We start from the raw sequence: 61,605 nt of genomic DNA on the forward strand, positions 1-61,605 counted from the left end.
GTCACTCTGATTGTCGGAGAGGTATCTCTGGGTCCTCTCGGTAATGCACATCACTATAAGCCTTGCAAGCAATGTAGCTAATAAGTTAGTTACGGAATGATGCATTACGTAACGAGTAAAGAGACTTGCCAGTAACGAGATTGAACTAGGTATTGGATACTGACGATCGAATCTCGGGCAAGTAACATACCGATGACAAAGGGAACAACGTATGTTGTTATGCAGTTTGACCGATAAAGATCTTCGTAGAATATGTGGGAGCCAATATGAGCATCCAGGTTCCGCTATTGGTTATTGACCGAGAATAGTTCTAAGTCATGTCTACATTGTTCTCGAACCCGTAGAGTCCGCACGCTTAAGGTTTCGATGACAGTTATATTATGAGTTTATGAGTTTTGATGTACCGAAGGAGTTCGGAGTCCCGGATGAGATCGGGGACATGACGAGGAGTCTCGAAATGGTCGAGACGTAAAGATCGATATATTGAACGACTATATTCGGACTTCGGAAAGGTTCCGAGTGATTCGGGTATTTTTCGGAGTACCGGAGAGTTACGGGAATTCGCCGGGGAGTATATGGGCCTTATTGGGCCATACGGGAATAGAGGAGAGAGGCCGAGAGGAAGGAGGCCTGCGCCCCCCCTCTGGTCCGAATTGGACAAGGGGGGCAGCCCCCTTTTCCTTTTCCCTCTCCTCCTCTTTTCTTCTCCAACAAGGAAAGGAGGAGTCCTACTCCCGGTGGGAGTAGGACTCCCCCCTTGGTGCGCCTCCTCCATAGGCCGGCCGCCTCCCCCCTTGCTCCTATATATATGGGGGCAGGGGGGCACCCCAAAGACACAACAACAATTGATCCTTGAGATCTATTGGCCGTGTGCGGTGCCCCCCTCCACCATAGTCCTCCTCGATAATATTGTAGCGGTGCTTAGGCGAAGCCCTGCGATGGTAGAACATCAAGATCGTCACCATGCCGTCGTGCTGACGGAACTCTCCCTTGATACTCGGCTGGATTGGAGTTCGAGGGACGTCATCGAGCTGAACGTGTGCTTGAACTCGGAGGTGCCGTAGTTTCGGTGCTTGATCGGTCGGGCCGTGAAGACGTACGACTACATCAACCGCGTTGTTCTAACGGTTCCGCTTTCGGTCTACAAGGGTATGTAGATTACACTCTCCCCTCTCGTTGCTATGCATCACCATGATCTTGTGTGTGCGTAGGAAAATTTTGAAATTACTACGTTCCCCAACATGGTGCGCCCCCCCTTTGGCCCCCCCTGCGCCTAGGGTTGGGAACCCTAGGGGAGGGGGCGCCTCCACTTGCCTTGGGGGGCAAGGCACCCCCTTGGCCGGCGCCCCCCTAGGAGATCCCATCTCCTAGGGCCGGCGCCCCCCCTGGGGACCCTATATATAGAGGGGTGGAGGGAGGGAAGCCGCACCCTTGCACTTGGTGCCTCCATTCCCCCTTGCTACACCTCTCCCTCCCGCAGACGCTTGGCGAAGCCCTGTCGGGATCCCTGCTACATCCACCACCACGCCGTCGTGCTGCTGGATCTTCATCAACCTCTCCTTCCCCCTTTCTGGATCAAGAAGGAGGAGATGTCACGCTGACCGTACGTGTGTTGAACGCGGAGGTGTCGTCCGTTCGGCGCTAGGATCTCCGGTGATTTGGATGACGACGAGTACGACTCCCTCAACCCCGTTCCCCTGAACGCTTCCGCTTGATATACAAGGGTATGTAGATGCACTCCTATCTCTCGTTGCTAGATGAACTCATAGATTGATCTTGGTGAAACCGTAGGAATTTTTTTATTTTCTGCAACGTTCCCCAACAGTGGCATCATGAGCCTGGTCTATGCGTAGTTCTCTTTGCATGAGTAGAACACAAATCTGTTGTGGGCGTAGATGTTGTCAACTTTCTTGCCGCTATTAGTCTTATTTTGCTTCAGCGGTATTGTGGGATGAAGCGGCCCAGACCGACCTTACACGTACGCTTACGTGAGACAGGTTCCACCGACTGACATGCACTAGTTGCATAAGGTGGCTAGCGGGTGTCTGTCTCTCCCACTTTAGTTGGAGCGGATTTGATGAAAAGGGTCCTTATGAAGGGTAAATAGAAGTTGACAAATCATGTTGTGGCTTTTTCGTAGGTAAGAAAACGTTCTTGCTAGAACCCTATTGCAGCCACGTAAAAGATGCAACAACAACTAGAGGACGTCAAACTTGTTTTTGCAGCAATTGCTTTGTGATGTGATATGGCCAAAAGTTGTGATGAATGATGAATGATATATTGTGATGTATGAGATCATGTTCTTGTAATAGGAATCACGACTTGCATGTCGATGAGTATGACAACCGGCAGGAGCCATAGGAGTTGTCTTAATTATTGTATGACCTGCGTGTCAATGATTTAACGCCATGTAATTACCTTACTTTATTGCTAAACCGTTAGCTATACTAGTAGAAGTAATAGTTGGTGAGCAACTTCATGGAGACACGATGATGGAGATCATGATGATGGAGATCATGGTGTCATGCCGGTGACGAAGATGATCATGGAGCCCCGAAGATGGAGATCAAAGGAGCTATATGATATTGGCCATATCATGTCACTACTATTTGATTGCATGTGATGTTTATCATGTTTTTGCATCTTGTTTACTTAGAACGACGGTAGTAAATAAGATGACCCCTCATAATAATTTCAAGAAAGTGTTCCCCCTAACTGTGCGCCGTTGCGACAGTTCGTTGTTTCGAAGCACCACGTGATGATCGGGTGTGATAGATTCTAACATTCACATACAACGGGTGTAAGACAGATTTACACATGCAAAACACTTAGGTTAACTTGACGAGCCTAGCATGTACAGACATGGCCTCGGAACACAAGAGACCGAAAGGTCGAACATGAGTCGTATGGAAGATACGATCAACATGGAGATGTTCACCGATGATGACTAGTCCGTCTCACGTGATGATCGGACACGGCCTAGTCGATTCGGATCATGTAACACTTAGATGACTAGAGGGATGTCTAATCTGAGTGGGAGTTCATTAAATAATTTGATTAGATGAACTTAATTATCATGAACTTAGTCTAAAATCTTTGCAAAAAATGTCTTGTAGATCAAATGGCCAACACTCATGTCAACATGAACTTCAACGCGTTCCTAGAGAAAACCAAGCTGAAAGATGATGGCAGCAACTATATGGACTGGGTCCGGAACCTGAGGATCATCCTCATAGCTGCCAAGAAAGCATATGTCCTAGAAGGACTGCTAGGTGAAGCACCCATCCTAGAGAACCAAGACGTTATGAACGCTTGGTAGTCACGTGCTGATGATTACTCCCTCATTCAGTGTGGCATGCTTTACAGTTTAGAACCGGGGCTCCAAAAGCGTTTTGAGCAACATGGAGCATATGAGATGTTCGAGGAGCTGAAAATGGTTTTCCAAGCTCACGCCCGGGTCGAGAGATATGAAGTCTCCGACAAGTTCTATAGTTGTAAGATGGAGGAAAATAGTTCTATCAGTGAGCACATACTCAAAATGTCTAGGTTGCACAACCGCCTGTCCCAGCTGGACATTAACCTCCCAGACGAGGCGGTCATTGACAGAATCCTTCAGTCGCTCCCACCGAGCTACAAGAGCTTTGTGATGAACTACAATATGCAGGTGATGGTGAAAACTATTCCTGAAGTATTTTCAATGCTGAAGTCAGCAGAGGTAGAAATCAAAAAGGAACATCAAGTGTTGATGGTCAATAAAACCACCAAGTTCAAGAAAGGCAAGGGTAAGAAGAACTTCAAGAAGGACGGCAAGGATGTTGCCGCGCCCGGTAAGCCAGTTGCCGGGAAGAAGTCAGAGAATGGACCCAAGCCTGAGACTGAGTGCTTTTATTGCAAAGGGAAGGGTCACTGGAAGCGGAACTGCCCCAAATACTTAGCGGACAAGAAGGCCGGCAACACTAAAGGTATATGTGATATACATGTAATCGATGTGTACCTTACCAGTGCTTGTAGTAGCTCCTGGGTATTTGATACCGGTGTCGTTGCTCATATTTGTAACTCAAAGCAGGAGCTGCGGAATAAGCGGAGACTGGCGAAGGACGAGGTGACGATGCGCGTCGGGAATGGTTCCAAGGTCGATGTGATTGCCGTCGGCACGCTACCTCTACATTTACCCACAGGATTAGTTTTAAACCTCAATAATTGTTATTTAGTGCCAAGTTTGAGCATGAACATTGTATCTGGATCTCGTTTAATACGATATGGCTACTCATTCAAATCCGAGAATAATGGTTGTTCTATTTATATGAGAGATATGTTTTATGGTCATGCCCCGATGGTCAATGGTTTATTCTTGATGAATCTCGAACGTAATGTTACACATATTCATACTGTGAATACCAAAAGATGTAAAGTTGATAACGATAGTCCCAGATACTTGTGGAACTACCGCCTTGGTCATATTGGTGTCAAGCGCATGAAGAAGCTCCATGCAGATGGACTTTTAGAGTCTCTCGATTAAGAATCATTTGACACATGCGAACCATGCCTCATGGGCAAAATGACCAAGACTCCGTTCTCCGGAACAATGGAGCGAGCAACCAACTTATTGGAAATCATACATACTGATGTGTGCAGTCCAATGAGCGTTGAGGCTCGCGGAGGATATCGTTATGTTCTCACTCTCACTGATGACTTGAGTAGATATGGGTATGTCTACTTGATGAAACACAAGTCTGAGACCTTTGAAAAGTTCAAGGAATTTCAGAATGAAGTAGAGAATCAACATGACCGAAAAATAAAGTTCTTACGATCAGATCGTGGAGGAGAATATTGAAGTCACGAATTTGGTATGCACTTAAGTAAATGTGGAATCGTTTCACAACTCATGCCGCCTGGAACACCTAGCGTAATGGTGTGTCCGAACGTCGTAATCGCACTCTATTGGATATGGTGCGATCTATGATGTCTCTTACCGATATACCGCTATCATTTTGGGGATACGCTCTAGAGACACCTACATTCACTTTAAATAGGGCTCCGTCTAAATCCGTTGAGACGACACCGTATGAATTATGGTTTAGGAAGAAACCTAAGATGTCGTTTCTAAAAGTTTGGGGATGCGATGCTTATGTCAAGAAACTTCAACCTGAAAAGCTCGAACCCAAGTCGGAAAAATGCATCTTCATAGGATACCCTAAGGAAACCATTGGGTATACCTTCTACCTTAGATCCGAAGGCAAGATCTTTGTTGCCAAGAACGGATCCTTTCTGGAAAAAGAGTTTCTCTCGAAAGGAGTAAGTGGGAGGAAAGTAGAACTCAATGAAGTACTACCTCTTGAACCGGAAAGTAGTGCAGCTCAGGAAAATGTTCCTGTGGTGCCTACACCGACTAGAGAGGAAATTAATGATGATGATCAAGGTACTTCGGATCAAGTTGCTACTGAACTTCGTAGGTCCAAAAGGACACGTTCCACACCAGAGTGGTATGGCAACCCTGTCCTGGAGATCATGTTGTTAGACAACGGTGAACCTTCGAACTTTGAAGAAGCGATGGCGGGCCCAGATTCCAACAAATGGCTTGAAGCCATGCAATCCGAGATAGAATCCATGTATGAAAACAAAGTATGGACTTTGACAGACTTGCCCAATGATCAGCGAGCGATAGAAAACAAATGGATCTTTAAGAAGAAGAGGGACGCAGATGGTAATGTTACCATCTATAAAGCTCGACTTGTCGCTAAGGGTTATCAGCAAGTTCAAGGGATTGACTACGATGAGACTTTCTCTCCCGTAGCGAAGCTGAAGTCCGTCCGAATCATGTTAGCAATTGCCGCATACTATGATTATGAGATATGGTAGATGGACGTCAAAACGGCATTCCTTAACGGCTATCTTAAGGAAGAACTGTATATGATGCAGCCGGAAGGTTTTGTCAATCCTAAGAATGCTAACAAGGTGTGCAAGCTCCAGCGATCCATTTATGGGCTGGTGCAAGCATCTCGGAGTTGGAACATTCGCTTTGATGAGATGATCAAAGCGTTTGGGTTTATGCAGACTTATGGAGAAGCCTGCGTTTACAAGAAAGTGAGTGGGAGCGCTGTAGCATTTCTCATATTATATGTAGATGACATACTTTTGATGGGAAATGATATAGAACTCTTGGACAACATTAAGTCCTACTTGAATAAGTGTGTTTCAATGAAGGACCTTGGAGAAGCTGCTTACATATTAGGCATCAAGATCTATAGGGATAGATCGAGACACCTCATAGGTCTTTCACGAAGCACATACCTTGATAAGATATTGAAGAAGTTCAATATGGATCAGTCCAAGAAAGGGTTCTTGCCTGTATTGCAAGGTGTGAGATTGAGCTCGGCTCAATGCCCGACCACGGCAGAAGATAAAGAAGAGATGAGTGTCATCCCCTATGCCTCAGCCATAGGGTCTATTATGTATGCCATGCTGTGTACCAGACCTGATGTAAACCTTGCCGTAAGTTTGGTAGGAAAGTACCAAAGTAATCCCGGCAAGGAACACTGGACAGCGGTCAAGAATATCCTGAAGTATCTGAAAAGGACAAAGGACATGTTTCTCGTTTATGGAGGTGACGAAGAGCTCGTCGTAAAGGGTTACGTCGATGCTAGCTTCGACACAGATCTGGATGACTCTAAGTCACAAACCGGATACGTGTATATGTTGAATCATGGAGCAGTGAGCTAGTGCAGTTGCAAGCAGAGCGTCGTGGCGGGATCTACATGTGAAGCGGAGTACATGGCAGCCTCGGAGGCAGTGCATGAAGCAATATGGATGAAGGAGTTCATCACCGACCTAGGAGTCATACCCAATGTGTCGGGGCCGATCACTCTCTTCTGTGACAACACTGGAGCTATTGCCCTTGCCAAGAAGACCAGGCACATCAAGCGTCGTTTCAACTCCATCCGTGAAAATGTTCAAGATGGAGACATAGATATTTGCAAAGTGCATACGGATCTGAATGTCGCAGATCCGTTGACTAAACCTCTTCCGCGAGCAAAACATGATCAACACCAGAACTCTATGGGTGTTCGATTCATCACAATGTAACTAGATTATTGACTCTAGTGCAAGTGGGAGACTGTTGGAAATATGCCCTAGAGGCAATAATAAAAGGATTATTATTATATTTCCTTGTTCATGATAATTGTATTTTATTCATGCTATAACTGTATTATCTAGGAAATCGTAATACACGTGTGAATACATAGACCACAAACATGTCTCTAGTGAGCCTCTAGTTGACTAGCTCGTTAATCAACAGATAGTCATGGTTTCCTGACTATGGACATTGGATGTCATTGATAACGGGATCACATCATTAGGAGAATGATGTGATGGACAAGACCCAATCCTAAGCATAACACAAGATCGTGTAGTTCGTTTGCTAGAGCTTTTCCAATGTAAAGTATCTTTTCCTTAGACCATGAGATCGTGTAACTCCCGGATACCGTAGGAGTGCTTTGGGTGTACAAAATGTCACAACGTAACTGGGTGACTATAAAGGTATACTACGGGTATCTCGGAAAGTGTCTGTTGGGTTGACACGGATCGAGACTGGGATTTGTCACTCCGTATGACGGAGAGGTATCTCTGGGCCCACTCGGTAATGCATCATCATAATGAGCTCAAAGTGACCAAGTGTCTGGTCATGGGATCATGCATTACGGTACGAGTAAAGTGACTTGCCGGTAACGAGATTGAACGAGGTATTGGGATACCGACGATTGAATCTCGGGCAAGTAACATACCGATTGACAAAGGGAATTGTATACGGGGTTGCCTGGATCCTCGACATCATGGTTCATCCGATGAGATCATCGAGGAGCATGTGGGAGCCAACATGGGTATCCAGATCCCGCTGTTGGTTATTGACCGGAGAGCCGTCTCGGTCATGTCTACGTGTCTCCCGAACCCGTAGGGTCTACACACTTAACGTTCGGTGACGCTAGAGTTGTAGAGATATTTGTATGCAGCAAACCGAAAGTTGTTCGGAGTCCCAAATGAGATCCTGGACGTCACGAGGAGTTCCGGAATGTTCCGGAGGTAAAGAATTATATATGAGAAGTTGAGTTTCGGCCATCGGGAAAGTTTTGGGGGTCACCGGTATTGTACCGGGACCACCGGAAGGGTCCCGGGGGTCCACCGGGTGGGGCCACCCATCCGGGAGGGCCCCATGGGCTGAAGTGGGAGGGGAACCAGCCCCTGGTGGGCTGGTGCGCCCCCCTTGGGCCCCCCTGCGCCTACGGTTGGGAACCCTAGGGGAGGGGGCACCTCCACTTGCCTTGGGGGGCAAGGCACCCCCCTTGGCCGCCGCCCCCCCTAGGAGATCCCATCTCCTAGGGCCGGCGCCCCCCTGGGTACCCTATCTATAGAGGGGGGAGGGAGGGAAGCCGCACCCTTGCACTTGGCACCTCCCTTCCCCCTTGCTACACCTCTCCCTCCCGCAGACGCTTGGCGAAGCCCTGCCGGGATCCCTGCTGCATCCACCACCACGCCGTCGTGCTGCTGGATCTTCATCAGCCTCTCCTTCCCCCTTGCTGGATTAAGAAGGAGGAGACGTCACGCTGACCGTACGTGTGTTGAACGCGGAGGTGCCGTCCGTTCGGCGCTAGGATCTCCGGTGATTTGGATCACGACGAGTACGACTCCCTCAACCCCGTTCCCTTGAACGCTTCCACTCGATCTACAAGGGTATGTAGATGCACTCCTCTCTCTCGTTGCTAGATGAACCCATAGATTGATCTTGGTGAAACCGTAGGAAATTTATTATTTTCTGCAACGTTCCCCAACAAATATGACCCAAACGGCAGTTCCACAAATAAGTTGCACTATCATTATCAACTCTGCATCTTTTGGCTTCAACATTATGAATATGTGTATCACTACTATCGAGATTCAATAAAAATAGACCACTCTTCAAGGGTGCATGACCATAAAAGATATTACTCATATAAATAGAACAACCATTATTCTCTGATTTAAATGAATAACCGTCTCGCATCAAACAAGATCCAAATATAATGTTCATGCTTAACGCTGGCACCAAATAACAATTATTTAGGTCTAAAACTAATCCCGAAGGTAGATGTAGAGGTAGCGTGTCGACTGCGATCACATCGACTTTCGAACCATTTCCCACGCGCATCGTCACCTTGTCCTTAGCCAATCTTTGCTTAATCCGTAGTCCCTGTTTCGAGTTGCGAATATTAGCAACAGAACCAGTATCAAATACCCAGGTGCTACTGCGAGCATTAGTAAGGTACACATCAATAACATGTATATCACATATACCTTTGTTCACCTTGCCATCCTTCTTATCCGCCAAATACTTGGGGCAGTTCCGCTTCCAGTGACCAGTCTGCTTGCAGTAGAAGCACTCAGTCTCAGGTTTAGGTCCAGACTTGGGTTTCTTCTCTTGAGCAGCACCTTGTTTGCCGTCCTTCTTGAAGTTCTCCTTCTTCTTCCCTTTACCCCTTTTCTTGAAACCGGTGGTCTTGTTGACCATCAACACTTGATGCTCCTTTTTGATTTCTACCTCCGCAGCCTTTAGCATTGCAAAGAGCTCGGGTATAGTCTTGTTCATCCCTTGCATATTATAGTTCATCACAAAGCTCTTGTAGCTTGGTGGCAGTGATTGAAGAATTCTGTCAATGACACTATCATCAGGAAGATTAACTCCCAGTTGAATTAAGTGATTATTATACCCAGACATTTTGAGTATATGTTCACTGACAGAACTATTCTCTTCCATCTTGCAGCTATAGAACTTATTGGAGACTTCATATCTCTTAATCTGGGCATTTGCTTGAAATATTAACTTCAACTCCTAGAACATCTCATATGCTCCATGACGCTCAAAACATCGTTGAAGTCCCGCTTCTAAGCCGTAAAGCATGGCACACTGAACTATCGAGTAGTCATCAGCTTTGCTCTGCCAAACGTTCATAACGTCTGCAGTTGCATCTGCAGCAGGCCTGGCACCCAATGGTGCTTCCAGGACGTAATTCTTCTGTGCAGCAATGAGGATAATCCTCAAGTTATGGACCCAGTCCGTGTAATTGCTACCATCATCTTTCAACTTAGCTTTCTCAAGGAAAGCATTAAGATTGAACGGAATAACAGCACGAGCCATCTATCTACAGCAAACATAGACAAGCAAAATACTATCAGGTACTAAGTTCATGATAAATTTAAGTTCAATTAATCATATTACTTAAGAACTCCCACTTAGATAGACATACCTCTAATCATCTAAGCGATCACGTGATCCGAATCAACTAAACCATGTCCGATCATCATGTGAGATAGAGTAGTTTTCAATGGTGAACATCACTATGTTGATCATATCTACTATATGATTCATGCTCGACCTTTCGGTCTAAGTGTTCCGAGGCCATATCTGTATATGATAGGCTCGTCAAGTTTAACCTGAGTATTCCGCGTGTGCAACTATTTTGCACCCGTTGTATTTGAACGTAGAGCCTATCACACCCGATCATCACGTGGTGTCTCAGCATGAAGAACTTTTGCAACGGTGCATACTCAGGGAGAACACTTATACCTTGAAATTTAGTGAGAGATCATCTTATAATGCTACCGTCAATCAAAGCAAAATAAGATGCATAAAGGATAAACATCACATGCAATCAATATAAGTGATATGATATGGCCATCATCATCTTGTGCTTGTGATATCCATCTTCGAAGCACCATCATGATCACCATCGTCATCGGCGCGACACCTTGATCTCCATCGTAGCATCGTTGTCGTTTTGCTACATATTGCTTCTACGACTATTGCTACCGCTTAGTGATAAAGTAAAGCAATTATAGGGCGATTGCATTGCATACAATAAAATGACAACCATATGGCTCCTGCCAGTTGCCGATAACTTGGTTACAAAGCATGATCATCTCATACAATAAAATATAGCATCACGTCTTGACCATATCACATCACAACATGCCCTGCAAAAACAAGTTAGACCTCCTCTACTTTGTTGTTGCAAGTTTTACGTGGCTGCTATGGGCTGAGCAAGAACCGTTCTTACCTACGCATCAAAAACCACGATGATAGTTTGTCAAGTTAGTGCTGTTTTAACCTTCTCAAGGACCGGGTGTAGCCACACTCGGTTCAACTAAAGTTGGAGAAACTGACACCCGCCAGCCACCTATGTGCAAAGCACGTCGGTAGAACCAGTCTCGGGGAGAGTGTGTCCACGTACCCTCGTAGACCGTAAGCGGAAGCATTAGCACAACGCGCTTGATGTAGTCGTACGTCTTCATGGCCCGACCGATCAAGCACCGAAAGCACGACACCTCCGAGTTCTTGCACACGTACAGCTCGATGACGTCCCTCGAACTCCGATCCAGCCGAGTGTCGAGGGAGAGTTCCGTCAGCATGACGACATGGTGACGATGATGATGTTCTACCGATGCAGGGCTTCGCCTAAGCACCGCTAGATATTATCGAGGTGGATTATGGTGGAGGGGGGCACCGCACACGGCTAAGAGATCAATGATCAATTGTTGTGTCTAGAGGTGCCCCCCTGCCCCCGTATATAAAGGAGCAAGGGGGAGGGGGCGATCAGCCAGGAGGGGGCACGCCAGGAGGAGTCCTACTCCCACCGGGAGTAGGACTCCCTCCTTTCCTTGTCCAAGTAAAAGAGGGGGAAGGAAGGGAGAGAGGGGAGGAAGGAAAGGGGGTGCCGCCCCCTCCTTGTCCTATTCGGACTAGAGGGGGAGGGGCGCGCGGCCTGCCCTGGCCACCCCTCCTCTTCTCCACTTTGGGCCCATGAGGCCCATTAAACCCCCCGGGGGGGTTCCGGTAACCCCCCGGTACTCCGGTATATGTCCGATAACCCCCGGAACTATTCCGGTGTCCGAATATAGTCGTACAATATATCAATCTTCATGTCTTGACCATTTTGAGACTCCTCGTCATGTCCGTGGTCACATCCGGGACTCCGAACTACCTACGTACATCAAAACATACAAACTCATAATATAATTGTCATCTAACTTTAAGCGTGCGGACCCTACGGGTTCGAGAACAATGTAGACATGACCGAGACACGTTTCCGGTCAGTAACCAATAGCGGAACCTGGATGCTCATATTGGCTCCCACATATTCTACGAAGATCTTTTATCGGTCAAACCGCATAACAACATACGTTGTTCCCTTTGTCATCGGTATGTTACTTGCCTGAGGTTTGATCGTCGGTATCTTAATACCTAGTTCAATCTCGTTAACGGCAAGTCTCTTTACTCGTTATGTAATGCATCATCCCTCAACTAACTCATTAGTCAAATTGTTTGCAAGGCTTATAGTGATGTGCATTACCGAGAGGGCCCAGAGATACCTCTCCGACAATCGGAGTGACAAATCCTAATCTTGAAATACGCCAACTCAACATGTACCTTCGGAGACACCTGTAGAGCTCCTTTATAATCACCCAGTTACGTTGTGACGTTTGGTAGCACACAAAGTGTTCTGCCGGTAAACGGGAGTTGCATAATCTCATAGTCATAGGAACATGTATAAGTCATGAAGAAAGCAATAGCAACATACTAAAAGATCAAGTGCTAAGCTAACAGAATGGGCCAAGTCAATCACATCATTATCCTAATGATGTGATCCCGTTAATCAAATGAAAACTCTTTTGTCCATGGCTAGGAAACATAACCATCTTTGATAAACGAGCTAGTCAAGTAGAGGCTTACTAGTGACACTTAGTTTGTCTATGTATTCACACATGTATCATGTTTCCGGTTAATACAATTCTAGCATGAATAATAAACATTCATCATGATATAAGGAAATAAATAATAACTTTATTTTTGCCTCTAGGGCATATTTTCTTCATGCAGGTGCTCATCTGCGTCATCAAGGAGTTAGATGCCAAGGCACAGACGCTTCTCAACATTGTGCAATCAAGCAAGGCTTGCCTCCAGGAGTCCGCCATCCCGCACATCTGGCACGTTGGCGAGGTGGCCATATTGCGATGATGGAGAATATCGTATGTAGGTATAGACTCTCTTGCCAAACGCCACAGAAACACCCGAATCTTGTTGGGTACTTGTGTGTGCCAAAGATATGACCAACTGTTGCTCTCCTCGGTGCTGGACGGGCCCTCGGTACCATACAACCTGTTCTCTCGACTGAGCTTCGTATTTTGTATCATGTGATATGCTGAGCGGACGGTGAAATTCCCTCTCTTCTCTCTGTTCCAAGCCCAGAAGTCGTCCACTCTCCTTGTACACAAAGGAATCTTGAGAATGGCTTCTGCATCAATGGGAATAAAAACCGTACGAACCAGATCCACTCTCCATGTTGACGTTGTCTGGTCGATCAGTTCATGCACTCGGGTGGGAGGGTTGGCAACCAGCAAGGTTATAGGTCTCAAAATTTCAGGCCGCGAGATCCAATTGTGTTCCCAGATCATTGTGCTCTCTCCCGTTCCGTTCCTCCTTATGACTCCTTGATTCATTATATCTCTTCCATCATAAGAGCATGCCATATCTGTGAAGGGTGCGTACCCAGCTCGGCCTCGAGAAGCCCTGTATTGGGAAAATATGTGGCTTTCAGAATTAAAGAGCTAAGAGTATTCGGATTGTTTAGCACTCTCCAAGCCTGCCTCGCCAGTAAAGCTAGATTAAAGATCTCGAGATCGCGGAATCCCAGGCCTCCCATGTATTTAGGTCTTGTCATGATCTCCCATGATACCCACGCTGGTTTCCGCTTGCCCTGCTTACTGCCCCACCAGAACTGCCTTATGATGGATGTAATGTTCTCACAAAGACCCCTGGGTAGCCTGAAGCAGGCCATAGAATAAACCAGGATTGCCTGAGCCACATATTTGATCAAGACTTCCTTCCCTGCCGCAGAAAGGAGCTTCTCCATCCAACCCTTGACCTTCTCCCACACACGGTCTCCAAGATATTTGAAGGTAACATTTTTTGAGTGACCCACATCTGTTGGCATACCCAAATATTTGTCACTTAACGATTCTCTATGGACTTGGACAGCCAGTTTCACACTGTCACGAGTAGCCTGCGGACATCCTCTACTAAAGAAGATGGTGGACTTATCATTGTTTACTCGTTGACCCGAGGCTCCACAATAAGCATTCAACAGGTTTGACACTGCTTCCACACCCTCAACACTTGCTTTAAAAAACAGCAGGCTGTCATCTGCAAACAAGAGGTGGTTTACAGCCGGGGCCGTTGGCGCCACCTTGATTCCTCCAAGCACTGATGACTGAGAACTGGATTTTAAAAGGCACGAAAGGCCCTCTATTGCAATCAAAAACAAGTAAGGGGAGATAGGGTCTCCCTATCGAATGCCTCTCGTAGGCTTGAACTATTCTAATTTCTCTCTATTGAAAAGAACTGGGAAAGAAACAGAAGATACCATATTCATCACTATGTCAATCCATGGCTGTGCAAATCCCAGCTTGGCCATAATAGCCCTCAGATATGGCCATTCCAAACGATCATATGCTTTCATCATATCCAGCTTGAGGGCACATGTGCTATTGGTGAAAGTGCGTTATGTCGACTAGAGGGGGGGTGAATAGGCGATTTTTATGAATTCTTCACTGAGGAATTTGCCGGTGAGGAAATTCCTTAGCGAAGAACTATTAGCAGCGGAATAAGTACTTAGAAGTAAGCATAACATAATACACGCATGGTCATCATGATGAAATGAAGACTAGCACAGAGTACAGAAAGCGTAATCACAGGATAACACAAGATGAAGACAAACAGACTGAAGAAATTGAACTGAGGAAATTGAGAAAGTCTTCAGTCAAAGTCATCAAACACAGATATGAACAAACACTCAACACAGCAATGAGGAAATGAAAGGGTTGAGGAAATAGAACCAGTTAGGTTGGTGAAGACAATGATTTGGTAGACCAGTTCCAACTGCTGTCTCAGTTGTACGTCTGGTTGGAGCGGCTGAGTATTTAAACTCGAGGACACGCAGTCCCGGACACCCAGTCTCTGAGCACGCAGCTCAGGACACACAGTCCTCACCGTATTCTCCTTGAACTAAGATCACACAGATCCCGTCCAATCACTCGTGGTAAGTCTTCAGGCGACTTCCAAACCTTCACAGACTTGGTCACTCGGCGATCCACAATTCCTCTTGGATGCTCTAGACCTTGACGCCTAACCGTCTGGAAGAAGCACAGTCTTCAAAGGTAACAAGCGTCGGATCCACGCAGGATCAATTTCTTCAGTGATGCTCAATCACTTTGGGGTTTGTAGGTGTTTGGGTTTGGGATTTTCCTCACTTGATGATTTTCGCTCAAAGTCCTCGGAGGATGGGTTGCTCTCAAATGACAAGTGTCAAGTTCTCTCGGAGCAGCCCACCAACTAGTGGTTGTAGGGGGCGGCTATTTATAGCCTAGGGAGCAGCCCGACATGATAAGACATAAATGCCCCTCAATGATATGACCGTTAGGTGGATAAGATATTTTGGGACAGCTGGCGCGCAGCATAGCAACGGTCGGAAATTTGACTCTCAAATTCCTCAGGGCTATCATGTTCCTCACTGTGTAGGTAATTCGCACTGGCGAATTCCTAACTCCTCAGTCAGAACAAATTCATCAGTGACCAGAAGAACTTCGTCTCTGTCACTAAAGAAAGTGACTGAACTGTATGAGATTTCCAAAGGCTTCACTCGAAGGGATTGGTAGGTCTAGGATTTTGAGTTGAGCATCACATGGAAATTTTTCCTTAGTATTTCCTCGACCCCCTTTAATAGTACGGTGTTTCCTATGACTCAAGAAGGAGAAAATGAAACTACGAAAACAAAAGTCTTCACGCTTCATGTTCCACAAATGAATACCAAGTCTTCAAGGTCACACCAATTTCTTCACTTTCAAAGTCTTCAGAATATCAAAGTCTTCACTTGAAGAACTTCATTTTTAGGGGTCGACTTTCTCTGTAAATATCAAACTCCTCATAGACTTATAGACCTGTGTACACTCACAAACGCATTAGTCCCTTAACCTATAAGTCTTCAATACACCAAAATCACTAAGGGGCACTAAATGCACTTACAATCTCCCCCTTTTTGGTGATTGATGACAACATAGGTTAAGTTTTCAACGGGTATAAATATATGAAGTGTATATACTGATTTTGAGGAATTTGATTGCAAGATATAGAAGAGCTCCCCCTGAAGATGTGCATAGTGAGGAATTTTGCTTTTGAAGCATTGCACATTTGAAGAGTTGAATCATGGAGATCTCCCCCTATATCTTGTAATTCATACACGCATTTGATATATAATATGAAGAATTTGAAATGCATGATGAAATATGGTGCCTGATGAGATTCAACATGCGTGCAATGTCATTAACGAGGAAATAAGCATGCAGAGCATAATGCAGCAAAAGTATCAGCGCACCATCGGGTTTAAGATTACAACTCGATCCAAGCAAAAGTTTCAGAAGAACGAGAGTTGTAACTTTTAAAAAATGCCCTTAATATAGACCCACTTGAAGACTAACTCAGATTTCTCCCCCTTTGTCATCAAATGACCAAAAGGATTGAAACTGAGGACTAACACCCCTGAAGAATTTCAAGTCGATGGAGGAGCGCCAGCGTTGTCGGGGTTGTTTGTTGTAGTAGGGCCTGCCGCAGTGTCGTCCAAATCTTCATACTCATCAGTGTCACGTGATGAAGAATAAGAGCTGGCCACCAAGGAAGGAACTTTGACCTTCTTGAATTTCTTCGGTGGAGGTGCAGACCAGTCAAATTCTTCCTTGAGACCCATATTCTTCAGATCAGCAGCGTTGTAGACATGAGAGAGAACAACCCAGGTACGGTTGAAGGTTTCATGGAGGTAGTAGTGGTTCTTCTTCACTGCATTGTGTGTTGAGGTCATGTTGTGAAGAATTGAACCAAACTGACGCTTGACCCATTTATGATTGCGATCAACCTTCTGATGAAGACTGAGGAGTAACTCATGGTTAGTCATTACCCTAGGTGTTGTGGCTTGAGGATTTTGCTTGGCTGAGGTATTGCCGGTAGAATCATGTGTGGCAGAATCGTCATTGGTAGAGTAAGATGCAGCCTTGCGAAATTGACCATCCAAAGGACGAATGCCTTCATCGATCACAGCAGCGGCCTTGCCTTTGTCATCAGCTGATGAAACTGTCCGTTTGAGGACTTCAATGGGAGGCAAGTAGCTATCGTGGTTCAGAGTGTCAGCTTTGTAATTCAGTGAAGATCTTGCCCTGATGAATCTCATAATCCAAGGAGCATAGGGCTTCAGCTCGAATGGTGACATAGCAATATTGGCCAGATCCTCATGAAGAAATCATGGAAGTTTATGGGAACGCCATGAATGATGTTGAAAAGCATATTCTTCATGATGCCAACGACTTCTTCATCATTTGAGTCGTGGCCTTTGATGGGACTCATTGTCTTCGTCAGAATTCGATAGACAGTCCGAGGCACATAGAGTAATTCCTTGACGAGGAATTTGGTTCGTGGGGCCTGCCTTGGCTTCAATGGCTTCATCAGCACTTGCATATAGTGATTTGAAAGTTCTGGTTCGTTGTAGATACAACGAGCATCATCAAGTGGAGGACTGAGTGGTAGAGCACGAAGCAATTCAGATGCAGGTGCCTTGTAGTGAGTATTTTCAGACATCCAGTCTAATACCCAGGAGTTCACGTCTTCAGCGTCTCCGGTGATGTGCAGAGTTGCATAGAATTGAAGAATGAGGTCTTCATTCCAGTCACAGATATCAATGCAGAAATTTAGAAGTCCTGCGTCGTGAAGAACACTGAGGACTGGCTCAAAGCCGGGCAGAGACTCCATGTCCACATGAGGAATATGTGCATGATCAAAGACTTTGTCTTTGTTGAAGAGCACTGAGGAATAGAAATTGGCTTGGCTGGCAGTCCAGAAACGCCTCTTCCTTATGCGAGCAGAATCATATGGATTATAATCAGTGAAGAATACATGCTTGGCAAAGAAATCTTCAGCCTTAAACTTCTGTTTGCTTGAGAACGGATTCTTCTGCTTTGGCAGAGGGGTGTCAGTGAGTTGCATCACCACCTCAGAAATCGCAAGCTCAGGTTCTTCAGGCTGAGGAATTTCTTGTTCCTCAACAGGTGCAGTCTGAGGATCAGCAGCAGCAGGTTCATCAGCACTAGTGGCTGGAATTTCTTCATGCACAGAGAGAGTGGGTTGAGTTTCTTCAGAGCCCATTTGAACTGTTGGTGCAGGGGACTGAGGAATCTGTTGGATCGGGGTGAAGAGAGGAGTATTGGGATGCTGACTTTCCCAAAAGTCATCATTCATCACAAGTGTGGTGCATCCTATATCCACATATTCATCTTCAATTTCCTCAACACCAGCCTCTTCAGCTGTGAACTGAGGCATAGGTGAGGAAATGACTGGCGTTGAAGGGATTGCGTCCACTTCAATTTCTTCATCAACCTGCTCTGACGAAGCAGCAGAATGATGTTCTTCATCAGATCCGATTGGGATATCATAGTCTTCTCCAAAAGGAACAAGGTCCTTTGATGGCATGGAGGAAATTGGAACAGCATCAATTGGATTTTCGAGTGAGCTGGTCATTGGCTTCAGTTTCTTCGCAGCCGAAGAGTTTGACACAGCTGATGCCTTCCTTTTCTTCACTACAGCTCGATCTGCAGCCTTTGTCTTCTTCACATCAAATGCACATGGAAGAATTGGAGTTGGTGTAGGTGCAGATGGAGCTGAGAAATCTGGTTGATTTTCTTCAGGCGCAACTGATGCAGTTGCCCTGACTTCTTCAGTTTCTTCAGGCGCACCACTAGTGGATGCCCTGGCAATTTCTTCAGCGGCTGGAATGGGATCATCAGCCCTGGAACTAGCATTTTCATCAGTAGCCTGAACTTCATCAGCGGTGCTGGCATGTTCTTCAGTCGGCTGAGCTGAGACTTCAGCCTGAGGAATTTCATGTTGCGTTGGAGCAGCAACATTGGTGAATTTCTTCGTCAGGTTGACGAATCTGACTTTGGCTCCTTGCCAATCAGCATAATAGGCATCAAAATCCTTGCTGAGGGCTTGAATTTCAGACTGAGCCTGGAGAAGTTCCTCAGGTGTCATTCTGACAACGTTTTTCTTCAGGAGCTTCTCCTTTCTGTATTGAGCTTTCTTAATCTCTCTTGCCTTTTCAAACTTCCATTTCTCTTCAGTGATGAAATGGGTCAGCATGTGATTTTGACCAGCGGTCAGATGAAAATCAGGCATGGGGGTGTTTGGATCCTTGTGCCAGAGATCAATATAATCGAGGATTTTCCTCGGATCCAACAGCAGTTGCACAGATGTGCCTTTGGCTCTAGCGGCCTTCACCTGTCTATCTCTGATGATTTCTGCAAGTTCATCATCAGAAGCTTCATCATTAGAAGGCACATGGAATGCGACCTGTTTCTTCTTTGGACTTGGCCGAGGACCTCGTCCAGCTGTTGCTTTGGTCTTCAGCAGAGTCGGGCCAGATGATGAAATTGGTGCAGCTGAGGAACTTGCTGAGACACCAGAGGCAATCGAGAAACCAACAGTCCTTTGACATGTAGTCAGATGCACAAGAGCTGAGGACTTTGAAGGAGCAGTAGCAGTGTGAGGAATTTGCCGTGAGGGCGCTGCTGAGGAACTTGGCCGTGAGGGCGCTGTTGGTGAAGCACTTGGCTTACGAGCAGGCTTCTTTGGCATGGATTTCCTCGGTTTGACTGAGGCTTCAGTAGCAGTAGCAGTGGCAGAATCCTCATTGAATTTCTTCACTGCCTCCTTGGCTTATCTTGCCAATTTGGCTTGGCGCTTAGCCCATTCTTCAGGAAAGTCCTCACCGCGTTTGATGCTTGTGGGATCTGCTACTTGGCCAGGTGCCAATGGAGCTCTTGGGCATGGAGGATTGAGGGCGAATTTCTTCATGTACTTTGGAGTCACATATATGTATTCCCTCCATTCCCTTACCCATCTCCGTTCAATCTTATGAATGCGCACCTTGCGCTGATTTTTGTTTTCTTTGCCATATTTTGCTTCATAGGTGTGCAATAGTCAGCATATATTTCCTCAGGGATTTCAAACGCAGTCATAACCTCAGGTTTCTTTCCTCCTTTCTGCGACTTCTTACCGTCTGCCATATTCTTCAGTTGAGGAATTTGAACAAATGAGTTCTCTGAAGAAGTATGCAGTTTTTCTTCGAGGAACGCTGCAAATGAGTTAAGTTGATGAGAACCTAGTGATTCAGCAGCTGACATGAGTATCTGTGAACAGAGTACAGGTGCGAGGAATTTGGAGAGGTCATATGCATTCTGAGAAGGTTTTTTTTGAAAAGAACAAGTTTTGAGGAATTTGACCAGATGAACCTTGAGGAATTTCACTAAGCGTTCTTGTCTTAGGTTCCAGAGTTGTACAGATCGAAGATCCACACAATTAGGGAATCTTGAAGAAAATGGTTGCTTAGAGAAACAGTTCAAGATCATATGAAGTGTGTGGTGTTCGTATGTGTGAAGATTTCAAGAATAAACACCTTTGAAGATTTCCAGGAAAGCTTGAGAATCAAAGCGAGTAATAAAAGTAACTTTTAATTACCCGAAATGAAGAACACGACGAACTGAGAAGAACAGCTGGGAAGTTCGTCAGGTTAGATCTTCCTTGCCCTAACTCGGCGGAGGAAGACAGCTACGGCGGCGGCGGAGTGAAGATTTCCGCGGTCGGCGTGAGTACGATGGCGACGAGGTCGAGACAGCGAAGCTCTTCCTCACCGGCGACGATGGAGTAGTGGTGGCGCTAGGGTTTGAGGAGCTCGAGCGGGAGAGAGAGGTCGAGCGGAGTAAATGAAGTGAGGAAGGGGAGAGGGGTATTTATAGACACGGTGAAAAACTGTTCGCCCGAAGATTTAGGACGAACGTGCCCCTGCCCTTTCTCCTTCACGCGACATGTGTCACCCACGTACTGTGTAGTGGAGATCGTGTACGATCGTGGGTGAATAGAATAATGCATCGTGGGATGCGGAACAGTTTGAGCGGCAAAACCGAAAATTTGGATAAGATTTGTTTTAAAGTTTCGTTCGCAATTTCTTCAGCTGCCAAGGACACAGTGAAGACTTTGAACGAGTTTCAAATAGAACGCACATGAAGAATTTGTGAATAGATTGGGTTGAGTACAGCATAGAGGGGAAGGGTCCGATCATATTCACTTAGCAGAAAAAGCAACTTGAAGAAATAGCTATAAGTGAATGCTGTAGAGGACATAAACTCATATATATATATAGCCAACGAAGAAAAACGAAGGAACCAGTGAAGATTTTGGAAAGTTGAAGAATTTGAAAAATTGAAGAATTTCAAAACTGAGAAAAAAACTCAAATTGAAGATTTTCAACTTTTTGTGGTGGCGTGACCCACCGTATAAGAATGATGATTTCAGACACCGCGTACAATTTGTCGTAGGGTTCTGAAAATCAAATTCTTCATTAATTTCTTCACACTTAGAGTGTTATTCTTCATTGATTGAAGAAAAACGTTTCTTCATGTGTTGCACATCTAAGTCATCAATTTTGCATAAGTGTTAGGATGTGTGTCCTTTTTAAAGAACATTCGAAGATTCTAAGATATTTAGTTCACACCGCAACTTGCTAAATCTCTTCTCATCCAAGGGCTTAGTGAAGATATCAGCTAACTGTTCTTCAGTCTTCACGTGCTCGATGGAGATGTCGCCCTTCAACACATGATCACGAAGAAAATGATGACGAATCTGAATGTGCTTTGTCTTCGAGTGCTGAACTGGGTTGTGAGCAATCTTGATGGCACTCTCATTATCGCAGAGGAGAGGCACATTCTTCACGTTGACGCCATACTCCTTGAGCATTTGCTTCATCCAAAGCAGTTGAGCACAGCAAGAGCCAGCAGCAATGTATTCAGCTTCCGCAGTAGACAGTGATACGCAGTTCTGTTTCTTCGAGGACCAACAGACCAACGATCGTCCGAGGAAATGACAAGTGCCAGAAGTTGACTTGCGGTCCACACGATCACCAGCATAGTCAGAGTCAGAATATCCAATGAGATCAAAGACAGAGCCCTTGGGGTACCATAATCTTAGTGTTGGTGTGTGAGCTAGATATCGAAGAATATGCTTCACAGCCTTATGGTGTGATTCCTTCGGTGCAGCTTGAAATCGGGCACACATGCAAACACTAAGCATTATATCTGGCCTAGATGCACATAAGTACAATAAAGAACCAATCATGGAGCAGTATACCTTGTGATCAAAGTCAATACCATTTTCATCAGTGCATAGATGGCCTTTTGTGGGCATAGGAATTTTGACGCCTTTGCAATCTTGCATGCCGAATTTCCTCAGTACATCTTTGAGGTATTTCTCCTGAGATATGAATATGCCATTGTGCTGTTGACGAATTTGAAGACCTAAGAAGAATTTTAACTCTCCCATCATAGACATTTGATATTCTTCACTCATCATATAGGCAAATTCATCACTATAACGTTGGTCAGTACAGCCAAAGATAATATCATCAACATATATTTGGCACACAAACAGTTCACCATCATAAGATTTAGTAAAGAGAGTAGGGTCGAGTGAACCGGGTGTGAAGCCATTCTTCACGAAGAATTCCTTCAATGTATCATACCACGCCTGAGGGGCTTGCTTGAGGCCATAGAGGGCCTTATTAAGTTTGAAGACTTTGTCAGGATTCTTTGGATCTTCAAAACCTGGGGGTTGAGCAACATATACTTCTTTCTCAAGCTTACCATTGAGGAATGCACTTTTCACATCCATTTGATATAAGATGATATCATGATGATTAGCATAAGCAAGTAATATGCGAATAGCCTCAAGTCTAGCAACAGGTGCAAAAGTTTCATCGAAATCAATTCCTTCAACCTGTGTGTAGCCTTGAGCTACCAGTCGTGCCTTATTCCTTACCACAAGTCCATTTTCATCTTGCTTGTTGCGGTAGATCCACTTTGTGCCAATGATATTATGCTTGCGAGGATCTGGATGTTTGACCAGTTCCCAGACATTGTTGAGCTCGAACTGGTGTAATTCTTCTTGCATAGCCTGAATCCACTCTAGCTCCAAAAATGCTTCATCTACCTTAGTGGGCTCTGTGATAGAGACAAAAGCATAGTGCCCACAAAAGTTAGATAAACATGAAGCTTTTGAGCGTGTGAGAGGACCTGGCGCTTCAATGTCATCGATGATCTTGTCAACTTGTACTTCTGTTGCAACGCGAGGATGAGCTGGTTGACATCGAGGTATTTGATCATTTTCCTCAGCACCATTATCTTCAGGTGCGTCAGCTCGATGTTCTTCGCGTACTGGAATGAATTCTTCAGCAAATTCTTCAGTAGGAATGACATCTTCAGTTGCCTTGAACTTGATAGAATCCTCAGGTGCTGGTTCATCTAACACAGAAGGTAGGTGCTCTCTTTGCGAGCCATTAGTTTCATCGAACCGCACATCTACAGTTTCAACAATCTTGTGAAGAGCGATGTTGAAGACTCTGTAGGTGTGCGAGTCCTTTCTGTAACCAAGCATAAAACCTTCATGTGCTTTCGGTGCAAATTTAGAATTGTGGTGAGGATCTCTAATCCAACATCTAGCACCAAAGACTTTGAAATAACTCACATTGGGTTTCTTGTCAGTGAGGAGTTCATAGGCCGTCTTCTTGAAGAATTTGTGAAGATATACTCTGTTGATGATGTGGCACGCAGTATCAATTGCATCAATCCAAAAACGATCAGGCGTTTTGTATTCATCAAGCATAGTGCGAGCCATCTCAACAAGAGTTCTGTTCTTGCACTCCACGACGCCATTTTGCTGAGAAGTATAAGGAGCAGATAATTCATGAGTAATACCAAGTTCATCAAGATAGTCATCAAGACCGGAATTCTTGAACTCAGTTCCATTGTCACTTCTGATGTGCTTGATCTTCACACCAAAGTTGGCTGAAGCCCTCGAAGAAAATCGTTTGAAGACTTCCTGCACTTCATGTTTGTAAGTAACAATGTGTACCCATGTATATCGAGAGTAATCATCAACAATGACAAAACCATATAGAGAAGCAGCATTAGTGACTGCTGAGTAATGATTAGGTCCGAAGAGGTCCATGTGAAGCAATTCGAATGGACGAGTAGTGGTCATGATAGTCTTCGCTGGATGCTTGGCCTTGGTCATTTTTCCAGCTTCATAGGCTCCGCATAAGTGATCCTTGAGGAATTTGACATTCTCAATGCCAATGACATACTTATTCTTTGCAAGCATGTGCAAATTCCTCATGCCTGCGTGACCAAGTCGTCGATGCCATAGCCAGCCTTCTGAAGCTTTTGCAAGTAGACACACGGCTGGTTGTGGTCCTGTAGAGAAATCAACAATATACAAATCTCCTCTCCTAAAGCCTTCGAAGACTTTGGAATTGTCACCTTCCATAATCACAACACAGCGATACTTGCCAAAGACAACAACCATATCAAGATCACAAAGCATTGAGACTGACATGAGATTGTATCCTAAGGACTCAACAAGCATGACTTTGTCCATGTGTTTATCCTTAGAGATCGCAACCTTACCAAGACCCAATACCTGACTTTTGCCTTTGTCAGCAAAGATGATATGCTTCAGATGTGACGGTGATAAAGGAGCATCCATCAAGAGATTCTTGTCACCAGTCATGTGATTTGTACATCCACTATCGAGGACCCATTCAGTGGTTTTGGGTTGATCATCCTGCAGATGAATTAGTGTAACTTACAATCTCATATGCTTCATCAGTGAAGAATATGATATTAAGCTCATGAGATGAATTTCATCAAGCGGTAAACAGATATAGCAGTATGAGGACGTGTGAAATGAAAGTTCATTTCATCATGGTTAGCCTGCGTCCTTTCAGGCAATTTTGTCAGGTCCCCAGCAAATTCTTCAGACGTTAAGGCATGTCTGGAGACCTGACCCTGCAGAAGAGATTAGTTCTTTTTCTTCACCACCCACATTTGAAGGGGTGGCAAAGAGTTCATCACTCTGCGAGCACCATATGAGAATGGTGGCATAGAAGCCAAACCATTTCGTTTCACATAAGAGGGGTTAGGGTAAGCATATGAATAAGCAGAGAAATTCTTCGAGGACTTATGAACATAATGATTTGAAGAATAATGTGCATATTCATAGCCCTTAGCTCTACCCTGCGAAACAAAGTTGTTAGCACGATGATAATCATGTGAGGACTTTGATCCATTTGAGGAATTTGATCCACGTGAGGAATTTGGTCCATATGAGGACTTGGATCCATATGAAGAATTAGGTCCATATGAAGAGTTTGTTCTGGGGTTCCTATTCTTCACAGGTGGTGTCATGAGGACATTCACCTGAAGACTTTCAACATAACTTTTGGGAACCCAGATTTTCTTCATAGGGGAATCGTTCCTGCAGTTAGTCCCAACATGTCTAGCAAATACTTCACCATTCTGATTTTTGAACAGTTTATAATTGGAGTCAAATGACTCATCAGAAGAATGAGGAGATTCACATGTAAAGCCAGATAACATGGATGGATCAACTGGAGGTCCTTTTGCAGCAACCCATGAGGTTTTGGGGTACTGCTCAGGTTTCTAATATGTTCCATCAGCATTAAGTTTCCTCTCAAAGGCAATACCCTCTTTCCTAGGGTTTCTGTTGAGGATCTGCTTTTTGAGCACATCACAGAGAATCTGATGCCCTTTGAGGCTTTTGTACATGCCTGTCGTGTACAGTTCCTTCAACCCTGCATCGTCAGTGATACTAGCAATGTCCTCAGATGAGGAATTAGTGATAGCAGATGCAGGTGAAGAATTTGTAACAGTTGAAGCATTTGAACATTCAGGTGAAGAATTAGCAGATTCACGTTCAATGCACTTTAAGCATGGAGAAACAAATTCTTCCTGAGAAGTGCTGATTTGTTGAGCAAGTAATGAATCGCGCTCCTTTTGAAGATCTTCATAACTCACTCTTAGCTTCTCAAGATCTTGCTTTCTTTGAAGAAATTCATAAGAAAGTTTCTCATGATCAGATAAGAGAGTGTTATGATGACTTTGAAGATTATCAAACCTAGACTGAAATCTCTGAAGATTTTCAGTCAGGGCTTTAGTGCGATCCATTTCTTCACCCAACATATCATCACTTTTGTCTAGCATGTTTTGAACCTTTTCAAAAGCCCTTTGTTGTTTTACAGCAATCTTTGCAAGTTTAGAGTAGCTGGGCTTGAGATTCTCATCAGATTCATTTTCGCTAGATTCAGAGGAGGTGTATTTGAGTACCTTTGCACCTTTTGCCATGAAGCAATAGGTGGGAGCGTAGTCATCGTTATCTTCATCAGGCTTGTCGGTGAGGTCAGTTTCTTCAGTGTTCAAGATGGACTTGCTGACGAAAGCAGTAGCGAAGGCCAGACTCGCCACACCAGATTCGGATTCTTCAGACGCCTCCTCTTCCTCATTTTCCTCAGATTCAGCTTCAGAGTCCATTTCCTTGCCAATGAATGCCCGAGCCTTCTTGGAGCTGCTCTTCTTGTGAGATGAAGACTTCGAGGATTTTGATGACGAAGATTTTGATGATTTCTTCTTCTTCTTCGCATCATCAGAACTGTAATCCTTGTATTTCTTCTTCTTCAATTCCTTTTTCCACTGAGGACAATCTTGAATATAATGACCAGGTTTCTTGCATTTGTGGCACAGCCTTCTCTTATAGTCACTTGATGAGGAGTCACTGCCTCTTGAGGATTTTCCAAAGCGACCACGTCTTGAGAACTTCTGGAATTTCTTCACGAGCAGTGCTAGCTCCTGGCTCAGTTCTTCAGGATCACCAAGGCTACTACCAGAGTCCTCACATTCAGACTCAGACACAACCTTGGCCTTCAGGGCACGTGGTTTGCCATAGCTCGAACCATAGAGATCTCTCTTTTCAGCAAGCTGGAACTCGTGAGTATTTAGCCTTTCGAGGATATCAGCAGGATCAAGAGACTTGTAGTCAGCCCGTTCTTGTATCATCAGACCCAGAGTATCAAATGAGGAATCAAGCGATCTCAACAGTTTCTTCACCACCTCATGGTCAGTGATGTCAGTGGCACCGAGGGCTTGAAGCTCATTTGAGATGTCAGTGAGGCGATCGAAGGTTTGTTGGACATTTTCATTGTCGAGTCTTTTGAAGCGGTTGAAGAGATTTCGAAGAACATCAACTCGAGAGTCACACTGAGTTGAGACTCCTTCATTCACTTTGGACAGCCTATCCCAGATAAGCTTAGCAGTTTCCAAAGCACTCACTCTTCCATACTGTCCTTTACTCAGATGGCCACATATTATATTCTTCGCTTGAGAATCAAGTTGCTTGAATCTCTTCACATCGGTAGCGTTCAGTGAGGGTGAAACAGAGGGAACACCATTTTCCACAACATACCAGAGATCGTTGTCAATTGCCTCGAGATGCATTCGCATCTTGTTTTTCCAATAGGGGTAGTCCGTTCCATCAAAGGTAGGACACCCAGCCGAGACCTTGATCATACCTGCAGTCGACATAACTAAAACTCCAGGCGGTTAAACCAAAATCACACAGAACAAGGGAGTACCTTGCTCTGATACCAATTGAAAGTGCGTTATGTCGACTAGAGGGGGGGTGAATAGGCGATTTTTATGAATTCTTCACTGAGGAATTTGCCGGTGAGGAAATTCCTTAGCGAAGAACTATTAGCAGCGGAATAAGTACTCAGAAGTAAGCATAACAGAATACACACATGGTCATCATGATGAAATGAAGACTAGCACAGAGTACAGAAAGCGTAATCACAGGATAACACAAGATGAAGACAAACAGACTGAAGAAATTGAACTGAGGAAATTGAGAAAGTCTTCAGTCAAAGTCTTCAAACACAGATACGAACAAACACTCAACACAACAATGAGGAAATGAAAGGGTTGAGGAAATAGAACCAGTTAGGTTGGTGAAGACAATGATTTGGTAGACCAGTTCCAACTGCTGTCTCAGTTGTACGTCTGGTTGGAGCGGCTGAGTATTTAAACTCGAGGACACGCAGTCCCGGACACCCAGTCTCTGAGCACGCAGCTCAGGACACCCAGTCCTCACCGTATTCTCCTTGAACTAAGATCACACAGATCCCGTCCAATCACTCGTGGTAAGTCTTCAGGCGACTTCCAAACCTTCACAGACTTGGTCACTCGGCGATCCACAATTCCTCTTGGATGCTCTAGGCCTTGACGCCTAACCGTCTGGAAGAAGCACAGTCTTCAAAGGTAACAAGTGTCGGATCCACGCAGGATCAATTTCTTCAGTGATGCTCAATCACTTTGGGGTTTGTAGGTGTTTGGGTTTGGGATTTTCCTCACTTGATGATTTTCGCTCAAAGTCCTCGGAGGATGGGTTGCTCTCAAATGACAAGTGTCAAGTTCTCTCGGAGCAGCCCACCAACTAGTGGTTGTAGGGGGCGGCTATTTATAGCCTAGGGAGCAGCCCGACATGATAAGACATAAATGCCCCTCAATGATATGACCGTTAGGTGGATAAGATATTTTGGGACAGCTGGCGCGCAACACAGCAACGGGCGGAAATTTGACTCTCAAATTCCTCAGGGCTATCATGTTCCTCACTGTGTAGGTAATTCGCACTGGCGAATTCCTAACTCCTCAGTCAGAATAAATTCATCAGCGACCAGAAGAACTTCGTCTCTGTCACTAAAGAAAGTGACTGAACTGTATGAGATTTCCAAAGGCTTCACTCGAAGGGATTGGTAGGTCTAGGATTTTGAGTTGAGCATCACATGGAAATTTTTCCTTAGTATTTCCTCGACCCCCTTTAACAGTACAGTGTTTCCTATGACTCAAGAAGGAGAAAATGAAACTACGAAAACAAAAGTCTTCACGCTTCATATTCCACAAATGAATACCAAGTCTTCAAGGTCACACCAATTTCTTCACTTTCAAAGTCTTCAAAAAGTCTTCAGAATATCAAAGTCTTCACTTGAAGAACTTCATTTTTAGGGGTCGACTTTCTCTGTAAATATCAAACTCCTCATAGACTTATAGACCTGTGTACACTCACAAACGCATTAGTCCCTTAACCTATAAGTCTTCAATACACCAAAATCACTAAGGGGCGCTAGATGCACTTACAATTGGTCTTTGCTCTAGATCTTTTCATAAAATGCAGACACTCGTATGCACATATGATATTGTCCGTGATTAGCATGCCTGGGATGAAGGCTGACTGTTCCTTAGAGATGATGTCAGGGAGTATTTGCTTGAGTCTGTTCGCCACCACCTTTGAAGCAATCTTGTATAGGACATTACACAAGCTTATTGGACGAAACTGAGATAGCAGAGTTGGGTTCATTACCTTTGGTATTAGCACCAAAACAGTATCATTAATGCTCTCCGCACTTTCCTCCCCCTTGACAATTTTGAGGACCACTCTCGTGATCTCGTCTCCGCATATAGGCCAGTGTCTCTGATAAAAATGAGTCGGGAACCCATCTGGTCTTGGCGCCTTCATTGGAAACATTTGGAAAAGAGCCACTTTTACTTCTTCATTCATGTATGGAGCACACAAAGTCTCATTCATGCCTGTCGTCACCTTAACAGGGACATGTGCCATAACCTCCTCTAGCCCAGTGACGCCTTCTGATGTGTACAACATTTGGTAAAAGTCCTTTACCATCTCTCTTAACTCAGCTGGATCATCGATGAGCACTCCCAATGAATCTGCCAAAGCCTTGACCATATTCTTTTTGCGTCAGATACTGGCTCTAAGATGAAAAAACCATGTGTTCTTATCCCCCGCAGCAAGCCACTCGATCCTGGATCTTTGACGCCACATCAACTCCTCCCGATGGTACAATTCCACCAATTTATCATTAATTTTTATTTCCACATGTGACGGTCCGGTCCTCATTGGGTCGCCTCGCAAGCGATCCAACTCTAGCTTTAGCGCTCGTATGTCCTTCCGCACGCTGCCAAAAGTATCCTTGTTCCATGTTGACAGATCTGTAGCTAGTTCAGCCAGTTTGCGCCTAATCTCCGCGATAGTGTGTCCCGGATGTTTGGAGCTCCACTTCTCCATGATGGTTTCCTGCCAATGCTCGTGAGTTTCCCACATGGTCTCATACCGAAAATCTTTCCATACCGAAGACGTATTACTCTCGTTTATCTCAAGATAGGGCAATGGTCCGACGTTGCAGCTGTTAGATGGGACAAGGTTGCTAGTGGAAACTGAGCACTCCACTCCGCCGACCCAAGGGCCCTATCCAATCTGACACGAGTAAAAGTGCCACCGGCTACCTTCTTCTCAAAAGTCCAGAAACGACCTCTATACCCCAAATCCATCAACATGCACACGTCGATGGTGTCTCAAAAACCCTGAATCTGGGCATTGTTGTGTTGGCCCACCCCTTCGTGCTCATCCGGACGTAGGACTTCATTAAAATCACCGATGCAAAGCCATGTCAGAGCGCTTAGGCTACTAATATTTTTTAGCACTGTCCACGTTTGGTGTCGCATATGAGTTTGCGCTTCCCCATACACACAAGTCAGAGGCCATGGATCTTTTCCGGGGTCTTGGATCGAGCAATCAATATGGTAAACAGAGTAACCCAAAATCTCCAATTTTATTGGATTGTTCCAGAAAATACCAATGCCTCCACTCCTCCCTTGACTATCTATAGCAAAACTATTATCATTACCCAGAGTTCCAGCAAGTTCTTCTACCCTACCTCTCTCAATTTGTGTTTCTACAATAAGAGAATAGGGGGGGGGGCAAACTTCTTCGCTAGCTCGCGAAGCTCGTTAACTATCGCGACATTGCCCACTCCGTGACAGTTCCAGCACAGGGTATTCATTGCGCTCGGCAACCCTCCAGATTGGAGGACGCCGTTGAGTTGTCTTGAAACTTGGTTGTTAAGGACATCCTTGGAGCATTCTCTGAAGCTGCATCTATCTTGGCCCTCTTGGGTTCCTGCTTGGAGCTCGGGCTGATCGGCAAGGGCGGCGCTGGGAGCAAGAGAGGTGTCTCCCCAAGCGTCATACTTGGAACTGCAGGTGCCACCTGCGCCTGGGGGTTTACAGTTTGGTTCTTCTCCATCGGATCACCTTTGGTGCGCTTGCGATTATTGTCAACTTCTGTCATTGTGGAGTTCCGAGTCACTTCATCTTTGGAGAAAGCAGCCGGCCCTGAGGCTGGGCCCCGTCCGCCTGACTGGTTGGCACGTCCCGCGCCTCTACCTCGGCCGCCATGGCCTCCCCTTCCAGTTGTGCGGTTCTGGCCAGGCCCTAGGCCAGCCCCTCGGAACCAGTCTGCGCGAAGCTCCTTGAAAACAAGCGCCGATTTTTGCATGAATCCCATCTCCATGTTCCTTGAACTGGTGCCCTAGGTGGCTACAAACTGCACACCAATCAGGGAGCCTCTCGTACTTGACCTTGAAAATCTTCCTTTCTTCTCGATGAACCAGGCTAACCGCATTCTTTAGGGGGTTAAACACATTGATTCTGACCCGAACCCTGTAAAAATTTCCCTCAAAATCTTGCGATTTAGGCTCCACATAGATGACCTCTCCCACTTTCCTGGCAAGAGCTTTCAGAAGCGGATAGAATCCATCCGGCAGATCATGCACTTGCATCCATAGTTCCATAGTATCCAGCTTCATCAGCGATGGTTTTGTGAATCCATCGTACTCAGCCATAATCACTGCATTACCTTTGTAGTTCCAGGGTCCCTCTTGCATCGCGCACTCCCAGTCACCGAGGCAAGCAAACTGCATCGTGTACAAATTTTCCTCGAGAGGGCGAATCTGTACTGGCTACGCGAGATCCCATGCCGCTCTCATCATCTTGTAAAATCCATACTGGCTATACTTCTTCTCCGTGTGAACTTGCACTATGGCCATCCATCTAGTCGTCTCCGGCGGCAGCAGATCTTCCTGTTCCACCACCACATTGTCCATGTCCTCCTCCTGGAGGCCCAACTCGCTCATCATTGCCTCCAAGTCCCCCGTTCTGGAGTTCGAAGACGACGCCGCCATGCTTGTTCCCTAACCCGAGAAAGATTCGATCGGGTGTTTGAGCGGAACCCTAGCCTAACCCCAAGCCGAGAGATACTAGCACCCAGGCCGGGCAACGCTCAGAGAGCCCCCTGATCGGCCAGAATACAAACCTTCAGCGAAGTCGGGGGGAGGGTAGCAGGATCCCTATGGTGGCGCTCAAGTCGCCGCCGAGGGTAGGAGAAACCCTAACGAGAGGGTAGATCGACAAACCCAACACTGCACGATTAAATTCGATCGGACGGCTCGCAAGGAGGTTTGTGCCGGCCAGCATCAGTCGATTGAAATAAAGGGTCTCCTCTAACTTTATTTTGAGACAATATCCTTTTTTTTCGAGTGACAGGTCCATCTATCTCAACGAAATAAGATAAATTTGTCGGCCCATTCTACAGCCACTCCAGCACATTTCTGAGCCTACACGCAGATTGCCCATTCTACAGCCCATTTAGGCCGTCGCCTACCAGTCTCGTGCCAACTCCCACACATCACCGCCGCCGCAGCCGCCGCCGCCGCCAGCACCGACGCCGAAGAACGGCCGGGAAATGGCCTTGCCGGTGATCCCCAGCAAGCTCCTGGCGGATATCTTCCTCCGCCTTCCCACCCCAGAGGACCTCATCCGCGCCTCCGCCGTCTGCGTCTCCTTCCGCCGCCTCGTCGCCGACCGCGCCTTCCTCCGGCGCTTCCGCAAGCTCCACCCTCCGCCCCTCCTCGGCTTCGTCGACTACAGCGGCTTCCACCCCGCCGAACCGCCTCATCCCTCCGCGCCGGCGGCCAGCGCCGTCGCCGACGACGACTTCGACTTCGACTTCGGCTTCCTCCCCGGGTCCTCCTTGGACTGGACCGTGCGTGAGGTCCGTGACGGCCGCGTCCTCCTCGACAGACCCGGCCGTCACGAGCCCCTCTTCAAGGAGACGGTGGTGTGCGACCCCCTGCACCGGCAGTACCTCCTGCTTCCCCCGATCCCCGGTGACGTAGCCGCTTCGGTTGCGGTCCAACTCCTGATAGAGAGGCGGGGCTTCGCCGGTTGCTTCCTCGTCCCTTCCGGCGACGAAGAAGAGGCAGACGCAACGGAGACGTCGTTCAGAGTGATCTGGCTGGTGGTGCTTGAAAATAAACCGGTCGCCGCTGTCTTCTCTTCCACCACAGGGCAATGGCGAGCCATTACACCCCTGATTTGGAGCTTACCTGGCTTACAGTTATCGACATGGAAGTTTTGGTTCGTGTCGCGCCACTGCGCGCATGGCTGCTTCTACTGGATTTCAGGTTCAATTGAAAAATTGATCGTGCTTGACATCCGTAAGATGGAGTTCTCCATGGTTGATCACCCACCCTGTGCCAGACATTTGGGCGATGATGTGGCCATCGCGGAGGGAGGCCAAGGCAGGACTATGATGTTTGTGCCTAAACCAGACACAAAATGCCTTATTTATACTGTTTGGTGGCGAAATAATGGTGGGAATTCCACCCAGTGGCAGATGGAGAAGACAATCTCGCTGGATTCTGACTGCGTAATCGAGGGTGCAGTTGGGAGGCACTTGCTCCTATATTATGTCGGAGTCTCGTCGGCCAAGCAAGGTTGTTACACGCAGGACGTCGACACATTGCAGCTTGAGAGGGTGTGTTATTCATGTCCAAAACAGTCACAAGTATATTGCAACTTCCCACCATCGTTATTATCATCACCGACAGTGTCAAGTGGTAAGAGTGTTTAGATCCTTGCTGCACGCTCTTATATTAGTTTACAGAGGGAGTACTTCTTTTCATTTGTAGTTATAACTATCACATAGCTTGTCTGATATACTTGCTAGCTCATTAATGTGATCAGTAAGTATTTGTTACATAGTTTAGTGGTTGCTGCTTTTTTTTGTGCTTGTGGCAAAGCTGATCCAGCTAATTTGTTTGTCTTTCCTATGCGCCATCTTGAGGTAATTAGAGAAGTGAAAGGGAGGATCTAACACACTATAAGTAGAATTCTAGGGGTATTGCGAAATCATAAAAAACACTGGATCATAAGTCACAACAATTGATTCAGTTTTTATGGCAAAGATAATGGAGATTGAATACAAGTTTAAATCAGGACATTGCTGCCAGTTCATCTTTGTAGTGTTCTTTCTTAGACACATTTATTCCAGTCAAGCAGGACTTGTGTTATCTGGAAGTCTTGTGTGCTCACCGTTACAGTTGTAAATTTATCTTTATTGATTCCATACAAAAATTATCTTAAGATATAAGATGCAAAAATGTCTTTTGGTTTCCGATGTGAAAATTTATTCATTCTTTTTAATAAATATACGACACTAAAGTTTTGAATTAAATGCAGAATCACAAGCTATTTTGAATGACGTACCAAATGGTATTATTTGCACTTTTAAGATCAGGATAATCCTTACTGCACCTCACAATGCATCTTTTTTAGCAAGAATTTTGCTGAACTTAATAGAGATTGGTAGTACTTTCATGGGAAGGTAATGATGGCATATTGATTGTGTTGTAGTTTGCGGCTTGGCTGGAATTGAGCAATTTTCTTTGCCGTGCCATTAACCCTTTTTTGCACTGAGCATTGTGCACTAGCTTTTGGTCATCAGATTTGGGAACCTTGTCATCAGGCCACAATGGTCGTCTGCTTAGTCCCTGTCTTATCCTTTCACTGTATCTTCCTAAAACATATGTCAGGCCCCGAAACAGTATCGTGCACATCTGGCCATTCATTGGAGATTTAAAGGCTCGAGTTCTTAAGTGCTTTTGGTCCATCAGATTTGGGAACCTTGTCAGTAGGCCACAATGTATAGTCATCTGTTTAGTCCCTGTCTTATCCTTTCGCCGTGTCTTCCTAAAACATATGTCAGGCCTCGAAACGGTATCATGCACATCTGGCCATTCACTGGAGATTTAAGGGCTCGAGTCATTAAATGAACTCATCGCCGAGTTCCACTTACTGCTTCGCTTCACCTCTCTTCATCTGGAGTGCTTGGAGACAATCTAACGGCTACAGTTCAAATTACCTGATGAGCACTATTTACCGACCAACAAAAACTGCTTTAGATTGAATCCTTTTTTACTTTTACCAAAGTGATTATAATCGTCGATTCTTCTTATATAATTATGTTAGCGAAAATGATAAATATTTTCCATGGCAAATCTATTAATACTACTTCTTTCAATCACATATTTATAATGAAGGCTTTTCCAGAGAAACTATACAGAGTTTTTTTTTGACATAGAACTAAATAGAGGTTGCTAATACTGTCAAGGGATGGTAATTATGGACAGATGGATTGTGTAATACTTTGTGTCATGTACTGATGTACAGATGGAGCAATATCTGTGCCATGCCTTTTGGTCCATCACATCTGAAAACTCCTTCACTCGGCCACACTGCACTTTTCTGCTCTATCCCCGCCACAATCCTTGCATCCTGTCCTGGATAAGTGAAGCCTTTTCCAAAGCCATCAAGTCAATCCATCCAACCTGTGGCCATCAAGTCAATCCATCCAATCTACGGAACTTTGCTGTCTGGATTAATGCACTTATCTCAGAGAATCACTCGCTACGGATCTGAATTTTGGCATTCTTTTCCTTGCAACATTTTTTTTGTTTCTTTAGAATACCAAATTGTTTTCAGTTCACACCTATGTCTAGTTCCTATTCTCCTCCGCATGGCATCTATCTTGAGTTGCACCTCTGCAAGTTGGGACACTCTATTTCACCTATAGCAAGTTACTAAATTTTCACCCATGAAAACAAGTTCACCTATAGTGATTTACAGCAGTACTTTCTTCTGGCATGCCTGTCAAAGCTTGAACTTTGTTTTCCTGCATGCAGACGCAACCTTTTACATTTCTTCCTGTTTGCGGTGCACTTTTGTGATTCAAGTTATCATTAGTCTATTGAACTGATTCCTTTTTGGTACTGAACTCCGATAATTTTACAACTAAGCCTTTGTTTAGTCTACTGGTGCAGTTGAACCTGCAACCTAGGAGCCTCTGGCAGATTGCTGTTGGTGCTTTCTATGTGCAAATGCTATTTTTTCCCCTTTAATCACCTTCGTTTCCTTTATGTCTGTGCTTCCTTCTCATCCATGTCCTTCCTTTGAATCAGGGCAACACACATACTATAGAGCACAGCACAGTTGCCTTGGTTGCTGTATGACCGAGCTTAACTTTACAAGTTTCACTAACAGAAAAATATGTTTGCAGAACTTTGCTGAATTTTGTGAGTACTTAATTGCTGGGTTTGATCTTGGGTTATCTATTCATAAGTTGCCTGCATTATTTTTTATCGCATTACAAAGCTTTTCAATGAATATCCAACCATTCTCATCCCAAAGTCACTTGGTCTTCAATGTAACAGTATAATCTTGTGCATGCAGTCCCACGCCACGCCGACCACCGAGGAGTGGACGACGCTGTGCCGGCACCAGAACCACGAGAAGCTGACCTCGCTGGGGGACCGCCGTGCAAGCGCGGTCGTCGCAGCGGCCGCTCGGGCTCCAGAACCCTTGGAGGCGGGTCGCGGTGGACGGGGAGAAGGAGGCTGAGGCTTGACCCGTGGTGGACGAGGGCCTGGGGGCGGATGAGGGGCCAGATCAAGGTGTTGTCCAGGACGGCTGCGACCAAGTCCTTGGGCGGCAGGGGCTTGCCTTGACCAGGATCTGCTAGCAGCTAGCTGATGGGGACATGGGATGACTCGATCCTTTTTGTAAGATTTATACTACTGGTCTGCTGCGTGTTGATCTTTTTGGTTTCAGAACAGAAAACGGTACCGTTGTCAACACCCAAACGGCTTGATCTAGTTACGAAATCAAGCTGCAGTCTTCGAGAGGCAAGATCGGCTGCTGCACGGCTATGTCGCTGTGAGATTTTTTCCATCCAAGCATGAACGCACTAGTTGAACTTGATTCTTGTTGGTCCACTTCTTTGATCCCCGTGTGCTGTTGTAGCAGGCAAGGGCTAAATACCTGGCATCCTGGTTGATCTAGCTAGCTAGCATATGGATCCAGCACCAACAAAGTGAATGATCCCTTTTTCATACAATTTTTAGTTTCTGAACCTTGGCTCCAGGAGGTGCAGAGATGAGCATTCTGGTTGAAATGCGCTCGAGATGCACATGGATTTGCATTTGTCAGTAGCAGCTAGCTTGTCGATGGCAGAGTTTCTGTTTAATACTCTATATATGCAGTAGGTCAATCTGACGACTTGCTGTCGCTTCATTTATATACTATTGACATTTTCTACCGTCTGCCGCCCGATAATTAACTTGGTGTTCTTCTGCTGGTTCATGTAATCAACCGTATCATGTCCTGGCAGCACTTGGCGTGTCATAGATCTGCATTGCATTGCTGCTGTTGCAAGTGCTTATGCTGGATGCTATGATTATTATTAGGATTATTGTTACTCTATTATACATTGTCTTTTGTCGTGCGCTTCTGGCTGCATTCTGATATCGCTGTCCCGGTAAATCGTGTTGATCCAGCCATCTTGTAGTCTTCTCAAGTGTGTGTATCTTGTGATGAAGAATACATTACAGTTGCAGATCCAAGGACGATAGGAAGGCAAGGCAATCAGGCAAGCAGATACTGAACTCAACCCATCAACACTCAGCAGCATCGAGCAAGGCCGAGCAGAGATGTTTCTAATATTCGTGAATATTTTTAAATTTTGTAAACATTCTTAAAAAATGTTTAGCATTTTTAAAAGGCTGAAAATTTTATAAATTAATGTGCTTTTTAAAGTTCAAGAACATTTTCTAAATTCTTAAATTTTTAAAAATTTGCAAACAATTTGAAAATTCTTAAAGATTATTTGAAACTCACCAACATTTTTAATTCAAGATTTTTCTCAATTTTTTTTGATTTTTAAAACTACATTTTATTATTTTGCAAATATATTTTTTTATTTTTAAAACTACATTTTTATTTTACGTATTTTTTTAAATATTCTCTGTGTTTTTTGTCTGTTTTGCTTTCGCTCTGTTTTTTCTTCTATTCTCTGGATGGACCGAGGCCAACTAGGCTGACTAGCCAGCTAGCCCAAGCGAGCATCACACTCATCTTCTCTCTCCTCATACACGTTTGGTCGTCCTTGCATGCCTAGCATGCGAGGCAAGACATCTCAATTTCCTACTCGATGCTTTATATTGTCGATGATTTGCATAGTGCAAAATAGCTTGGTCATCCCCAATGGGAGGCAAGGAACAAGAGCGATCTCTCCCAATTGATTTTTCTAACTGTTTGGTAGTGGTTTTTATTGTATTTTTTGTTATTTGTTTTGAGTGTTTTTCTTTTTGTTTCTTTTCTTCCACCGGTTTTCCTCATGTTTTTTCTTTATTTATTCATTTCCCTATTTAAATCCTTTTTATTTATTTGGAAAACTAGCTTACATCTTTTAAAACTAAAGAATATCTTCTAAAAATGCACGAATATAGTTTTTTTTTAAATTTGAGGACAACTTTTGAAAACATGATACCTTTTTTTTGCAAACTATTTCTAAACTAGAGAACATTTTGTGACATGAGATTTTTCAAAATTATTGAACATTGTTTAAAAACTTGTGAACATATTTTTATAAATTATTCTATTAAAAATTCTAGTGTTCTTAAATTCTTTTTTCTTAGATGTTAAAATCATTTTTTACTGCAACCGATTTTTTACTGCAACCGATTTTTCAATATATGGTCTGATGGCTTGTTGGAGGCCGTCAACTAACTTGGTGCTTATCTGTTGGTTGATATTTATATTTATGTAATGAACCATATCCTGCTGTCCTGTCAGCACTTGGCGCTCAATATATTTGCATTGCTGCTGATGAAAGTCCTTATGCTGCACGCCAATGAAGAAGCCTATTCAGGTTTGCTGTTTTGGCCTTTTCTCTTGGCTGCATTCTCATGTCACTCTCCGGGCAAATCGTATCGATCTTGTAGTCTTCACCAGTTGCAGATCCAAGGAGGGGAGGATAGGACGGCAACTAGGGAAGCATACTCAAGAACTTACAGCATCAACAACACCGAGAACGGCTGAGCAGAGATGCTTCCTTCGACGGCTCGCCCTGCAGGTGCCGCGGCCTACACGCAGCCGCAGCTGAGGCAGATGAGGGCGCAGTGCATCGTCTTCCTCGCCTTCAAGTATGTTATTCTTGGCCGGTAGCAAGCATCTCAATCTCTGCAAGAATTCTGTTGTTTCTTTCATTCATCTCGTCGTGTGTGTGTGATTATGTGCTAGGAACCAGATGGAGCCCAGGAAGCGGCACCTCGAGATCGCGCTCGGTGAGGATGACATCGACGGAGCCGGCTGCCACGGCGAGAGGACGACGACGAGCTCACCTTCTCAAGCCTCGTCGTCCTCTGCCGCACCGTTGCCGCCGCCCCACCTCCTGTCCGTCTCATCGCTGCGGCTGTCCCCGCCGGTGACGGAGCAGGAGCAGGAGAATCGCGAACGCAACGACGACCCTGCAGCAGAACATGAGTAATTGATGGTTGTATCCTCTTCTTCCCACGACCAAAAATGAATGAGAGGCTCCTTTTGGATACAAAGTGTTGTTCTCATACATACGTATAACAACTTTGATTAGCCTTGTCATACATACATATAACAACTTTGGTTAGCTTTCTAGTAGCTCATTAGTTTTATCATCCATCTTGTAGATCTTTCTGCGTTTGTGTATATCTAGCGAGATGTAAACAAACGACATATCTGTTAAAAATCTTTACGTACAAGATATAGATTAGCTAGGCCGAATTGTGTGCCTCATCATGCATATTTGTCGGAACTGAAGTACTCTTCCAAATGGTCGGTTAGTTCAACGCACAAGAAAAATACTCTAATATACTATACTGCAGAATAGTCTAGTACTACTTGTATATTGTGATGATATTTCATGCCTATATATATGTTCTAATACTATGGTTTTTTGTTACTATGGTTAAGAGTAAGGACGATGACGGGGGCAGCTTAAAGAAAAATCCACATGACCTTTATAAGCCCATATAGTTACACGGCCAATGAAGTTAAGAGTATAGCGGAAAAAAGAAGAAGGGTAAAGAGAATGACGGGGACTAGCTTAAACAAAAATCCGTATGAGCTTATATTGTTACACGGCGAATGAAGTTAAGAGTAAGGACTATGACGGGGACTAGTTTGCAATGACACCATTTCCTTAGACGCAATATAAACGCCAATCAAAAGACATGTGAGGTTGTTTATATGGACATTCTAGAGAGGTCGCAATGGCACACAAAAAGTTATTGTTTCTCTATGGGTTTAAGAGCTTTGTCATATGGAAATACTCTGTTTCTAGTTAATTGCAACAAAGTTGACTCTTTATGAAAGAACCGCAACATAGTTTTTTCTCCTGATAAAACTAGCATTAACTCTGTTCATGGCCTATTTTTTTTTTGACTTGGCTGATTTGAGGGTACAACTTAGCAGTGTCGTTGTTGTTGGTTCTTAAACCCATTATGTGCTGAGCCAGCTGCCGAAGTTCCCTTCGCTGTCCGGCACCGTGTATGAGGAAGACAGGACCAAGTTCCCTTCGCTGTCCGGCAACCAGGATGAAGACGACGAGGATATAGACTGGGATGACCGCCTGCATTTCCCAGCCGGGGAGAAGGAGGTCGGCATCTCGAAGAACCTCCGGGACATCATCCACTTGGAGATCATGCTGGACGCCTTCTGCAGCAGGCCTGTGCCTAGTCTGTGGCGCGAACCTCAACACGAGCAGCTGCAGCTGCGGCACTGAGGAGTCTTTGCAGGCCAAGGACGCCAGGCGGCCGGGAACTCTCAAAGACCTCCTGAAGCCTATGCAGAGAAGATGATGATGAGGCAGACAGTGCATTGTAGGTATCTTGTAACCTGTGTGATAGTCTCTAGGATTGTCATGGCCTCATGGGCAAGATATGCAGCCCGGTGAAAATGCACCGACGATGCAAATCATTCTGGGCGTTCCTCAGAAGTTCATGATTATCATTTGTATTGCCTCATCTTACGGTCGAAAGTAGAAGCCCGCAACGCAATGCTAGGATATTATGTTGTACCGCAAAACCTGAAATGATATGTGGGCGAATTTGCGCGACACATGTGATTTGTCTCTTGGGGGGATCAAATTAACTGTATGTACATTTATCACTGGTTAACTCCCTGGGAAGGTTAGATTAAATTGCTGTAACACAAGGCAGAATTAATTCTTCATGTTAATTAGCAAGTGTTATGTTTTTGCTGGAACACTTGCATCTTTCAGGTTTTACTTCTTGTACCAACAGGTAACAACCCAAAGTAGGCCAACACAGGTTTACTTACAACTGAGCAAAGATAAGTAAAAATAAATAGCATGGCTATACAGAGACACTCCATCAGCTCTGAAAAGAAACTAAGCAGACAAGAGCAGCTCTGAAACAAGGCTAAACACAGAGAGAAAACACAAAGAACGCCTTGAATGCTTGGGTGGAGCACCACAAGAAACAAAGAACATCCATTCATGCATGGCTTTTCCTCCGTGAGTTTCGCGGCGGCGCGCCGCTCATTCACCATGCTCGAAACAAGGGACCAGGCAACAGTGACCTCCACCTTGAAATGTGCAATGTGCCAGGATGTTATGTTGTAGTACAAGACCTGAAATGACATGATGAGTGGATTTGTGCTGAGACTTGAGCTTTGTCTCCTGAAAGGAATCAAATTTTACCTGTATGTGCACTTATCACTGTATGCATATGTTTTTGCTGGAACACTAGCATCTTTCAGGTTTTACATCTTGCAAGCCAACAGGTAACAAACCAAAGTAGGTCAACACAAAACTTACTTATAGTTGAACAAAGACAAGTGAAAAAAAGATACGGTCATACGGAGAATCAGTTCACCAGTCACAAGCACAACATATAGTAATTAAGTAGACTGAATAAACTACCAGACTAGACATCGAAGAACCTCCGTTCCAGTGCTTGCCTGAGCTGATCACTACACAGGAACACAAAGAACACTCATTCATGCCCTCTCCTCCGCGAGTTTCGCGAGGGCGCGCCGCTCATTCCACAAGCTCGAAACAAGGGACCATGCAACAACAACCTCCACCTTGCAAAAGCCAAGATCGCAGGTGCCATTGCTCGTGCCGGCCCTCTCCGGCGCGAACACGGCCTCGCCTCGCGCAACAACGGCGGCAGCGCCACCACCATCACCGTCGTCTTCTTTGCCAGCGATCTGAGGGGACGCCACCACGGAGACAACCAGCTTCCCCCCCTCGAGGTCCACCGACACGACACGCCTCGAGAGCTCGACCGCTCCGGTCGAAGGGCTGATCGGCATCTTCCCATCCCGGGAGTTGAGCAGCAGCACCTCTCCTTCCCTCACGGTTGTGACCTCGGCGACGACGCGCCCCCGGAGACCCTCTGGCCACACTCCGTCGATGATCTGGACACCGATGACGGTCGCCTCGACCGAGGGGTCCAGCGGCGCGTAGGCAAGCTCAATCGTGCACCGGTCGCAGAGGATATCAGAGCGGATCACATGTGTGGCAAGGTAGGTCTGGGGGTAGTTGAAGATCCCGAAGGCCAGCATCTCGTCCTCTTCGGGGTACGTCTTGCTCTTCACCTTCAGCTGAAACTCAATCGTGATGGAGTCGATGATCACGATCGCGCGCGACGGGCCTGTCAGTAGTAGATATGGATCCTACAAAGAAGATAAGAAATGTGGTAAATATATCGAATTCATGCTCCAGCCAGTCAAATCAAGTAGGTCCATCCAAATGTCCAAACAGATGGATATTAAGAATGATGGAAAATATATTTTAACATAAAACAACCGATAGAAACAAATGATGCATGGTGTATGCCTCTTGGGTTAGGATTTAGCAGTTATCCTCGGTGCGGTTGAAGAGGAAGTTGCGATTGTGATCCGATGTGTCCCTGGCGGCGACCAGGCCATGTACATGCAGCGGCCACTTGACACCGTCTTCGAGGTCGGCCACTGGGATGTTGAAGATCTGCATGGTACAATGAGGTCTCGCGTAGCTCGGGATGGGTCCGGATGTGAAGCGCATGGGACCAAGACTAGCTGCAATGTCGTATGAAGCAAAATTAAGCTATGTTTTGGTCACAGGAACGCATAGATTTTGTTGTTATCAGTAAACAAGACACATCCATGATAAATAAAGCTGGTTAGATAGGGTCTCTGATTTCGCCCTTTTTATATATTGAGAACATTGCACACAGTTAAGAACATGGCCGTTGGAGGACCAACCATTCAGATGACTAATCTATGAGTGAGGTTGATTAATTTGTGGCTGTTTCTTTCTCATCCGTAGCCACAACTAATCTATGAGCACAATCCAATTGAATGAATCAAAAATATATAGGTAGCTAGTGATGCGAGTGAAACAGGGGAGCTAGAGGTGTTGCTATAGTAGCATTATTATTACTCTGGTCATCGAAGGAGCCGAATTTGCCGGCGAAGCGGCTCTCCCACAGCCCGCGGTACCTCGCGATCCGACCTTCCTCCCTGTAAACCTCCTGCTCCTCCTCCTGCGTCGGCGGCGGCGGCGGCGGCAGCGGACATGGTGGAGGTGTGCTGTTAATATCCTCATCTTGGTTCTCCCTCCTCACGTCTTCTCCGCCCTCTGCTTTCTGGTGGCACTGGCGTCCTCCATCCTCGCCAGCCCGCTGCTGATCAGCTCCTCCATCGCCGGGGATCGAGGAATCAAACGATCGATCGGTCGATCGCTTCCCTCTGCCGCTTTACTTTGTAACTAGGTTTAGTTTTTTTTTTGTTGACAGTTGGATCAAACGTAATAAGAAAACACGCACGCGGTCACCAAACCAAACGGCCGGGGGACATAACTTTAGGAACGTGCTGAAGTGGCCTGATTTGATTTGAAAAAAAAAGGCCTAGGGCCACCCGGTGAAATTGGGAGGGGCTATTTTTTTTTTGTTGGGCAAAAGGGATTTTATCCGCTGATAATAACAAGGGAGCCACTACGCGTCCGCCGGTAGATGTCTAGTAAACATCCACCACCTCGACAGCCGCCAGATCTCCGCGCGCGAGCCGTCCGATCTAACTCCTCGCACGCGTGCGTCGCCTTTCCGGCAGATTAATTCCTGAAACAACAAACCAGTTGCAGAAATAATGGTCGCGTTGTAGAAACAATTCCTGAAACAATAATCGCGTTGCAGAAACAATTCCTGAAACAACATCTGCGTTGCAAAAACAACTACCATGTTGCCAAAAATTGGAGATCGCAAAAGTAATTCCTGAAACAACGGCCAAGTTGCAGAAACAATTCCTGCAACAAGACCCCTGTTGCAAAATGTGCAACAACATCGCCAGCCTCTTCTCTTTATTCCTACAACAAGACCGTTGTTGCATTTTGTGCAACAAAGACCATGTTGCTGAAAAGGTCACCTCGTTGCAGATGCCATGGCTGTCTACGCTGGTGCTCCTCCTGGACGGCGGCGGCGTGGCTCTAGTGGCGGTGTGCCTCGCAGAGGAAAGAGAGAAAGGAGAAGGTAGGAGAAGAGGAGGGGCGCGAGCGCGCGGGTGGTGGAGCAGCATCGGTTTGGTGCGTATTCATGGGACTGAACTGGAGGTAGGAGACGAGGTTGGGGAAGATATGGATGAGACCTGTTCGTTGGAGATAAGAAGGAAAAAGAGAGAGATGGTGCAGGCCCACATGGGCACGTGGCGTACAGAGAAGACGGTGGACATTTAGCGTGGGATCCGTTGGGTGATTAGAATCATTTCCCTAATAACAATATGCGGAATACAAATGATATTGGGCAATATCCCTAGCCACAAGTGGCGCCCGACTGCAAGAGAAGTAGCAGCCTTAACCAAAGCATGAGCTTCATAGTTCGACTCACGAAATTCAAAAGAAAAATAACAAACTCTAGTTCCTCCATGCGGTCCTTTATCTCGTGCAGGGCCGGGCCATAAACCGGCGCTCGCCCCTTGTTGATATTGTTCACCACCTCAAGGCAATCCGAGGCCACCTGAACTCTCCGCAGATTCAGATCTTTGGCTAGTGCTAAAGCTTCATTGCATGCTTGTGCTTCGAGACTAGGTGGATCCACTAGGCCATCGAAAACAATTGCAGAAGCTCCCAAAAAGGTTCCCGCTTCATCTCTGCATATGACAGCTGCTGCTCCTCGTGCTCCATTCCTCGAGACCCCTCCATCTACATTCATCTTCACCTTACCAGTAGCCAGTTTTAGCCATCTGTTGGTACTCCTGGCGCGATCTGTAACTGTAGCTGTGTTGCTTCCACAAGCGGATGCTATACTCAGATCCTCAAGATAGCGGTTTATGAAGCTCATGGTGCTCAATGGGCTCTGAAACTCCCCATCATGAATCACTCGTTGTCGCGCCCACCATATGGCCCACATGGTTACCAACACCCGTGCTAGATCCTGCTGATTCAGAGCCTCAAACAGCCAAAAAAAGCCATAGTCGCGCGTCTTCTATACGAGTTGATATCACATGCTCCAGGGTGTCCTCATCTACCAAGGCCCAGACACACCTCGCCATATGGCACTCAAAGAGTGAATGCCTCCATGTATCCTCAGCCGAGTTACAAATTGAGCATACGTGTGTATCCGCCATCTTGCGCTCATGCCTCGTCGTTCCAGTCGGTAGCGATGTATGTGCCAATCTCCAGGTAAACACTCGCACCTTTGCTGGGACTTTAACCTTCCACAGATACGTCCACGATTTCTTGTCCGCCTCTTGATTGGAGTGTCCTGTTCGCTGGTCCAACCACGCCTCCCGCTGCGCCCTTATGCCAGTAATCATCCTGTATGCCGATCGGATGGAAAACACCCCTCGTTTATCATAGTGCCAGGACCAATAATCCTCTTGTATACCAGAGCTTAGCGGAATGTTCTTAATAACATCAACATCAGGACCGACAAAATGATCATGCAGCTTCTGAACATTCCACGTCTTCGTCTCACTATCTATCAATTCAGACACCATCAGTGGTGGGTTTTGTGAGATAGTACATAGTGGCCGAAGTTTAAAATCCCTTGGCAGCCAATTTTCATGCCAGATCCTAGTCTCCTGCCCCGTGCCAATCCGCTTTATCAAGCCCAAATTGAGCACATCTCTTCCCTCCAGTAAGGCTCTCCATACTTGCGACGGATTCGAACCAATGCTTGCTGTTAATGTGTCATTCTCCGGGTGATACCTTGCTTTGATAATTCGAGCACTAAGAGAATTTGGCTCTTGCATTAATCTCCAAACTCGCCTTGCAAGAAGTGCCAAGTTAAATTGTTCTATATCACGAAAACCCATTCCACCCATATACTTAGGTGTTGACATCGTCTTCCACGAGACCCAAGCCATCTTCCTCTCCCCTCTCTTACCGCCCCACCAAAATATCCTTAAAAGACCGTTGATATGTTCACAGAGCCCACATGGTAGTTTAAAACATGACATGGAATAAGTCGGAATGGCTTGAGCTACCGACTTGAGGGGGTAGGTTACACTTTTTAAGGTCAGTGGGTTACGTTTTTTTCCGAACACAGTACAGACGCAAGCGCTCATACATACGCCCATACACTCACCCTTATAAACGCACACATGCACATACTATCCTTATGGGCACATTCGAGAGAACGAACCGGCATATCATATTGAGATTTACGAAGTCACCATAGGCGCCGCGTCGTCGACGGGAACGTCTCCTTCCACTGAAAGTGCAACGCCGAAAATCCTAAAATAAATATGTTTTTTTATCTCTATATAAGGGTCAGGGGTCAGGGTAGGTACGTAGTTCGGGTTCAGAATTTGCTTTCTGTGAAGACGACAGCCTAAGTTTTCGGCCCGCAACACTAACACTTTTAGCCCACAACATAATTTATCCCACTTTAATATGCTAGCACAAATGCCCGTGCGTTGCAACGGGAGAAACAAACTCAAACCTCTCCTTCTACCGACTTGTAATTCTTCGTGCGTTGCAATCGTCACATTCACTTTACGTGGTTCAACACAAATCATGTATTGACATATCAGGCATTGTATTTCCTTATTTACCGCAAACAACAATGATTCCCATTGTGAATTATATCAAGGTATGAGGCTATCAGCCTCTTGACTGAACATAAGCTGTGTACACTTCACTGTCACCACCGTCCACCTTCTTCATCTCTACCATATGAACTTGGGCTTGTTTCCGGCAGCAAACTATGTTGTGTTTTTCCACCATGGCCATCGAACCATAGTTTGAAAAATGAACCAGTGGGAGTAAACTTATTGTTCTAATCATCAAGTATAAAATGAAAGCAAAAATTAATATTCACGAAGTTCATTCTCATTGGCTGGAAATCAATCAATTGTTAACTTCTTGTAAAAAAGCTTGACTTTCATACTGCCTAAATACTAGTATAATATAAACATGGCCAAGCATAATTTATATATACCACAAGAAATTCAAAACTACATTATCAAGAGATGGAGTACAACATTGACCATTTATTTAATGGTCATCTCTCCCATCAGATAGAACACGGAATTTATTCATTCTTCTAAGACTTTTGTTTCCTACCGAATTTGTTTCCCTCATTTAATAGTTGTCTAGCATGGGCTTGGCTGCCATATGATATATTTGACAATTTTTCATAAGATATTTTGGCTTTTCAATATAGTTTCTATGAAGATGTTTTCGCAGTAGGTTGTTACATGAAGTATACTTGCATGGAGTTGCGAGATACTGGGCCGCAGGCTCGGCTTGGAGCATAAAGCGCTGCATAGGAGGCCTCGATCGGGGTCGTGATCAGAAGAGAGAGAAAACCCTAATCCCCAAATCCTTCTCACGAAGCCCCGTCGCAATGGGCGACGCCGCGAACGCCTCCCGTCGGCGTCGGCTGGCCTCAATTCTCCTCTCCCGGAAACCGCGCCTCAGCGACAGCAGGAACGAGACCACGGCCACAGCCGAATCCAAGGATGGCTTCACCATGGCGGTCTCCTTCTGGATGGCCGACCCACCGCAGCTGTCCATCTTCTCCGTCCACTGCTGCAGACCCGCTCACTTCCAAGACGGGCCGTACTGCAATTTCAAAGATTTGCCACACGTGGTCGGCGTCGGCGCGGAGGGCCGTCTCGTCCTCATCCGCGCCGTCTTCGACCGCCGCTACACATCCGAATATTTCCTCTACAAGGCCGGCGAGTCACCATTGCTCGACCCGATTCTTCCTCCCTACGATTATGTTCATGGCGACCGCGATGATCTGCGGGGGGTCAGGGAGTTCGGCGTCCTGCTGCTCGGCACCCAGTATCTCGTGGCCGCTCTCTGCCTGGACCCTTTGTCGGATGAGTATCGCCTTCGGATCTACTCGTCCGAGAGAAAATCGTGGAGCACCAGGACCCTGCCCAATCCATGTCCTGGGGTCGACAGGATTGTGCCCGACAAGGTGATCACTCTTGGAGAAGAAGGCCTACTAGGGTGGGTTGATTTGTCACAGGGCATGCTCATGTGCGACCTGCGTCAAGAAGATAAGGTGCATCTCACTTTCATCCCGCTGCCGGAGCTGTTGCCTGGGAACAGATACAAACTAAAAGGTCCCATTCCCCCTCCCACCGCAGACGCAGAGAGAAGCAAAAAACTAGAAGGCGAATCTCACCCAAATCTCTGGTGGTTTCGGGATCTCGCATGGGTTGATGGCGTGCTCAAGTTTATTGAGATGGAGAATCTTCTTGCTCCTGAAAGCCGGAGCAGCGACAAGGGTGATGTTATCTACGATCCAGACTTGATCATGTCGCTCGAGCGCAAAGCCGTGGATTGGCATTGCAAGCAGCCGTCCTTTGGGGGTGCCTGGAGAGCTGTCACATGGACTCGGACAGTTTCGTCCAACTGTTGGCGCCAGACACGCGCTGCCAATGTCGCTGACATCTTGGTTGTCGATGGATCAGCGCATTCATCTTTGTTGCCCGGGCTAAAGGGAGAAAAGATGACATTCAGGGACCTCTACTCAGCTTTCCCCATCCTGAGCCCGGATGGTGACGATATTCTTTATCTCAAATCTATGGTGGAACCCAGTAATAAGGATGGATGTGTGGCCGCTCTTGACTTGGGAAACAAGGCTGTGAAAGCAGTTGGCAAGTATTATCTTCCGGATGATTTTTATTACCACTTTCGCCATGACCCTGAACATCCTTTCCGTGTCTGTACATTGTCCCGCCATCTGGATATGACTCCAGGTAACTGTTACCTGCTCTTATTGTTCGCCACACCTATGCAATGCAGAAAATTCTTATCTACTTAGTTATTACTACTCTCTCCGGTCTTTTTACCCCGCATATAAGATTTGTTTGAAACCATATTGGGATCGGGCAGGATTGTGAGTATGGTGTTGCTTATGAATTCAGCGGTTTCTGTAGGCATTGAAGTCTCAGCGTGTCGCAAGATCATAGGGGATGCTAGCAGCTCTTCAATTTTTCCAAGAAACACCTCAGTAAGTATTTTGTATCACTTTTTATTTCAACGGAAGAATTTCCACCAAGTAACTTGCCATCTCTTCGGTGCATATATAGTTCGGTGTTGGTGAGCTCAATTCCTGCGAACCAAGGAGCAAAATCCAAAGGCAAGTTTCTTATTCTCCGCGAGACCTCTCTTCTGCTAAGGCCTGGGCACCTATGATCCGACTTAATTAGATCAATTCATTCTATAATTTGATAGCTATTCGCCGATTAGTTTTACCTGACATTACCATATTGTGATCTCTTGTCTAATTGGCTTTCTCTTCCTCAGGCCGTTGGAATTCACTGGTGGAAAAAAGGCCTTTGGTCGCGGTTCGCAACTGCCATTAGTCGCGGTTGCGCAACCGCGACCAAATAAGCGCGACTAAAGCCCCCCACCTTTAGTCGCGGCTCCTTAAGAACCGCGACTAAAGGCCCGTCCACGTGGGCGCCAGGCGGCCGTCGGGGCGGAGGACCTTTAGTCGCGGTTCTTCTGGCCAACCGCGACTAAAGGCCGCCACAGGTTTAGGGTTTTAGCCCCCCCCCCCCTAAACCTGTTTTCTGTTTAATTTGTATTGTTTTATTTCTTTTGTGCTTTATTTTAATTTTGAAGGAGTTTCATATATTCTACGGTACTACATACATGCATATGAATGTACAATTTCAAATAAATTTGAAATTAGAACCAAAAAGAATTCAAGAGGAATATACAATATGTATTCAATATCATCGGATGACCATATACAATTTTGAACAAGTTTCCATACATGATTTAATGCATATAAAGTTCTACGTCCTCGTAATAGTGTTCTCCTTTAGGATGGAGGACTTCCCTGCTGAACCATCCAGCTAGTTCCTCTTGAAGTGGTCGGAAGCGAGCTTCTGGACTAAGCATCCACCGGAGGTTATTCCTCTGAGCATTGGTATCACTCGGAACCCGCTCAGAGGTGTATCTCCGGATCATCTCACAGACATAGTATCCACATAGATTGGTCTCCGGTGGCTGAATATCCCCAGCATTCTTAGCCTTTAACATTTTGAATTCTAGCTCTTTTTTGAATTCACCGACCTTTGTATCTACGAACCGTCTCCAAACCCTACGAGGCAAAGAAAATTAAATGAACAAGAGAGTTATTAATTAGTTACTTGATATTAGGAAATGAACGAAATAGGCCGATCGATATAGAGCGCAAATGAATGAAAATAATTACTTCTGCAGCATTCTTCTCATGCCGCCCCAAAGCTTTGGATCCATATTCACAGAGTCGTGGACGAGACATTCTGAGGTGTTAACTTTAATTACTAGCAGAATCCAGTGGAACCTGCGGACACGATACATGCACAGTACGTCATGCATAACTCATCGATTAGCCGGCCACATACCATGCATGGAGTAAAAAAAAGAGAATGTGCTCAAGACAGAAACACTCACTCAAAATGGTAAGGAAATAGAATATCACTTTTGAGTTCCTGCTTTGTAAGAAAGTGCCACAGGTCTGCCTCCACGTCGGCGGGGTGACGCTCCAACACATGTCCATTAACGATGTGTGGGTCAATGAACCCAACATCATGGATGTTCCTTACTCTGCATTCCTTAATCTTCATTCTGCATGTATAATAGCGGACACAACAATATAGTTAGGACATATATATAGTGCAGGCAATATGAACGAGATGGGGTAGAAATTAATAAATCACTTACAGAACGTAGCAACTGATGATAGATTTATCGAGCTCGCGCAGATTGAAAAGCTGGAACAATTCACTCAGTTCAATTTGTACATAGTAATGTTTGAAGTGATGCTCATGTCTAACTTCCGCATAAATATATTTTTTGGCGTTTTTATTTTTTATGTAACCCTTGTACCATTTCAGCAGACCTTTCATTTGTGGAGGTAGATCCTTTTCCTGCGCAGGCTCGACGAGAGGCCCATTCTTGACATATGTAATTACTACCTCCTTCACTGGCGCCTCATCAAGGCCTAACAGTTCACGAAGAGTAATACCTAAGTTGGCCGCTTGTTCTCTGGCACTCGTTACAGTCAATCCCTGTGCTGCCGCAGCTTGTATGATCTCGGGGGCATCCGGACAGAAGGCTTCCACTATAAGCGGGGCAATCGATTGTTTACTTTGTTCCCCGAGCTGGGCAACTTGTTTCCCGCTTTTTTTACTTTCGGCCTTCTCCCGCTCTTTGTTCTCCTTGAACATGAGTGCCTGCCTGCGAAGTTCACGTGCATAGTCGTTAGGCAGATTCTTCGCGGCTTGGGACGGTGTGCTCAAAAATGACTTAGCCCACTTCTTTTGCTCATCAGAAAATACTGGCTTGGGCTCGGGCTCTCTTTTCTTCTTGCAGTCCGCCTTCCATTTCTCCAAATCAGCAGCCGCGGCCGCGTCGACTTCCTCGGTACTACGTTCCCAAGGCCTTGTGGGGAGAGGCTTCAGTGATGGCTCCGGTACCTTTGTGGTCTTAGGTACATAAGGGTCCGGGTTAATAATCCAGGACTGCTTCTGCTTCTTTGCCGGAGGTGGATTGGGGGCGGCGTCTGATCACCCGCCGGACGAGGACTAGGGGGCGGCGGCTGATCACCCGCCGGACGTTGTGGACTGGGGGGCGGCGTCGGCTGACGTGACGGAGGTGTAGGTGAACCGCCACCACCACCAGCACCACCACCACCGCCACCGCCACCACCACCACCGTAGGGGGGTGGACTTGTTGTCCTTGGCGCCTCGCCTGGAAACTTGATAAACTTCTTTTGCCATAGAATGAAATGGCGCTTGACATCTCCAAGTCTTTTCTCCCCTTCAGGTGTAGCAATGTCAATCTCCAGGTCCTCAAACCCTTGGACTATGTCCTCCACCGTGACACGAGCATAGCCATCTTGAATGGGGTTGTTGTGGTGGAGTGCTCCAGGTAAACATGGTAAAGCACTGCCGATGGCTACCTTCATGGACATGTTCCCGATAGGATAATACAGATGACATTCTTTCATCTCCTTTATATCGTCCACGGGGTAGCGAGGAGGCTCCGGTGAAGTAATTTCGACCACCAGAGGCTCCGGTGCAGTAATTTCGATCGTCGGTGCATCTGCACCAGCCGGTGGGACCTCCGTGGAAGCCACGCTGCTTCTCCGCTGCTGGCTTCCGAGATCCGCTGGATGATCTTCATGCTGCACCCGAGCTGCATCTCTTTCGGCTACTAGTACACTCATGGTTTTCTTCATCACATCCATTTCCGATGCCAACCGCGCCACAACATCTGCTTCCCGATCCATCTTTCTCTTACGACTTCTGTAACCGTACGGGTCATCGTTCTGGGGGAACCCTATTTTCCACGGAATGTGCCCCATGACTCGTACACGTCCTCCGTGTTCAGGATTCCCGAGGGCTTTTGTCAGCGCGTCGTTCTCTCTGTTGAACTTGATCTTCCCCTGTTGAGCATCCCTCATTGCGTTAATAAGGGCTTGGGTGGGTTTAATTAATTTGCCCCGGTAAACACACTCCCCTGTCTCCGGGTTCAGCGTTCCCCAATGCCCGTACCACCAGCTTTTGGCCCTTGGGTCCCATCCCTCCGTACCTGGACGGATTCCTCGCGCCGTCAGCTCGTTCTCCATCTTCTCCAACCTAGGCACCCAAATGCGATACCCTCCTGGCCCCATAACATGATTGTACTCCTTCTTAGCCGCATTTTCCTTATTTTTTTTCGATATTTGAATGAACTGCTCCGATTTCTTTTGCTTCACAAATTCTGGCCAATCATGTTTCAGTTTCTCATATTGTCCTTTGAAATCCGGAGTCTTGTTCTGCTTGACAAAGTCATGGACTAGATTTTGCTTGAATTTCCGGAATGCGTCGGCCATCTTATGAAGAGCGAACTGTTTGACTAGCCTCCTCCTCTCCTTGTTTTCCTCAATCTTGTTACCCTCCTCATCGAATTTGTTGTATTCCGGAGGTAGAACGAAATGTTCCATAAGCTTCTTGAAGCAATCTTTTTTTGTTCTCTTATCGACAAAAGTGAAACCATCAAGTCGTACCTTCTTTGGCTCATTCCACTCCTGGATGGTGATCGAGACGTTGTCTCTAACAATGGCTCCGCATTGGCTGACAAACTTGGTGACGTTCTTGCGTGGCTCCAGCGGCCTGCCGGTTGCACTGTCGACAACCTCGATGGTGCATGTTTCTCCTTGTTTCATCGTCTTGGTTGCGCCACGCTTTGACGACGTACTCGATTGTTTCGACGATCCGGCCGAGGGCTAAAATAAGAAAGAGTCGCGCGCGTTAGTACACACATATTTATTCAAATCAGTTAGTTTGTATCACCAGAGGCTCAATGTATATATATACCTCGGCGCCGGAGGTGGTTGCTACTTCCATTTGAAGATCGTCGTTTATCGACGTTTGTTCGGCATCATCTTGCTGACGGCGCCCTTCATCTTCACCGTCAAGGTTCAGATAAGAAGAGATATCATCTTCTTCTTCTCCGGTCGGCACATATAGAATATCGCCGTTTATGATGCCGAACATATGTGCTTCACCGTCCGGATCATAGTTGTCCATAATCGGGTCAGCTCTATCGTCCGCCATTATATCAGTCCTGAAAACATGTAGTAAAAACAAATTAATTAAGTGAAGAAGGGGGGCAGTGGCGGTGGCGGTGGCGAAAGGGCGGTGGCAAAAGGAGGGGGCGAGGAAGGGGTGGGAGAGGGTGTCGCGGTAGAGCGCGAGACGGGGCGGCAGACGACGGCGTCACGGAGAGGGGAGGCGAGGACAACACATTTATAACCCTCGCCGTCCCCTCTCAATCCCTAAAAAAACACCGCGCGCATCGCCGCCCCCCAACACATTTATAACCCTGGCCACACTCTTTTTTCTTTTCTTTTTCATTTCATTTCATTTTTTCTTTTCCTGTTTTTATCCTTTTCATCTTTAAAACAATTCAGTATATCAAAATATAGCAATGAAAAAAGATATTTGAGAAATCATAAAATGTATGTGAATTCAAAAAAATGAATCATAAAATGTTCATGGATACAAAAACATTGTGATTTTGCAAAAAAAAAGGTTTTCAAAAAATGTTGATGATTTTGTGGAAAAAACAGGAATAAAAACATATTGTGTATTCAAAAAATGTTTAGGGATTTCAGAATAGTTCACGTATTTAATTTTTTCACTGATTCATGACATATTCGTGAATTTAAAAATTATTCGTGTATTTCAAAAAATTGATTTTATTAGACACAAAAAAATTCATCAAAACAAAAAAATATTAATGAATTCCAAAACATATTCTTTCTTCTTTCTTTTTTTCTTCTTCCTTTTTTTTCTTCTTTCTTTTTTTCTTCTGTTGTTTTCTTCCTTTTTCTTTTTTTCTTCCTTTTTCCTTTTTTCTTCCTTTTTCTTGTTTTTCTTCTGTTTTTCTTTTGTTTTCTTCTTCCTTCTTTCTTCTTCTTCCTTTTTCCTTTTTCTTTCTTCTTCTTCTTCCTTTTTCTTCTTCCTTCTTCTTCTTCTGCCGGCGCGCGGAGGACGGCAGGCAGGGCCAGCGGGCGGCGGGCGGCGGGCGGCGGGCGGCGGGCAAGGGCGCAAGGCACGGGCGGCGGGCAAGGGCAGGGCACGGGCGGAGGCGGCGCTCACTGGGGACGGGGGCGGCGACGCGCAGGGCTTCGGCGTCGGCGTCGGCGTCGGGGCAGGGCTTCGGCGTCGGCGTCGGGGCAGCGCTTCGGCGTCGAGAGAGAGGAGAATGGGAAGTGGCAAAACTGCTAAGTGCAGTATTTATAGACGCACCTTTAGTCGCGGTTGGAGAGGCGGACCGCGACTAAAGGTACCCTTTAGTTGCGGTCCGCCTCCCCAACCGGGACTAAAGGATTTTGGCGCCGCTTCCGTTCCCGCGCAGAAAGACCCTTTAGTCGCAGTTGGGGACAACAACCGTGACTAAAGGGTACCCTTTAGTCGCGGTCCGCCTCCCCAACCGGGACTAAAGGTCTGTGCTAGAACTGGCGCGGTGCGGTGGGATGTTTAGTCCCACCTCGCTAGCCGAGAGGCTTCGACAGTGGTTTATAAGCGCGGCTGCGCTCACCACTTCGAGCTCCTCTCAAATGCAGGCTTACGGGCCTATTCTGTCACTATGTGCCTGTGGGCCTACTCGGCCTTCTGCGGGCCTGAATCCTGGCCCTTTAATGGGTTTCTAGTCGTATTCAGGCCGTGGTGGCCCAGTAGGTGGCATATTTCCTTTTTTCCTTTTTCCTTTTTTCTTCTGTTTTTTTCTTCTGTTTTTTTCTTATGTTTTTCTTCTGTTTGTTTTTTTCTTCTGTTTTTCCTTTTTTCTTCTGTTTTTTTCTTCTGTTTTTTTCTTCCTTTTTCCTTCTTTCTTCTTCTTCCTTTTTCCTTTTAAAATCAAAAACATAAAACTAATTCATTTTAAAATCTTAAAAATACAATTATATATCAAAAAAATCAGAAAAATAAAACTAATTCATTTTAAAACCCCTTGAAGGTTTGACAAAAGGTTTGATACATCATTCAGTTCATCGACCAAATACAAAGTTTGGTACAATAAATTATTACATATCAATTCTTCCCTTGTGTCCCTGCTTGCTTACGATTGTGCCGTATCCATGGAGCATCCTCATCATTTAACTTAATGCTTGGGTCAATGTTCACTTTGAAGGGCGGAATTTCACCAAACATATTATAATCTTCTGACATGTCTGTCTTGTCCTCCACTCCCACGATGTTTCTTTTCCCTGAAAGAACAATGTGGCGCTTTGGATCATCGCATGATGTACTGATCGTTTTCTTATCTTTCCGTTTCCTCGGTTTGCTACTCATGTCCTTCAAATAAAAAACCTGAGCGACATCTTTGGCAAGGACGAATGGTTCGTCAAGGTAACCAAGATTGTTGAAATCCACCATTGTCATTCCGTATTGCTCGTCCACCTTTACCCCACCTCCTGTTAGCTTGAACCATTTGCACCGGAACAAAGGGACCTTAAAGGAGGGTCCATAGTCAAGTTCCCATATCTCCTCTATGTAACCATAATATGTGACCTTTTGCCCATTCTCGGTTGCTGCATCAAAGCGGACACCACTGTTTTGGTTGGTGCTCTTTTTATCTTGGACGATCGTGTAAAATGTATTCCCATTTATCTCGTACCCTTGGAAAGTCGTTATAGTCGAAGATGGTGTCTTGGCCAACATGTATAGCTGATCTACAACATCATTGTCATTCATTAAATGTTTTCTCAACCAACTGCCGAAAGTCTCCATGTGGGCCTTCCTAATCCAGGATTCAGGCTTCCCCGGGTTGTCCGAGCGTAAAATATTCTTGTGTTTCTCAAAGTACGGAGCCACCAAGCTGGAATTGGTCAGTACAGTGTGGTGTGCTTCAGTCAGAGAATGGCCGTCCATACATATCGTTGATTTCCTTCCGATCGTGCCTTTTCCACTTAGTCTCCCCTCGTGCCGCGATCGAGGAAGACCAATCGGCTTAAGGTCAGGAACAAAGTCAACACAAAACTCAATTACCTCCTCATTTCCATAGCCCTTGGCGATGCTTCCTTCTGGCCTAGCACGGTTACGAACATATTTCTTTAATACTCCCATGAACCTCTCGAAGGGGAACATATTGTGTAGAAATACAGGACCGAGAACGAAAATCTCTTCGACTAGGTGAACCAGGAGGTGCGTCATAATATTGAAGAAGGTTGGCGGGAACACCAACTCGAAACTGACAAGACATTGGATCACATCGTTCTGTAACCGTGGTAGAACTTCTGGATTGATTACCTTCTGAGAGATTGCATTGAGGAATGCACATAGCTTCACAATGGCTACTCGAACATTTTCCGGCAGGAGCCCCCTCAAAGCAACCGGAAGCAATTGCGTCATAATCACATGGCAGTCGTGAGACTTCAGGTTTTGGAACTTTTTCTCCACCATGTTTATTATTCCCTTTATATTGGACGAGAATCCAGACGGGACCTTCATACTGCTCAGGCATTCAAAAAAGATGACCTTCTCTTCTTTGGTCAGAGCGTAGCTGGCACGACCTTGAAACCATTCCGGATGCCGGTCATCAGGGTCTTTCAAACGTTGCTGGTCCTGCCGTGCTTCCTTTGTATCATTTGTCTTCCCATACACGCCCAAGAAGCTTAGGAGGTTCACGCAAATATTCTTCGTAACGTGCATCACGTCGATTGCAGAGCGGACATCTAGGACTTTCCAATATTCTAGCTCCCAGAATATAGATTTCTTCTTCCACATGGCTGCGTGCCCGTCAGCTCCCTTCGGAACTGATTGTCCGCCAGGACCCTTTCCAAAGATGACTTTCAAATACTTGACCATATCAAATACCTCAGCACCAGTGCGTTCCGCAGGCTTCGGCCGGTGATCTGCCTTGCCGTTGTAATGCTTGCCCTTCTTTCTTACTGGATGAATTTTCGGAAGAAATCGACGATGCCCAAGGTACACGTTCTTCTTACAATTTGGCAAATGTACACTTTCAGTCTCATGTAAGCAGTGCGTGCATGCATTGTATCCCTTATTTGACAGTCCCGAAAGGTTACTAAGAGCAGGCCAATCGTTGATGGTTACGAAAAGCAACGCTCGTAGGTCAAATTCCTCTTGTTTGTGCTCATCCCACACACGGACACCACCCCACAGCTGTAAAAGTTCATCAACTAATGGCCTTAGGTACACATCGATGTCGTTGCCGGGTTGCTTCGGACCTTGGATGAGCACTGGCATCATAATGAACTTCCTCTTCATGCACAACCAAGGAGGAAGGTTGTAGATGCATAGAGTCACGGGCCAGGTGCTATGGCTGGAGCTCTGCTCGCCAAAAGGATTCATGCCATCCGTACTTAGAGCAAATCTTATGTTCCTTGCGTCAGCTGCAAAATCTTTGAACCATCTGTCGATCTTTCTCAATTGCGTTCCATCTGCGGTGTGTCTCAACTCCCCGTCCGACTTACGGTCCTCTTTGTGCCATCGCAACAACTTGGCATGCTCTTTGTTCCTGAACAGACGTTTCAACCGTGGTATTATAGGAGCATACCACATCACCTTGGCGGGAACCCTCTTCCTGGGTTTCTGGCCCTCAATATCGTCACCAGGGTCATCGCCTCTGATCTTATAACGCAATGCAGTGCATACCGGGCATTCATTCAAATTCTCGTATTCACCGCGGTAGAGGATGCAGTCGTTGATGCATGCATGTATCTTCAGAACCTCTAAACCTAGAGGGCAGACAACCTTCTTTGCTTCGTACGTACTGGCGGGCAACTCGTTATCCTTTGGAAACATATTCTTCAACATTTTCAGCAAGTTTTCAAATGCCGAGTCAGCTACACCTGCCTCTGCCTTCCATTTCAGCAAATCCAGTGTGCAGCCCAGCTTTTTCAGACCATCATCGCATCCGGGGTACAGCGCCTTTCTGTGATCCTCTAACATGCGATCCAAATTCTCCCTCTCCTTTTCAGTTTCGCAGCGTCTCCGTGCATCAGCAATGGTCCGACCAAGATCATCAACGGGATCATCACGTGCCTCTTCTTCACCTTCCCCTTCACCTTCAGAGTCCTCCATGAAAGTATCACCGAAATGAGCAAGATAGCTTTCATCGATGAAATCATCCCCTTCTTCATCTTCTTCCATTATAACCCCTCTTTCTCCATGCTTGGTCCAACAATTATAGCTTGGCATGAAACCGTGCCGAAGCAGATGCATGTGAACATCTCTTGAGGAAGAGTAACCCTTCTGATTCTTACAGATAACACATGGACAGATAACAAAACCCCCCTGCTTGTTCGCATTAGCCACTACGAGGAAATCTTTCAAACCCGTAGTGAACTCGCCGGAGAGTCGGTTACCGTACATCCATTGCCGATTCATCTGCATTATTATAATATAAAATATATAATTAACCATCATGCATTTGTTAAACTAACTAGCTACAAACAATATAAATTAAACAATGAACTGCACACATGCATATTTTACCAATGACACATCAAAGGTTCATCAAGTTGCTAACCGCGATCGAGGAGTGTGGCTCCAACACTTCATGTCATGTTTGTTTCATGCTCTTGGGGCATTTCATCAAACACCTTATGTGCATAAGAGGAACCAAAAGCAAACCTACACCCACTTGTGAAGAGAATGGCTCCAAATGGCTAAGTGTTGGCTGCTGGATGGGTATATATAGGGGAGGGGCTTTAGTTGCGGTTGGCCTGGCAAACCGTGACTAAAGGTGCCCGAAGGCCTTTAGTCGCGGTTGTCCTCGCCAACCGCGACTAAAGACCCTCACGTGCGCCAGCTGGCCACCGAGCGCCCTGGGCCCAGGCCTTTGGTCGCGGTTCACCTCCAGAACCGCGACTAAAGGTCCCATTAGTCGCGGTTCCTACAGCTTCGCGACTTATGGGGCTGGACGGAAGCCTGTTTTTCCACGAGTGATTGGCTCAGAAAAACAAGCGTGCACGAAATGCTGCTGGGATTATTAGGCAGAACGATCATATTTCCCAGGTCCATCCTATTGAAAACAATCTGCAGAAGTTTCTGCGACGACAGTCCAATTTGCGTTCTGTTTATTATCAGCGGCTCATCCGATTTCTCTCTCCCACTCTGTCTTTTGTTGGTGATGCGAGCAGCAGCTTGATGAGAAGGTGCTGGAGCTAGAGCGGGAGGTAGAGCGTGAGCTAGAGCGGAAGAAAGAGCAGAAGGTATATTCGGCCGAGATCCGTGTGAACTTGCTTTTGCGAAATATGCCATGTTTCCAATCCATTTTCCCTTCATCATTCAGCAAGATTAATTACAATGCACTATTTACAGCCACAACAGCTGTGCTTCAAAAAGTGGGACGCGGCATGCTATCCCCCTGGGCATTCATGGCGGTCCGAAAACAATCTGGTATGTTGTATTCCATCCATATACCCTGTTTCACAGTTGTCTATTCTCTCATCTTCATCAAGCAAGATTAATTAGAATGTACCATTCCAGCCAGCGCGGCAATACTTCAGCAAGCCGGATGGACAATGTGGCCCTGGTTATGCATCGTTGGCCCCTGTACTTGGTCGTCACAACTACCAGCCACCACCATCAGAATAGCAGTTGACTTACCGCAGTGAGTTTGGACCTCATGAGGTAAAAACATTGGTGAAGCTTATGATATTCTGCTATCTCCTCTATTGACCTGTAGCTCTGTAACCCTGGAACGGACCAGCTTCACTTGTTAAAAATTAGTCGCAAGATACATATTCTTAGTAGTAATTCTCTCACATGTGATGTCACGGTTGATGGTCCCAACTTAACATGTTCTGTGCAATTTTGCATTACTAGCAAAAGAGCCCGTGCGTTGCAACGGAAAAAAATAACACATGCTCTTAACCCAACAACCATCACTCAAGACCACAATAGCTCCATCTCCTTTATTTTAGCGAGGCATCACATTTGTGTTGCCATTTATCCTTCTTCTCACCCTCGCAGGCGATGGCCTCAATGTTACACAAAACGTGTTTGAAGGCATCTCTCTCTCCCTCCTCCCCCCTCTCTCTCTCTCATTCTTGAGATGAGAAATCTATTGTTTTCCCCCGTGAGGTTTTTTCAGAGGTATGCATGTGTCGTTATTGATGTTTTCTTTTCTCTACAAGGTTTTAGTGGGTGTTTATTTGCAATCCGGATCGCCGCTAGTACGAAAGAACAACAAATCATGTGCTATAGATTAGACGTTTGCTTTCAAAATAATATTCATAAAATATTTAACAGGTAATAATAACATCATATTCAGATTCTACGCATTTTTGTAATCAAATTTTGTATATAATGTGTTAAAATTGGAGTTACGGTTTAAAAGATACGGATAATTTAAAAAAGCATTTGTTTGATTTAAATATCTTCCAAAATAATATTTAACAGATAAAAATAACATCATACTCATATTCTACATATTTTTTTAAACCAAATTTCATATATAACATGTTAAAATCGAAGTTACAATTTTAAAAATATGGATAATTTAAAAAATCATTTGTTTGACTTCAATATGATCTGCGGATG

At 45.6% G+C, this 61,605-nt stretch overlaps 2 protein-coding genes across 3 annotated transcripts; both read left to right on the top strand.

Annotated features, from left to right (window-relative positions):
* The first annotated feature begins 32,576 nt into the window (after window positions 1-32,576).
* LOC119366348 lies at window positions 32,577-37,348 on the top strand. Of its 2 annotated transcripts, XR_005176008.1 has the most exons (3): window positions 32,577-33,833; window positions 36,505-36,987; window positions 37,078-37,348. XR_005176008.1 is itself a non-coding variant. In XM_037632073.1 (2 exons), exons 1-2 carry the CDS (start codon window positions 32,678-32,680, stop codon window positions 36,777-36,779), a joined length of 1,431 nt encoding a protein of 476 aa, XP_037487970.1. In that variant the 5' UTR covers window positions 32,577-32,677; the 3' UTR covers window positions 36,780-37,348. The 2 variants fall into 2 exon arrangements, 1 of the variants encoding a protein (XP_037487970.1); XM_037632073.1 differs by having other exon boundaries at window positions 36,505-37,348.
* A 1,659-nt stretch (window positions 37,349-39,007) lies between these two features.
* LOC119366349 (chromatin structure-remodeling complex protein SYD-like) lies at window positions 39,008-39,761 on the top strand. Its single transcript, XM_037632074.1, has 2 exons — window positions 39,008-39,254; window positions 39,352-39,761. Exons 1-2 carry the CDS (start codon window positions 39,157-39,159, stop codon window positions 39,596-39,598), a joined length of 345 nt encoding a protein of 114 aa, XP_037487971.1. The 5' UTR covers window positions 39,008-39,156; the 3' UTR covers window positions 39,599-39,761.
* The last annotated feature ends 21,844 nt before the right edge of the window (window positions 39,762-61,605 follow it).

The sequence above is a fragment of the Triticum dicoccoides genome, chromosome 2B, assembly GCF_002162155.2.
Source record: "Triticum dicoccoides isolate Atlit2015 ecotype Zavitan chromosome 2B, WEW_v2.0, whole genome shotgun sequence".
NCBI classification, from domain to species: domain Eukaryota; kingdom Viridiplantae; phylum Streptophyta; class Magnoliopsida; order Poales; family Poaceae; genus Triticum; species Triticum dicoccoides.

What these genes read in the sequence shown, in the direction of transcription:
- LOC119366348 (XM_037632073.1), top strand. Translation starts at nt 32,678, where the DNA reads ATGGCCTTGCCGGTGATCCCCAGCAAGCTCCTGGCGGATATCTTCCTC. An exon ending in ATCACCGACAGTGTCAAGTG is followed by an intron (nt 33,834 to 36,504) that starts GTAAGAGTGTTT and finishes TTGTGCATGCAG; the next exon opens with TCCCACGCCACGCCGACCAC.
- LOC119366349 (XM_037632074.1), top strand. Translation starts at nt 39,157, where the DNA reads ATGCTTCCTTCGACGGCTCGCCCTGCAGGTGCCGCGGCCTACACGCAG. An exon ending in ATCGTCTTCCTCGCCTTCAA is followed by an intron (nt 39,255 to 39,351) that starts GTATGTTATTCT and finishes ATTATGTGCTAG; the next exon opens with GAACCAGATGGAGCCCAGGA.